The following is a 72,089-nucleotide window of genomic DNA, read 5'->3' as shown; positions in this document are numbered from 1 at the left end:
AGTTTTTATATACTATTTAAATTAAGTTAGCATTTACCTGAACTAGATAATGATAAGTTAAAATGTTAATTGTAATTCCCAGGGCAACCACTAAGAAAATAAGAATGAAGTTGGAGGACTCACACATCCTGATCTCAAAACTAAATACAATTCTACAGTAAGCAAGACTATGTGATACTAACATGAGGAAAGACATATAGATCTACTGAATAGAATTGAGAGTCATACATTTATGATAATTTAATTTTCTACTAGGATGTTAAACAGTTAAATGGGGAAAGAATAGTCTTTTCAACAAATGGTGCTGGAGCAACTGGATATTCACATGCAAAAAATGAAGTTGAACATCATATACAAAACTTAACTCAAAATGGATCAAAGACCTAAATGTAAAAGCTAAAATTATAACACTCTTAGAAGAACACATAGATGCAAATCTTCATGACCTTGGATTGGACAATAATTTCCTAGATGTGACACACAAAGCAAAGCAAGCAAAGAAAAAAAATAGATTAAATCATCTACAGATGATTAAATCATCAAAATGAAAAACTTCTGTGCATCAAAGACATGATCACAAAAGTGAAAAAACAACCCACAGATTGGGAAAATAATCTGCAAATTCTATATCTGATAAGGGTCTAGTGTTTAGAACATGTAACATATAAGACTCATAATTCAACAATAAAAAGACAAATAACACAGTCAAAAATGGGCAAAGAATTTGAATAGATATTTCTCCAAAGAAGACATATACATAAGCACATGAAAAGATGTTCAATATCATTAGTTATTAGCAAAATGCAAACCAAACCCACAATGAGATATTACTTAACACCCACTAGAATGACTATGATTTAAAAAAAAGCAGACAGTAACTGTTTGGGGGAAGATGTGGAGAAATTGGAACCCTCCTACATTGCTGGTGAGAAAGTAAAATTATGCAGACACTTTGGAAAACATTTTGGCAGTTCCTCAAAAAATAAAACATAGAATTACCACATGACTCAGCAAATGCGCAAAAACGTGTTCACCTAAAAACTTGTAAATGAAGCATTTTATTCATAATAGCCAAAAAAGTGAAAACAACCCAATTGTCCATTAACTGATGAATAGATAGACAAAATGTAGAATATCCATACAATGACATATTATTCAGCTATAACAATAAATGAAGTAATGACACATGCTGCAACATGGATAAACCTTGCAAACACTGTGCTAAACTAAAGAAGGCAGACAGAAAAGGTCACATATTGTTTGATCCCATTTATAACATCCAAAATAAGCCAATATGTAGAGTCAGTAGATTAGTGTTTGACAAAGGTTAGAGAGAGGAGAGATTTGGGGAGAGACTGCTAATGGATTTGGAGTTCCTTTTGGGGTGATAAAAATACTCTAGGTATAGATTATGATGATGGTTGCACAACCTTGTGAATATCCTGAAAACCAATGAATTGTAAGCTTTAAACTGGTGAATTTTATAGTATGTGAGTTATATCTTAAAAAAAAAAAAAGGGACCTAATTTCTCACTGTTGGAGGAGATACAAGTATGGAAAGGGAGAAAATTAGAATAAACGCTGAGGTTTTGAATTGGAATTTGAGGTCACACGTGAACTCATGGCTTTCAGTATATACAGATGATTAGATACAGAAATAAATATAGGTTTAAGTGTGTGTGTGTGTGCACATGCGTGTGTGTGCATTCCTTATCTCTGTCTGCTGAAAGGGCCTGGGAGACGTGACATCCTCATAGCAATGAGCACAGCTAGCCAACTCAGATCTTGGTTTCTAAATACTATTTTCCACTAAGGACTCTGTTAAGGAGTCCAAGGAAACAGGACACCTTGGAGAAACGGCTGAACCCAAGGCTGGGGTGGGAACAGTACAAGGTGAGCCTGGCACATCATATGCCAGGAAGTAAGGAAGTGCTCAAAGAACAATGTCCCACTGTCCAAGTCAGGGACAGTTTGGTATAGAAATAAGTAATGATAATAATGGATTCAAACACATGACATAAAATAGGAAACCATGAATCCATATAGATCTAAATCAGTAAAGGAATAACTTGAAGATGTCATGAAAAACAGGATATTGACATAGTTGCAAAGTACCTCTCCACAGAATACTTAGCAATTGCAAAAGTGAAAAGAATAATCTCATGGTGGAGAAGCCTAGCAAATACCACCATAATCAAGAGATTAAAGTGAACATCGTCAATAAAGGGATAGAACTAAATGATGCTCCACCTGATAGGATGCAATGAGAGCTCAGCCCTGCGTCCTTAGTATTCCTGCCAATGATGCAAAACCCAGATAGAATCATGAGGAAATAAAGTTCAAATCCATATCGAGGGACATTCTATAAATTAAATAGCCTGTAATCTTTAAAAATGTCAAGATCGTTAAAGTCAAGGAAAAGCTGAGGAACTGTTCCAGATTTAAGGAGTCTAAAGAGACTTGATATCTAAATACAACGTGTGATTCTGAATTGGATCTTTTTTGGTATAAAGGTCTTGTCGGGACATTGGTGAAATTTGCATGGGGTCTCTGGATTAGATGGTGTTCATTTCCTGATTTTTAGAGTTTTAATGTGGTTGTATAAGGATATGTCTGTGTTTGTGGGAAATACATACTATAGCATTTGGGGGTGATGCATCAGATTGGCAATTTATTCTCAAATGGTTCAGGAAAAAAAAGTTTATTTTTTTTGGTCAGTGGTATGCTAGAGTCCATTATGCTTATATCTTTCCAACTCTGCGCTCAGTAACATCATTTTGGTAGCTTGAAATTGGCTGTGGTGGGAGTATTTACACCATGGAAATTAGTAAATGTTACAACTCAGGCTTTTTATTTTTATCATGGAGAGCTGATTGTTGAACATATATCAGCAACGCCATTCTTTGTAGCATCTTTCAAACTTTTTTGTAAAGTTTTTATTGTTTCAAAAAAATATTAAACTAAAAAAAGAGAAAAGATTTAATGTTACTCTTTCAAACCCTCCTTTGAACAAGACTTGCAATAAATATGTAAAGAGCATTTGTATAGTGTTTTTTTTTTTAATTTTTATTTATTTTTGGCTGCGTTGGGTCTTCGTTGCTGCGTGTGGGCTTTCTCTAGTTGCGGCGAGCAGGGGCTACTCTTCGTTGCAGCGCGCAGGCTTCAGTAGTTGCAGCACGCGGGCTCAGTAGTTGTGGCTTGCGGGCTCTAGAGCGCAGGCTCAGTAGTTGTGGCGCAAGGGCTTAGTTGCTCTGCGGCATGTGGGATCTTCCTGGACCAGGGATTGAACCCGTGTCCCCTGCATTGGCAGGCGGATTCTTATCCACGGTGCCACCAGGGAAGTCCCTGTATAGTGTTTTATAGTTAACAGAAGTATATTTTTATACTTTAATTGCATATTCTTGACAATCCTGTGAAGTAGAAATTATCATACCCATTATAGAGACAAGTGAATTGAAATCTAGATAAGTCATGTTCTTAGACTTTAGGACAATGACCCTTTTTCTTCATCTTTGTACACTCAGTGCCTGGCATATTCCTTGGCATATAAAAATGGCATCAAAAAATGATAGCAGAATATCTCCAAGTAGAAAAGATAGGTCTCAAATCCAAAACTTACAACTCCAAATCTCACATATTTTCTTCTGCTAAACTAAACTTTTAAAGAGTAATTTTGATTACACATGTATCACATGAATATAAATCCATCCTAAAATTTAATGCACTACAGGTAAGCTTAAATTCTCCTTGACCACGTTTACAGCCCCCTCCCTGGCCCCATCCCATCCCCTCTACAGGGGTAGCCTCTTGTATCAATTTGTTCTCCTCCTCCAGACTTATTTCAATGTATTTGTGTTTCTCTCTGAACCACATTGAGTGGCAAGTTTATGGCCAGCTTTGACAATCCTGACGCATTCGTGTTTTCCCTGGGAGTGAGCTCCACCCACCTCCTCTGTTTCTTCTTTTTGTCGACCTCGATTTTCCTCCTCTCTCTCATAAAAAAGCATGCAGGGCTTCCCTGGTGGCGTGGTGGTTGAGAATCTGCCTGCCAGTGCGGGGGACACGGGTTCGAGCCCTGGTCTGGGAAGATCCCACATGCCGCGGAGCAGCTAGGCCTGTGAGCCACAATTACTGAGCCTGCGCGTCTGGAGCCTGTGCTCCGCAACATGAGAGGCCGCGATAGTGAGAGGCCCGCGCACTGCGATGAAGAGTGGCCCCTACGTGTCGCAAATAGAAAAAGCCCTCGCACAGAAAAAAAAAAAAAACGAAAACCCAACACAGCCATAAATAAATAAATAAATAAATAAATAAATTTAAAAAAAAAGCATGCAGTCATCTCCCCAGCAATCAAGCCACCCTCCTCTGTACAGAGGCCTCAAGAAAATTTATTTCCATCTCAGGGTAAAGTCCTGGTTTGTAGACTTGGCGTCAGCCTTGTCCCCATGTCGCAGGAAAAATCACCAGGCTTGTTCAGCTGTTCCTTGACAGTGACCTTGTGCTCTAAAATAAACAGCTGTAACCCAAAAAGAGGAGGAAGGAGAGACAGAATATTTTCCAAATGTAAGAAACAGTGTGAGGGTGGGAGGGGGGAAAGGATGGGTTTTGGAGTATTTTCCTTTCTTTGTTCACCTTCTTCGGGGACTGTCTTCACACTACGGGGTCACTGTCACCTATTCATCTTCAAGGAATTTATCTGACTCTTAAAACAACCAAGCCAGCAGCTAGGGAGACCTTCGTGCATTTGGTGATGGGAACGGGGTCAGAGCATGTGGTCGGCAGTATAAGTTTTCTGCCGGTGGCATGGTTTGCTTACAAAACAAATGGATCTCTTACTAAAAATAAAATGAAACTCAATCCAAACAATTCACCTTAAATCCTTATTTAAGAGTGTGAAGGATGTAATACTTGTGTATTTGTGATCATTTACTGAGATATTAATTTGTGTTTTTGTTCTCATCATGGTAAAGACTTTCCCTTCCTTCATCCCAAGAGGGTAGCCAGAGCAGAAGTTTCCAGGCCCCCTTCAATTAGAGCCACCCCCCACAGAGGGCTTGAGTTCCCCTGGGTGACCAGAGTGGGATTGTCTGGGATAGGTCTCCAAGGGTTGGGAGAGGCAGCCCTTAGTGAAAAGAGGAAAGAGAAGGAATTTGGGAGAGTTTCCTCAGAGAATAGGAAAGGCAGGACAGAGAGATTTTATGGGTTCCAGAAAAATAGACCGGCAGGACTTCTGATGGGCTGAGCAGAGAGGGTTCTGACCCCAGGCACAGAGACTCTCCACCTGGGCAATGACCTCCTGTGCTCAAGCTTGGCTCCAAGGCAGTATGAATGCCACCTTCAAGGTAGGCTGGGATGGTGGACCTAGCAGAGTTCAGCGTGAGCTGATAATCAAAGTGTCTCTCCCCAAATGCTCTAGATTGCATAAGCTCCCAAGGACATTTGCACAAACCTGGAGAGAAGAGGGACTCCCAAAACATGATCGAGATGGAATTTCCTGGTAGCCGGGCAGGTGGGGCTCATTAGCTCTCATTAGAGAATGAGCATTTTTCTTATGCCAGATTGTTAGGGAGTTCAGTTACATATATACTGACTTTGATCCACATAACAATCTTTATATTTCCTTTATTTTCAAATTTTGGTGTATTCTATTGATTGAGTACTTTATGAGATTCCAATAAGCCCTGTCACATACAAAATGTCATTTTACCTCACATTACACTTTGATGGTGAATGAGGCAGGTGTTGTTTAATTTGCTGAAGCCCAGAAAGAAAGCTGATTCATAAATGGGTCTTTCGTGGCTCTTTCCTATGCCCAGGGAGGCCTGGGTTGGGCCCCATGCTGGGTCACTCAACCTCGAGATTGGCTACCAGCACTTCTGGCTTAGGGGCTCCTACTGGCCTTAAATTTTGCCAACGTTTTGCTTCTCTAACTTTCACTCCTTTGATCTGCTTGCCGTATACGTATGAGACTACCCCATGCTCTGTTTCTGTCCTCCATTGGTAGTCCATGCCTGGCTGCTATCCCCATCAATTCTAATCTTCTCAACATGGGGGCACTTCTGTTTCTTTGCTTCAACAATTGGTTCAGATCTAACAGACATAATGAGCACCTCCTCTGGGTCAGGCATGCTGGGAGATATTCTTCTATGGTACTTCATTTGGGAAGTATACCTGTGCCTGATTTTTAGATGTGGAATCTAAGATCCAGAAAGGTCAAGAACTGTGCACAAGGTCACCCAGCTAGAAAGTTGTAGAACAGGGATTCACACCTTCCTTCTCCGGATCTGAGCCTACTAACCCCACCTGGTTGCCTTACATCGTTGCCAGGCTCTCCATCCATTTCCAAAGAGGAAATAAGACAAATGTTAAAAGGAAATCGATGCTGTATTCTTCTGAATCCCAACTTGAGTGTTAGGACCTGCCCTGGTTTAAAGTCACCCAGGAGTAGAAACTCAGTTTTGACTATTATCTTAGACACATCATTGTAATAGCAAGTTTAGCTCTTGCATCTCAGTGTCCCAAAGTGAGTCCCATGGAACAACTATTGCATAGGATGTTTTGTAAACAGGTAATGCTACTGTCAAACATCTTGGGAAATCAGGTGTTAAGTAAAGTTAAATAGAACTCGATTCTCCATTTCTTCTTATACAAACACATGCTTTTGAATTGCTGAGGGATGTATGGGTTGGATATATATGATATTGTTTCCCAAATTTATTTGATCATCAAACCTCCTCTCCCTCTTTTAAGGACATCTTCCAGGACTAGGATTCAGCAGAACACGATTTCAGAAACTTGGCTGTGGTTTCATTTAGCTGAAGATATTTTAGTTTTTCCCCATGTGGGTCCCCAACAACCACCAAAGTGATCCTGGTCTCTGGGAACAGCCACAGGAAAACTAAGCTGACGTGCCTTCCCTAGAAGGAAAAGTCCCTTTCTTCACATGCAAAGATGGTGGAATTTCATATGCAAAGACGATGACCAGTCACCATTGGACACTGCAGCTTCGGGGTCCTAAGTGATGATCAGAGCAACCTCTCCTCTTACAGAAGGGAAACTGAGCCCAGAAAGGGAAACCAACTTGTCCTAGATCACCCAGCCAAGACCACAATCCCTGAAATCCTGATGTCCAATACCAAGGGGTTAAACTGGGTTGAGTTCCAGACACTTTACACACTTTATCTTGTTTCACTTGTAAGAAAGATATGTGCACAGAATTCATATATTCTTCATTTCATGGCACAATTAGCTGTTTGCAAAACATGGGATTGCCTGATTAAATTATGACAGCCAGTTAAATTTGAACTTCAGATAAACAACAACTAATAATTATACTAAAAAACTATTCATTATGTAACTGCATTTTTATATACTAAATCTTCTTACAATCTTGCATGAGTCCAAAGCCCTTAGGAAAATTTTAGCTATAATGCAGTGGAAAACACGGAAAGGTTTTGAAATTCGGTTCACATACTAATTTGGCCACTTATAGACTCTGCGACCTGGGGCAAGTTACTTAACCCCTCTGAAATGCAAAGAGTTTTAGTAAGAATTAATTGAAAAAAACACATGGGAAAGTTCTTAGCACAGTGTCTGGCAAGCATTTGGCACTCAGAAATGGCAGTTATTACTATTGTTATCATTTGCTTAAAATAATGCTCTTTCTCAGGCCTTGACTTGGCCAAAAAAGCATAAATGTTGATCCTGGGGGAATTAGTTGGAAATGTGTACTTCACTTCGACAACCTAAGCACACATTTCACCTTATCACCCACTAAAACCAGAAAAATTCAAAGCGAAAAGCAGAATGTTGGCTTTGACAGGTGTGGCAGGTACTGCTAGATGCCCACCAGGGGTAGATGCAAGATGTATGGAACTTGAAGTTTATGCAATTTGGGGGGTGTGGTGTTAAGAAAAATAATATAAAACTAAGTATATAAAATTAGGTATAGGGCACTGGAAAGGGCCTGATGAATGAGATACTCTGAATCTTATGCTTCATTAGCTCTTCAGTAACTTATTCTGATGCCTACCTCATATCCATTCTCCACTTCTTAATTTTTAACAGAACCCAAATTTTGCTTGGGTGGTGCTATGGACTAAATGTTTATGTCCCTTCAAAATTCATATGTTGAAACCTAACCCCCCATGTGATGGTATTTGGAGATGGGGCCTTTGGGAGGTGATTTTGTTATGAGGGTTGAGTCCTCCTGAATGAGATTAGTGCCCTTATAGGCCCCAGAGAGCTCCCTAGTCCTTTCTGCCTTATAAAGACATAGTGAGAAGACAGCTGTCTATGAACTAAGAAACAGGCTCTCACCAAATACTGGATAGGACAATGCCTTGATCTTGGACTTTCCAGCTTCCAGAACTGTGGGAAATAAATTTCTGTTGTTTTTAAGTCATCAGTCTATAGTATTTTTGTCACAGCAGCCCTAACAGACTAGAACAGGTAGACATGGTCCCAGCTGAAAAAATAACAGCTTCTATTTTCCAGATTCTCTTGCAGCAAGGCATGCCTGTGTGACCTACTTCTTGCCAAGTAGGTGTAACCTGTAGAAAATTGTTTTCCTGATTAAAAGGCATAGATTCAGCTGACACACTCCTTTGCCTTTGCTCTTTCTTTTCCCCTTTCTACCTTCTGGAAATGAGGACAGATTCTAGGAGGTGCAGCAGCCATCTTGCAACCATGAAGAAAAAACCACACATAAATATGGCTGATTGGAAAAACAGAAGACTCTTGGATCCTTCGCAGCATCATGGGGTCACTACACTTGTACTGGATGATCTCTAGAATTCTTGGTATCTGAGAAAAATAAACCCCTTTGTTCCAGCCACTTAGTCTGGCTTTTGTTATATAGAGCCAAATAGAATCCTAACTAGTACAGCATCATACTTACCTGAGTGGGTTCAAATCATAACTCTAACACTATCTGGGTGACTTTGGGCCATTTACCCAAATTATCTGCAAGTTATTGTCATATTTTAAAAAACAAGGGTTATGGTGATAATTAAATATCAGAATAGAGAACTATAAAACAGATTGTATATATGGGATATTGATATATGATAGAAGTGTCTTCACAAATGAGTGGAGAAAGAACAGATTATTTAGTAGATGGTGTTGGGGAAATCAGCCTACTCTATTAAAAAAAAGTTGAATCTCTATTTCCTACAATATGAAAAAAAAATCCTCCAATGGATTTACTACCTACCAGTGAAAGAAAAATTATAAAACTAATAGAAGAAAAGTGCCATTGTATATTTTGGACACATTGGCAAGGGTATGGATTTCAAAAATAAGAACATGAAACACAAATTTTAGGGGAAAAAATGGACCTAGCTACATATAAATTAACATGTTTTCTAGACAAAGGGATACCATAAACAAAGTTAACAGATAGATGAATCAGAAGAAGGTATTTTCAATCTTAAGCCAGCAGGAACTATTATGTGGAGTCTAGGTTCTAGACCTGCACTGTTCAATATACCACTAGCCATAAATGGCTATTAAGCACTTTATATGTGACTAGTACAAATTAAGATGTGCTGTAAATGTAAAATACATACCAAATTTCAAAGACTTAGCATACACAAAGGAATGTCATGCATCTCAATAATCTTTATATTGATTACATGTTGAAATGATAATATTTTAAATATATTGTAATAAATATATTGCCAAAGTTCATTTCATCTGCTTCTTTTTACTTTTTAAATGTGGCTATTAGAAAAAATATTAATTACATATGTGGCTCACATTATATTTCTATTGGACAGGGCTGTTCTAGACTATACGAGAAACTCCTATATAGTTGGAGGAAAAAAGAGTGGAAACCCAAGAGAAAAATGGGTAGAAGGTATGAACACTCAATTTACAAAAGGAAACCAAAATGGCTAAAAAGTGTATGAAGAAATGTTCAGCCTCACTAATAACCGGAGAAATACAAGTAAAGTACAAAAATGAGAGTAACTCAACACCCTTCAAATCAGCAAAAGTCAAAAGTTAGTTTCAAATGGGGACAATGTGAAAAAAAAGAGGATCTTCGGGACTTCCCTGGTGGCGCAATGGAAGTGAATTCCACTGTGCTCCCAATTCCCTGTGCTCCCAATGCTGGGGGCTGGGGTTTGGGAGCTAGGTCCCTCATGCATGCCACAACTGGGATTTCGCATGCCACAACTAGGGAGCCTGCCTGCCGCAACTGGGGAGCCCACGTGCTGCAACTAAGGAGCTGGTGAACTGCAACTAAGGAGCCTGCCTGCCGCAACTAAGACCTGGCACAACCAAATGAATGAATAAATAAATAGATAAATAAAAGAGGATCTTCATGCACTGCTGGTGGGAGTGTAGACTGGCAGAGCTGTCCCCAAGTAACTCTAGTTGCCTGATGAAACTATGTTTGTGGATATTCAAGGCAGAGATTCAGTTTGTGGGCACCCATATGGCTCATGGGCAGTGAGTGTTTTGAGTGAACAGTGCCTGCATCTTGATGGTTGTTAAATATTTTGAATATCATACGTGTATATCCTGTGAACCTGCTGTTCCACTCCTAAGAATGCTCCCCAGAGAAACTCTCTCATGCACATCTGTAAGATAACCAGAGAAATACAAATAAATACAACATGACTGACTTGACACCCAACAAATATGCACACATTTTGACCCAGAAATGTTTATGGAACCAGGAGGTGGAAGCTACCTAGGTGTCCCCCAGAGGGGGACTGTTGGGTAAAACCTGGTCTATGCATGCAATGGAATATTACATAGAATGCAGAACTAATGAACTAATGATCCAGATGTATATGTAGTAACATGGAGAGATCTCAAGAAGAAAGTGTTGAGGAAACAAGAAGGAACAGAATTAGATCTATAGTGCAATTCCATTTGCGTGAATTAAAAAAATCAGTAGGATACAGGTTCAAATGTATGTATATATCAAAATAAATAAATGGGGCTTTCCCTGGTGGCGCAGTGGTTGAGAATCTGTCTGCCAATGCAGGGAACACGGGTTCGAGCCCTGGTCTGGGAAGATCCCACATGCCGCAGAGCATCTAGGCCCGTGAGCCACAATTACTGAGCCTGCGCGTCTGGAGCCTGTGCTCCGCAAGAAGAGAGGCCGCGACAGTGAGAGGCCCGCGCACCGCGATGAAGAGTGGCCCCCGCTCGCCGCAAATAGAGAAAGCCCTCGCACAGAAACGAAGACCCAACACAGCCAAAAATAAATAAATAAATAAAAATTAAACTTTAAAAAATAAACAAATGGAAGGTAAATTAGATGGACTTAAATAAAATCAATTTGAGTGCTTACAATGGGGAAGAACAGAAGAGGAAATGGAGGATGAAGGGGAAAGGAAAAAATAAAGTAAAATTAAGAAGGGGAGCTTTTACTAGGGTTGCCATATTTCACAAACAAAAATACAGAACATCCAGTTTAATTTGAATTTCAGTTAAACAATAATTTTTTACTATACGTATGTTCCAAATATGCCCAGTTAAATTTCAATTTCAGATAAAGAACAGGTAATGTTTTAATGTAAGCATATCTCCATAATTAGACTTATGAGTATATCTATCATGTTGACAGTGGTTAAATAAATGGCTAAAATCAAGTTCACCTGGACATCCTGGATTTTATCTGGCACTTCTAGACTCAGGACATTGGTGAGTTCTCTCCTCTACCTGGCTGAACTGTCCAGGCAGTCGTAAACGTATGTCGATCAGATTATAGATCTTGGTAACTTCGTCTCTGCTTCCCACAGCAAAAGCCCTGGATGGACCCTGGCACTGCCCGCACCTTTCTGGTTGGGTCACTGGATATCACAAGACTATCTCTTTGGCAGAAAGGCAGTATGAATCAAGGGTCTCTTTGGCCATTTACAGCAATAAACACACCTTACACGTGTTTAACCCTTGTACTGTTTTGAAGGTGTGTCTTTAGGACCCCTTGGGAACATTCAGTCCATCACTCTTCACTCACATCCTATGGTGAAGAAAATCTGGGAAGCTGAGAGAGAGAGAGAGAGAGAGAGAGAGAGAGAGAGAGAGAAACAAGTCAAGTAATAAATGAAATATAGGCATTACTGCCTGTCCAAACTTGTTTCAAATCCCAGCCTTGCCATTTATTAGCCCTGTGATCCTAGGCAACTTAACTCCTGAGCCTCAGTGATTCCATCTGTAAAATGGGAGAGAAAACAGATATCTCACAAGTTTGTTGTGAGGATTATAAGCAATAATAGTGGGAAGAATGATAATAAGAAAACATATGTAAAAGGCTTAGCACAACTGTTGGAAAGATTTATGTATCATGTATAGAAAAAAACTTGGAAAGCAAACAGAAATAGTCACAGTAGCTAAGTAAACGACTAAATGAGGCAGATCCTGTAAAGTGCTTATCACGTAGTAGTCACTCAAAGAAATGTTAACTATCATTTTCTATTACTATTTCTTGGTGATGAGCTCATGAATGATGGTTATTTTTTTCTTTATACTCTTTGGTCTTTTTTCTCATATTTTCTAAAGTGAAAGCATAATAATGTTTGAAACAACAAATATTTGCAGGGCACCTACCAGGTCCTGGGCACTGTGTTGGTTGCTTGGCATAAATTCAGAACAGATGAGGTTTTTGTGGAAAATCCAGGCTGAGATGACAGGATGGTATCTTTACTGTTGTTGTTCTCCCTCCTGCACTTTGTGTTGCACTATTTGTAGACTGGATGCAATGCCCGGGATAAGCAACATAGCCCTCATGGGCGCAGCATGTTCTTTTAGGCTTTTGGATGACTCCTCACTATCACAAACCCTCTTTCTGCTTCCCCGCCCCTCCAACTTTTTTCACTACTTTCCCATCATAAAGTACTAGGAAGGGACATTAAAAATCATCTAGCATTGCCTATCGACTTTCCAGATGGAGCTTCAACCTGCAGCTCCTCTCCTCTCCCACCGTCTTTTCCATTTCTTCTGTTCTCTTTTCCTTTCTTCCCCTGACACTCCACTCCTACTTTTCTTCTCGTTGTACACAATCTTGATGAGCCTGTGGTGGTAAGAGAAGTTTCTGGTTGTGCTTTTCCTCTTGCTGGCTTGCTGTGTGCTCTGTGCCCACAGGCTGCAGGGCATCTTGCATGGAGGTGTTTACTACCTCTCCATCAATGCTCTTGCACTTTTAGAGGCAGAATGGGGTGGCATTAAAATACTCTAGACCAAATTTTAAGAGTCTCCAAGTTCAAGTCCCCAAATATCAATAATACCAGCTGCAATACAGTCTGTGCTTACTCTGTGCTGGGCTCTGTACTGAGCCCTTTTGATATGTTTTCTTGTTGATGCTGAGACACCCAGAAAGGTGTTTGAAGAAAGGCAGCTTCACAAAGTAGTTTATTCTAAAGAATGGATGAATGAATGCTAGCCAGACCAATCACCTGAATCCAGTGGTTTTAAAAATTGTTCAGGGGACTTCCCTGGTGGCACAGTGGTTAAGAATCCGCCTACCAATGCAGGGGACACGGGTTCGAGCCCTGGTCGGGGAAGATCCCACATGCCGCGGAGCAGCTAAGCCCGTGAGCCACAACTACTGAGCCCGCATACCACAACTACTGAAGCCTGTGTGCCTAGAGCCTGTGCTCCGCAACAAGAGAAGCCACGGTAATGAGAAGCCCGTGCACTGCAAGGAAGAGTAGCCCCTGCTCGCCGTAACTAAAGTAGCCCCTGCTTGCCGTAACTAAAGAAAGCCCGCGTGCAGCAACCCAACACAGCCAAAAATAAATAATAAATAAATTAATTAATTTAAAAAAATTGTTCAGGTGCTGGGAGTTCCTGGTCACCTAGTGGTTAGGATTCCAGGCTTTCACTGTCATGGCCCGGGTTCAATTCCTGGTGGGGAAACTGAGATCCTGCAAACTGCGTGGCATGGCCAAAAAAAAAAAAAAAGTTAAAAAAAAATTGTTCAGATGCTAAAGCACCTTTAGTCATAGTGTTCTTTGTGAAACATTATAAAAATTTTATACATACTGCCCCCAAAGAACAAATTAATGCAACTATGCTATATGTTCAACTCCATTAAAAAAAAAGTGGTTGAAACATGGCTTTCTTTGAGCTTTCTCTCTAATTTTAAGCTGTTATTTATTTGTTTAGTCATTTTTGAGCATTCATCAGATAGTAAACAAATACTATACTTATTGGGGGCCTTTTATGGGTCAGATTCTCAGTAGACAAATGGTAGTAAGTTCCAAAAGTCTGGGGGAAAAAAAAAATCTTTATGTGAGAAAAAATTAAGAGTGACAAAAATTTAGAACCCTTCTGGGAATGTTTACATTTTGAAAGAGGTTTCACTTCTTTTTACCCAAAAAGGATAGCTCTAATTGTGGAATTTAAGCCGTGTGACATTTCTAGATAGGAGACCTCTTTGGAGGCAAGGATACCCTTCCAAAGCCATGCAACTGAGGCAGCACTTACCTTGTCCTGGAGAGGCCTTTCCAAGGCATGGGCCTCAGTGCCAAAACATTCTCCAAGGTTCTTCCTAAGATAAGTTGGGACTAGGGGTCCTTGGGAGCCCCCTTGGTGGGACTTGACCTTTGTACAACTCTGAAGAAATAAGAAGAGAATAACAACTGAAAGAGCATGACCCAAGCGGCTCTGGCCCCATCTGGGAGGTGGAGCAGGTGTTTCCAGGTGTGTCCAGGTTGCCATGTGGACAAGCACGTCAGTTTGCACCCACCCTGTTGTTTTCAGAGAAACCCTCTCCTCTTCCTGGTGTCACTTGCTCTGGGTTTTAGTTTCCTCAGCCATGTCTCTGAGCGAGCCTGGGCCTCAGGGAAGCCGTCTGTCCCTACTCTGTCTCTCAATATCTAGAAACACATCTGTAGGTGGGGGAGGAAAGACAATGGAAGATCACTGACTTCGGAGTGCTGAACCAAAGGTCTGCTGCTTCCTAACTAGATGGCTATGGCAAGTGCCTTAACCTCCCCGGGCCTCAGTTTTCTAATCTGAAAGTGAGGATCATGATAGAATCTTCATTACAGGGTTATGTGAGAACTAAATAAATAATGCACGAAGGTGCTTTAACACAGTGGTGAATGCTCAGTTAATAGTAACTTGTAACTTGGGGACTTCCCTGGTGGCGCAGTGGTTAAGAATCCGCCTGCCAATGCAGGGGACACAGGTTTGAGCCCTGGTCCGGGAAGATCGCACATGCTGCGGAGCAACTAAGCCCGTGAGCCACAACTACTGAGCCTACGCTCTAGAGCCTGCGAGCCACAACTACTGAGCCTGCGCTCTAGAGCCTGCGAGCCACGACTACTGAAGCCCACGTGCCACAACTACTGAAGCCCGAGCGCCTAGAGCCTGTGCTCCACAGCAAGAGAAGCCACCGCAGTGAGAAGCCCGCGCACTGCAACGAAGAGTAGCCCCCTCTGGCCGCAACTAGAGAAAGCCCGCACGCAGCAACAAAGACCCAATGCAGCCAAAAATAAATAAATAAATTTATATATAAAAAAATAGTAACTTGGATAGTTATTAATGTCCTGAAAATTCAAGATATGAGATCATCCAATCCTTAGGGAGACTCATGGACCCGGCATGCATCTGTCTCCTATCACCCTCTCCCTGGCCGTCCAGAGTCTACTTTGCATATTTCTTAAGAAGACAAGTGGCTTTCGCTATGGGGTAAAGTCCCCCACTGCTGGAGGGAATTCAGGGGGGTGGAATGGAGCGGGCGTTGGATTCTGATCTCTGTGGATGACTCACCTGCTTTTGCTTGAAACCTGCCTTTGCAAAATGGGGACAATAAAACATTTTCCCCTTCACTGCCCCACCCTTCTCTCCCAATTTATGAGGCTGGCGGGAGCACTGATTAGCCTGTAAACTGTTGTGGTTTCCCTTGGAGAAAAATATCTAACAGAAGCGATGAGGATGGTTGCAGTTTACAGAAATGAAGATTTGTTTTCAGAGCAACACTTCCTGATACCTGGAACTGAAGACTTTGCTCTATACAGACTCAGGCAGGTGTAGGTGGCAATAGTATGGAGCTCAGTCTTGAAGAACCAATAGTCTTAGGATTGATGTTTGTGTCTGAATCCATGTGGTAGGATAAGTGATTCTCAGACCCTTGGCAACAGGGAAGTTTTGTTTAAAACTTCGTGGTTAGGAGCACAGACTCTGGAGTTGGACTCTCAGGTTTGAATTACAGCTCAACTCTTTCTAGCTGTGTGGCTTTGGGCTGATTTACTTAATCTCTCCATGCCTCAGTTTCTTCATCTGTAAAACAAGAATAATGATAGTACCTAACTCATAGGATTGTTGTGAAAATTGAATGAATTAAAAAATTTAAAGCTTTTAGAACAGAGTTCCTGACAGAGTAGGGGGCTTGATAAGTGTTAGTTTCTATCTATCTATCTATCTATCTATCTATCTATCTATCTATCTATCTATCTATCATCTGTTTATCAATATCATTATCATCTGGACTGAACAGTGCAATGTAGAAGAAAGAATCTAGGATTTGAAACAGATATATTTTTTATTCCAATCCTGCTTGTACTACTCAGAAGTTCTGTGATCTCTGGATACAGCTGTTCTTAAGTTTTTGTATTCAGTAATGGCTGGAAGCTGGAGATACTTAAGTGAGCTGTATAAAATACAAAAACATCTTAAAAGTATCAAACAGCTAACAAGCTAGTGAGGGGTACTGCTTGAGATCTGGGAAAAGACAGGATCCCAGAGAGGTGAGCATTACATTCAGGGCCACTGGTATTGTTCCATACATTTGCTAGTATCAAGCAGGCAGCTCTCTCAGACACAGTGGAACTAAAGTAGAATATTGAATCCCATCAAGGGTAAGACTCCTGGTAAACCATTTCCACTTTTAGCTGAGACTCAAAAGGGCTATACCCTAGGAGAAGGGGTGAGATGGAAATAAACAAGCTGTATCTCAGACTGTAGCCAGTCATCAGGGTGGTCCATAAAAATGTCAGTCTTTTGAATTTGGTTGGTTAAATCATCTTGGGCAGTTAGTGCCCTCAGGTGTTTGATAGAAGCTAAAGAAAGTCCTCTTTTGAGAGAATATAACATCATCCTGGCCACAAATTGTTTTACAAATATGTTTTAAACTACAATATTCTACAGTTAATTAAAGATAACTAGGCACTCTAAAAGACAAGGCACCACGAACAAGAGTTGAGAGAAACAAGAGACAATGAAACAGATCGATAGGGACTAGTGTTGTTAGAATGATCAGAAAACAACAATAAAACAAATACACTCACTATGTTCAAAGAGATACACATAAAGCTGGAAAATTCTGTCAGGAAACAGGAAGTGATAAAAAGTGACATAGCAGATTTCAAAAAGAACCAAATAGAAATTCTAGAACTGAAAAATATAAGAACCAAAATTAAGAATGCAATGGATGGTTTTAACATCAGATTAGACGCAGCTAAAGAAAGAATTAACAGCATGAACTGTAAGACAGGTAAAAAGAGTATCTCCAGAAAAAAAGCATGGGGAGTCAAAAAGGCATGAACTACAGAAGAGAAGTAAGTGACACAGAATGTCTAATTTAGGATTAATTGAATTTGGCTTTTCCAGAAAAATATTTTTCCCAGAAGAAAAAACAGAACAGAGCACAGGTTATATTTGAAGAAAATGACAGAAAAATTTCCAGAGATGAGGATACATCTTTACAAAGACACAAGAAGCCCAAACATTCCCAAGCAGGGTAAACAGAAAGAAATTCACATGGGAACACCTAATGGTAAAACTGCCCCAGTGATTCCCTATTCCTGGAACATTCTTCCACAACGCCCATTCTAGCTAAATCCTATCCACAAGTCACATCTTATTTTACATCTAATGTAAATTAAAATACTCTATGTCCCTCCTTCTCGCTCCACTTCTTGTTAGGTGGTCCATCTTCTTTGCTCCCACAGCATCCTGGGCTTACTCAGACTTTTTTACTTATCATACCTGAAATTGCCTCTTTATCTGGCTGCCTCTTACACCAGATTGTGAGGTCTATGAGAGCGAGAATGTGTGTGTAGTACTCATTGTTGACCCCAGCACCCCAGCACAGAGCCTGGTACACAGAAAAGCACTAAAAAAATGTGTGTCCAAGAATGATAGTCATCTAAACTCTTTGAGCCTCGGTTATCTTATCTGGAAAATGGGTACAATAATACCAATATCATGCATTCTGTATATGGTTGTAAGAATTAAGTTTAGATAAATGTGTACCAGACCTCTATTGATACAATAATGCTATATATTTGAACACCTTAAGACTCTGTTTTCATATTTGTCCAGTGAGGAAAATAATTCCAGTTGGGTTGTTTTTAGTATAGGCTGAGACAGGCTATCCATCATGTCACAGTTGACAGTGAGCCAATGGAAGTTAAATGAGCTAAAGGGAGGCCAGGCCCGTTTGCTGAATTCCTACCATGTGCCATTTGCTGTGCTAGGAGCATTATATTTATTATCTTATTTTAAGGTGGATGAAAACATGAGACATATAGTTCTCTTCTTCTCTCTTAGATGCCTGAGAACTAAAAGCCTTGCAGGGATCTCATCACAGAAGTGTCCTGGAGGAGGAGGAAGAGGAGGAGAGAAAAGATGTTTTAGATTTTGGGAGAAGCTCTTTTTTTTTTTAATTAAAAAAAATTGTTTTAAAAAAATTTTTTGGCCGTACCTTGCGGCATGTGGGATCTTAGTTCCCTGACCAGGAATCAAACCCAAGTCCCCTGCATTGGAAGCATGGGAGTTTTAACCACTGGACTGCCAGTGAAGTCCCAAGAAGCTCTTGATCTTCAAGTTCCACTGCAAAGTCTGATCTCAAGGAAGAGAGAGATTACTTTGTTGAGCAAGATTCTCTCCTCCTGTATCCCCAGGCAATAAAAAAATTTTTGACAGCACAAGTCAGCAAGGTCCCAGGGTCCCAATATTCCTCATCCTGTAGTCACTAAACTTTTCAGAAATAAATATTATAGTAAAAACCATCTCCTTCTGGAAAGGTGATGGGGGCAGGGGGTCAAAAATCTCATGAGGCTGATTTCAAAGGATTCAAAGCCCTGTATTTAGTTATGTTCATCCAGCAAGCGCTTTGAGTAGGCACTGAATGACACACTCATTCAATATTCGTAATGCTTTAAGGTTGTATTAGTTAGTGTTATAATACTGGATGCTCTAACAAATATAACCTAAAATTTCAGAGGTTTAACACAATCAAAGTTTGCTTTTCCCCTCACTTAACGGTCCAAAGAGGGTGTTCCTGGTCAATGGGTGGGTTTCCTCTTTATGGTGATTCAGAGACCCAGGCCTGGAAATGACACACATCACTTGTATTCACATCTCAGTGGCAAAAATTTGTCTTTGGTTGCATCTGGGTGCAAAAGGGGCTGGAAAATGGAAACCGTGGTTGGGCAGTGAAGTTGCTGATAAAACAACTTCAACTTCACACTATGCAAGAGGAAGCACAGGTTTCTGGTGGACAGCTAGTTATCTCTTTTGTAAAAGTAGCATCATCATCATCCCCATTTTTGGATGGGGAAACTGAGGCTCCAGTACTTAAATAACTTACCCGAGGTCCAAAGCTGATAAGTGGTAGAGGCTGGATTTGAACCCAGGTAGTCCGTTTTCAAATCCCATGTGCTTGCCATTGTATCCTGCTAGTTCACAGTGATGAATAAGATGTAGTCTCCACTGTCAAGAAAAAGACAAAGTCAGACACACCCTTGAAATTTTATTTTCAAGAATAAAGCTCTTGGGACTTCCCTGGCGGTCCAGTGGTTAAGACTCTGCACTTCCACTGCAGGGAGTGCGGGTTTGGTCCCTGGTTGGGGAACTAAGATCCCACATGCTGTGCGATGTGGCCAAAAAAAAAAAAAAAAGCTCTTGAAATAAGCTAAATGAGCACTTGAAAACAAGTACTCTCACAGTCGTTCAGAGCTCAAATGCCACCTTCTCAGAGAGGCCTTCCCTGCTCTCCTTTTCTTCCAACCACCCTGCTCCTCCAGATACTCTATTTCATGTAACCTTGTGTATTCTCTCTGTAGCACTATCACTATCTGAAATCAGGCACGTATTTGTTTCCTGTGGATTGACTATGTCCTTGACTATAATATAAGCTCCCTGGAAGCAAGGAGCTTGTCTGTCTTGCTCACTTTGTAATCCCAGTGACTATCACAGAGTCTGGCACACAGTAAATCCTCAATAAATTGTTGTGAAAAGAATGAGTAGGCGTATCCACAAAGTGCAGATGCATTCATTTATTCATTCTCACATTCATTCACTCATGTCATTCCTTCCTTCCTTCCTTCATTCATAGACTCTTTCTAAAATGCCAGGGCCTAATCTAAGGATAGAGAGATGATAGAGTTTGGTCTAAGGGTAACTTGTGAAACCCTGGAAGGCTTCCTGTAGGTGGTAATATTAGAGCTGGAGGGAGTATTTAATTGTGCCTCAGAGAAGGGGGTGTCATATTACTTCTCTTGATGCTTTTACACCTTCACCTGGTCTGTAACCAAATACATTGCTCCCCTGGGCTTTGTAAACTATCATTGTTCAGCAAGGAGACCAGCTCGGCTACCGCTTTATGACGGCAAAGCTCCTGAACCCTGTACGCCAGGGGTCCCTAACCCCCGGGCTGCGGACCGGTACCTGTTAGGAAGGGGGCCGCACAGCAGGAGGTGAGCAACTGGCGAGTAAGCAAACCTTCACCTGCTGCTCCCCATCGCTTGCATTACCACCTGAACCATTCTGCCACCCCCCCGCCCCGTCTGTGGAAAAATTGTCTTTCATGAAACTGGTCCCTGGTGCCAAAAATGTTGGGGACCTCTACTATACACAATATAAAGAGTAAAGAATGGACTCACAATGGGACAAGGTGGGCTTGTCCTTTCTGTCTTTCTCAGAGGGGGCCAAGGGCAGATTCTAGGTTCATAGCAAAGGGCTGGCACCTTTCTTTAGCCTATAAATAAAAATGACCCAGCCATCCATATGATGGTCTGCCCATCTCAAATTCCTGATGTCACAGCAATGCAAATGTCACAGCTGTAAACATGAGTGTCCCTAAGGAGAGGTACTCAATGTTTTTCTTAGAAATCTGAGTGCCTACTCTCCAATTTTCTTTTTGGGTAAGTCAAGCCAATGGGTATGGCAGCTATTCCATTCCTGATACAATGAATATGCTTAGATAATGTCACAAGTGACATGTCTGGCACGGATCAAAGTTAGGGTCAGCTGCTGGAGAATGAAGTTTTTGACATTTCCCCGTAAGAGGCTGCTCCAGCCTTGGCACTGTGAGTTCTGATGCCAGTGGGAAGCTTTAGGGAACAGGATAAGAGCAAAGAACCAGGTGTACCAAGGACTGTGCACATCTTTTGGGGGATGTTTCTCTTTATTACCACTGTAATAAGGTTTCAATGTCTGAAATCCAGAAAAATACAAACATGCAACAATGCAAACAAAAGAAAATAAAAATCACCTCCATTTTCAAGAGCCCGGAGGTAATCAGCGTAGCATTTTGATATCTACTCTTCCATTCTTTCTGTGCGTATGTGTGTCTTTCTTTATTTTTTTTTAACAGAAATAAGATCCTTATCTCTTTGCAAACTGCTTTTTTCACCTAATAACACATTGTATACATTATTCCATTCCATTTCATTTGATCGATCATCTTCTACGAGACTATTTGGAATGGCGAGAGATATTCTATGGTATGGCGACATCCTAGTTTACTTGAAAAATCCACTCTTGGTGGATATTTAGGTTGTTTACCATTTTTTCCCATGATAACAAATGTTGTAATGATTATCTGTAAGGTTAGGCGTCGAGTCAAATGGTGTGCACATTTTAAAAGCATGACTTGCTCTTTACCAGCAAAGTGGAGAAGTTCTAGCGGCTCTAGCTGAACAAATAAAAATAAAGGCTAATTTAAATAAAGTGTGTGTGTGTGACAGAGAGAGAGAGATTAACTGTAAATACAAAAATTAAATGTTCACTTCTTTAAATAGATCTACTCCACCGGGGTCATTTTGGCCCCAATTCCTTTTTCATCTAACCAAAAAAAAAAAAAAGATGTTTGCCAGGGGAATAGTAGGTATTGTGGAACCACCAGATTTTACTTCCTTTTGTTACCAACCAGTGTTCTTGGCCTCCTTAATCAATAGAAATTGATCAGAGACCAGACAAGAAATTCAGGCAAGGCTTTATTGGGGCCCCTGCTACAGCAGGGGGGAGCGAGAACAAGTAACAGGTTCCCTTGCTGGCTTGCTCTCAGAGGGAGGTCAAGCTGGCTCCTTATATGGGGTGAGGGTAGGGGTGTGTCCAGGTGTCGGGCCGGAGGCGGGGCTTAAGTGGTTTGCCCACCCCTTTGGTGGTGGTGTGTGCAGGGGGCATGCGCAGTACCCTGCTTTGCTCCCAGCTCTTCAGGAGTGGCGGTTGGGCTTTTTGGTCTCTTTGTATCTTGTTGTCCAGAATTTGCCCCCTAAGTTTCTTTGTATTTTGGAACTCGAGGAGGAGACGTTTGTCCAGGTGCAAGCATTGCAGCAAAGGGTTCCAGGTCCCAGCCTGTCTCACTTTCTGAATGTTTTTGAGTTTGTGCTTTTGCACCTGGAGGTTTCACAGAGGATTCTTAGGTGAGCTTGGGACATTCACTTATTTTTTGAGATTTGCTGATACACACCTTTTTATTCCCTCCATCTTCTCCAAGAAGAGAAATGGACACAGAACCAAAGGCAGCTTCCTGGGATGTCAGAGATGTATCTTCTTCAAGGGACAGACATGTTCTTGAGGAGGGTTGAGGACAGTGATTTCCAGGACCAGCAGCTGGCAGCAGCTGTCACCGTGAGATTCTGGGTTTTAGTATCTGTGAGGAGTTTTCTTTCTCTCTCAATGACCAGGTCCAGCTTCAAGTGTCAAAGACAGTTCCCTGCCAGCCCAGCCTGCCAATAAAAGCTGCTCCCATTTATGGGATGCTCGGTATAGACCAGGCAGTTTACATCCTCAACTTTCAAGGTGGGCGTTAGTATCTCTATTTTGCCCATGAAGAGACAAAAATTGAATGGTTAGCTAACTTACCCAGCATCACACGTTCAGGAGGTAAAAGAGTCAGGATTCTAACTCTACTCTCAGTGATTCCAGAGCCCCTAAATTCTTGCTGCTATACCTCATTTCTACTCTGGTTTATCGTTATCCTTGTGTTTTACAGGTAAACTTTAAACTCATCAGGGTTAGGAAGATTTTGGCTACTAAAGGAATTGGGTTTTTTGGTTGTCTATGTTTTAAGACTCCAGCATGCCATTTTCTACCAATCATACATTTTAATTGTCTGAAAAAATTGGAGATAAATACTCAGAGAATCCTGAGAACATGTCAATGCCTTTATCTAAAAATGTGGGCTTTTGGTTGCCATGGTGAAAGGGACCCACCATCTTTCAGGAATGGGCGCAGGACCCTCTCTGGAAGCTTTCCCAGATGCTCTTGCTCTGCCCCTTCAGTTCTGGCTGGGATGCCCTAGCACCCTAAGTCTGGCACTAGAGAGGTGACATCACAATGAAATGTTCACCTTTGATGTCTGCCTCTCCCAGACATGAGAGCCTTCTTGTCACCAGTGCTCTCTGCCTTGGGTACCCAACAAAGGAGTCTAGGCTTGGTTTTCTCTAGCACAGTGGTCCTCACTCTTTCACTTTCTGCATTTGTCCAGTCCACTCAATACCCATTAATGGGGCCTCTTAGGCCATAGGTAACTAAGACAGAGTCCTAGCATGGAGGAGCCTAGTCTAGTGGAGAGAGGCAGATAGCAACTCTGAATATTTAATAGCAAAAACTTGAGAATGAAACAACTAAAGCTACACGTATAAACATGGATAACTTTAAAAAATTTAATGTTCATACAGATGGCCAATAGGCACATGAAAAGATGCTCAACATTGCTAATTATTAGAGAAGTCAATACTACAATGAGGTACCACCTCACACCAGTCAGAATGGCCATCATTAAAAAGTCTACAAATTACACATCTGGAGAGAGTATGGAGAAAAGGGAACTCTCCTACACTGTTGGTGGGAATGTAAACTGGTATAGCCAATATGGAAAACAGTATGGAGGTTCCTTAAAAAACTAAAAATAGAATTGCCATGTGATCCAACAATCCCACTCCTGGGGATATATCTGGAGAAAACTATGGTTTGAAAAGATACATGCACCCCAATGTTCATAGCAGTACTATTTACAATAGTCAAGACATGGAAACAACCTAATGTTCATCGACAGATGAATGTATAAAGAAGATGTGGTACATATATACAATGGAATACCATTCAGCCATAAAAAAGAATGAAATAATGCCATTTGGAGCAACATGGATCGACCTAGAGATGATCATACTAAGTGGAGTAAGTCAGAAAGAGAAAGACAAATACCATATGATATCACTTGTATATGGAATCTAAAATATGACACAAGTGAACTTATTTACGAAAGAGAAACAGATTCACAGACATAGAAAACAAATTTATGGTCACCAAAGGGGAAAGGGGGTGGGGATGGATAAATTGGGAGTTTGGGATTAGTAAATAAAAACTGCTATATATAAAATAGATAAACAACAAGGTCCTACTTGTATAGCACAGGGAACTATACTCAATATACTGTAATAAACCATAATGGAAAAGAATATGAAAACGAATATATATGTATAACTGAATCACTTTGATGTACACCAGAAACTAACACAATGTTATAAATCAACTATACTTCAATAAAAAATAATACATTAAAAATACAATGTTCAGGGCTTCCCTGGTGGTGCAGTGGTTGAGAATCCGCCTGCCAATGCAGGGGACGCGGGTTCGAGCCCTGGTCTGGGAGGATCCCACATGCCGCGGAGCAACTAGGCCCGCGAATCACAACTACTGAGCCTGCGCGTCTGGAGCCTGTGCTCTCCAACAGGAGAGGCCGCGATAGTGAGAGGCCCGCGCACCGCGATGAAGAGTGGCCCCCGCTCTCCGCAACTGGAGAAAGCCCTCGCACAGAAACGAAGACCCAGCACAGCCAAAAATAAATAAATAAATAAATTTAAAATTACCTTTCTCTTAAAAAAAAAATGCAATGTTCAGTAAACAAGTCATAGAATGATACATTCACTTTGGCATCATTTACGTAAAGTTAAAAATACTAAACCATACTGTGTATTGTGTAATGATACAAACCTATGTGTGATAAACACCAGATTTATGAGCATGGTTGTCCCAAGGAGCTAGGGAGGGGGCAGCTGTTGGGAAGCAGAGTATGTGGGGCTTCAGTTGTACGTGACATTTTGTTAGGCGTGTTAGTGTACATTGCATTATTCTTTATCCATTTTTTTCCCCACACAGCGTGGCTTGCAGGATCTTAGCTCCCTGACCAGGGATGGAACCCAGGCCCACAGCAGTGAGAACACCGAGTCCTAACCACTGGATGGCCAGGGAATTCCCTATCCATATTTGTAGCTGTTAATATTTCATTTAAAAAGGCAGGTTTTAAAAATATACACACATATACACATATAGTCCCATCTCAATTTTATATTTAAAAGTTCATTTTTGTTCTCATAGAGAAAAGATAGCAGGAAATATTAGGTTAAACCCCATGAAATTGTCATTTTTGTAGGTTAAAAAATGGTCGATTATCAGCAATCTCATATGGGTAAACCTGATACACTAAAATGGCAACAATCACTATCTCTGAGAGTAGATTTATGGATGATTTTTAAAAAAAAATTCTTTAATGTCTTTTCAGATTTTCTCCCATGAACAGGTTATATTTTTCATATCAGAAAAATTTCTATGTGGATCGTTAGAGAAGAGAGAGAGAAAGCTGTCTTTCTGCTGCCCCCTTGTGTGCCCTATAGCACAGGGCTCCCTTTCCTTTCACCTGCCAAGTTAGTTAATCTGCGCCACAGGGTGGGGTCCTGGCACAGGTGCTGATGGAACAGTTGCAGACTCTGCGGGCAATTAGGATCTTTGGCACAGAGATACCAGACAAAGCAATTATTACGGAGCCGTAAAGATAAATCCTGCAGCTCAAGGACTAGCAAAGTCATTTTGAATGAGTATGGGCATCTAGTTCAGGGATGGGAACTCCCTTTCCCACACCCATCACCTTCTTCTCTCTTCAAGGTCATTGATGAAACAGAGAAATCAAGCGAGGATCATATGAAAACAAAAACTGATGTCTTTTAATCCCCTCAAGGGCAGGGTAAAATATTCTATTTAGTAGCCAGAAAAATTAGCAATGGAGGATATTAAACTATTCACTTTACATATATAAATAATTTGGTATATGTAATATATTTCGGTTTTATAGCCACTTAAGGGAAAGTGAAGAGAATGGGCAGTGCTGAGGTAGAAAAAAAAGAGAAGTAAGGGAGAGAGGAGGAAGGAAACTAATACTTAATGGATCGGGTACTTTGTTAGGGTCGTGATATTAATACCTCAGAACAACTCGGGGAAGGAGCCACCACTGCTCTCATGTCCCAGATGAGGAAACCGCAGCTTGGAAAGATTATGGAAAATAGTGCTGGTCACACAGGCCGCAGAAATGGGATTTCGACTTAATTCAGTCACCACTCCAAAAGTCTTTTCTTTTCGGTCCGCCATATGCTGAGTGGGTGAGACAAAGGGGGAGCTGGAAATCCAGAGAAAGAGGACACGTGGGGAAGTAAGAGGGACAGAGGCACCCATTGGGACCAACCACCACCAAGAACAGGAGCCACAAATGGAAAAAGAGGTGAAGGGGCGACAAAGCTTCATGTGTATGTGTGCACATATGCCCAAGTGAACATGCAGAGGGGTTCTGGGTGGTGGCGTGGGGGGATGATTTTTGTCCTGAGTATTTGATGTATATGTATGTGCTTTATGTCCATCAAATAGAACGACGTATCATTAACTCAAATTTAGTACTACACAGTCTGTGACAGTTTGGACATGGCTGAGTTGATATTTAATTTTGCTTAGGAAGCCCTGTCCTTACAGGAAAAGCAAATTAACAGCAAAACGAGATTGATCCAAAGGTGACATGGTGAGAAAGGCAAGAAAGCAAGATGCTGAGAACTCTTTTTTTACTATTATTATTTATTTTTATTTATTTATTATTTTTGGCTGTGTTGGGTCTTCGTTGTTGTGTGGGGTTTCTCTAGTTGCGGCTAGCGGGGGCTACTCTTCGTTGTGGTGCGCAGGCTTCTCATTGCAGTGGCTTCTCTTGTTGCGGAGCATGGGCTCTAGGTGCGCGGGCTCAGTAGTTGTGGCTCTGGGGCTCTAGAGCTCAGGCTCAGTAGTTGTGGTGCACGGGCTTTGTTGCTCCACAGCATGTGGGATCTTCCCAGACCGGGGCTCGAACCTGTGTCCCCTGCATTGGCAGGCGGATTCTTAACCACTGCACCACCAGGGAAGCCCCTGAGAACACTTAAAGACTTAAGAAATACCCACTTCTTGGGAAAAGCAATATACTTATTACAAATTTGGCTTAGCTGATAAAGAGGTCCCCCAAAGAAGTCTACTGGGCTTCAGTTTGAGGGAAAGAATAGATTTTATTAGTCTAGTAAAAATTGTATTAATTTTGTTATATATGTAATACACGATCATATTGCACTCATTAAAAAAAATACATATAAGTTCACTTTCACTCTTTCCTCCCTTCTCATTTTTATCAATTTGCTATTTATCTTTCTAGACCATTTTCTACATATTTAGAAGAGTCAGCCCTCTGTATCTGGGGGTTCCACACCCATGGATTCAACTAATGGTGGATCCAAGGTTGGTTGAATCCACAGATGGGGAACCTGTGGTTACGGGGGACCAACTGTACTACAGCCATTTTATATAAGGACTTAAGCACCCGTGGGTTTGGTACTGCAGGAGTCCTGGAGCCATCTTCCACAGATACTGAGGGGTGACCGTACACATGTGTACCTGTAGAAAACATATAGTTCTTCTGTTTTGTTGTTCTGTCTTACATAAAGGCTACATGGAGTGGATCACTTTACCACGTGCTTTTTCATTCCAACACACATCCAGGAGAGCTATCCATTTGAACTCATCTAGACCTACCTCTTTTCCCCTTCATCATTTTTTAAAATGGTTGCAGAGTATTTCATAAATGGCTGTTTCATAATTGAAGAAGCCATTTTCCTATTGATGGATATTTACACTATTTATAATGATTTTCTTTTACTCACCACTATGCCTTAAATATCCTTGGACAGACCTCCTAATGCATGTGTGCAAGATTTGTTTTAGGATAGTTAATGAGATGTGGTATTTCTGGGTCACTGGGCATTTAAAATGTTACCAGAGACTGCCCAAACAGCCTTTCCAGTGGCCAGACTAGTTTAGCTCCCAACAGCAGTGTGTGAGATTTCTCATTTCCCCATACCCTTGATACTATGTTCTTGCAAGTCTTAAAGCTGCATTTCTTCACTAAAATTCTACTCGTCACACTTTTTTTTAAAAACTAATTTGAACTAAATGCCACTCAATGAGGTTTGATGATTCTTTTAATTAATTCATTTAATTCACAAGTCCTCCCTCCCTTTGGCCTTTAGATATAATTTATAAGCAGTATTGATTTGCCCTCACAGGGAGACATTGTTTAATACAGGCCTCTGATGACAGAAGAGAAATGAGCTCATTCAAAATTCTAGGCATGGCCTGACAGGTCAAGGGATTATGCAAGAAAAGATTTTACAATAAGGACTGTAATAGGGAATAACAAACCTGACTCCATATTAGATCTGTTTCTTTTACTTTAACCTTTGTGTTCTATTGCTTTTGCTTCCAGTTAAGAATGTTGCCTGTAGCCTGAAATATACAGGATAGCCCATTCTCAAGGCTCTGACCTTTAAGGGTATAACACTTTTCCATTCATACAGTGATAAAAAGTTGTAGAACAGAGAATAACATATATCTTGTTGGAGGTTTACATCATGACCTGACCTATGCGGACAGCTGCAAGAACAAAGGATTCCTATACCAAGAAGTTTGCAAAAACCAACCATGCCCCTCCCTCACCTTGCCTTTAAAAATGCTTTGCTGAAACCTTGGGCAGTTCAGTTTTCTGGGCATGAGTCACCCGTCTCCTCACATGGCCCTGCAATAAACCTTTCTGCTCCGAACTCCAACATTTCGGTTTGTTTGGCCTCACTGTGCGTCGGGCACACGAACTTGCGTTCGGTAACAGGGCAAGTCTTTGCATTTCTGTCAATATTTCCACATGTTCCACCTACCTTTCCACATGTTTTGTGGTGACAAAACCTTCTTCCCTGGTGTCTGAAGTTTGCAATGTCACTCTTTGCCCTGAGCCCAGAGGTTTTCCACAGTCAGAAGAATGATTCAAACAACTTCACTAAGCTGGTACTTACTGTTGGCCTAGAGCTTTACATTTTCATTTAATCTTTACAACTCTCCCTCCCATTCTTATGTTATCTTAATCATTGTATAGAATAGAAAACTGATGTTCAGAAGTCACATAACTCATCTAAAATGAAACCAGGATAGAAACCCAGGCCTATCAGGCTCTAAACCTTTGTGATCCGCTTTAATGCAGAGAAAGTTAACTAGAAAATCAGACAATAGTGATATCTGACAACAGATATAGTAGAAAGACTATATTGGCAACAATTATGGGCAGTGTAAGGGAGTTAATAATGAAATAAATTCAGGTATTTTGTAGAGGACTCTTCATAGAGTAGTTTATGAAAAAGTTATATGTGTCCAATAACATGGTGGTTAAGAGCATATATTCTGGAGCCAGGTGGCCTGGCTTCAAATCCTGGCTCTGCCATTTACTAGCTATGTGACTTTGGGCAAGTTACTTAACCTCTCTGTGCCTCGGTTTTCTCACCTAGATGGTGGGAATTAAAAATAACACAGATTTCAGTAAGTCAGACAGAGAAAGACAAATATAATATGGTATTGCTTATATGTGGAATCTAAAAAAAAGGGTACAAATGAACTTATCTACAAAACAGAAATAGAGTTACAGATGTAGAAAAAAAACTTATGGTTACCAGAGGGTAAGGGGTGGGGAGGAATAAATTGGAAGACTGGGATTGACATATACACACTACTATATATAAAATAGAACTAATAAGGACCTACTGTATAGCACAGGGAACTCTACTCAGTACTCTGTAATGACCTATATGGGAAAAGAATCTAAAAAAGAGTGGATATGTGATATATGTATAACAGATTCACTTTGCTGTACACCTGAAACTAAAACATTGTAAATCAGCTACACTCCAATAAAAATTATAAAAAAATTTTTAAAAAGTCCACTTTCAAAAAAACCCCACCTATTTCATTGGGTTGTTGTAATGATTACATAAGGTAGTATTTGTAAAGCAATTAGAATAGTGCCTTGAACACGGTCAATACCATAAAAGTTTGTCATTACTATCATTATGATTGTACGTGGTCTTCACTGTTATTCCTGTTTTACAGATGAGGAAAAGGATGTTAAGCAGCTCACCCACGATCATGGAATGAGTCAGCGATAGACCTGAACCGGAACCTGGGGCTCTGCCATCCTGTCCAGTGGTTATTCCACTCCTAGCACTGCCTCCCAACTTAACTAAATACAAGCAGAGGGGTTGTTGCAGGCCTTGGGATGTCTGTGCAAGAAGAGGCCGGGCCCGGCATAACTCACATTCTTTCTTTCTGAGACTAAAAGAGGGATCTGTAGAGGAGGAATTTCAGCAACTTCAGAGAAGCATGTGAAACATTCTACAATTCAGTCCAGTTCCATTTCATGAACTTTTACTAGCATGTGAATTTATCTTTCCGATCTACTTCTCTTCCCTTCCATCCCAGACTCAGCATCCCATCCCAATCCACATCCCCATCCGCATCACCATCACCTGTCCTTGCATAGCTACAGGAACTTCCTACCTGGCATCCCTCCTTCAACCCATTCTGCTAACTAGAGCCAAAGACATTTTTTAAACATAAGCCTGCTCAGGTTAGTTCCTGATTAAAATGTTTCAATGGCTCCCCATGGCTCTAAGGACTGGGACTAAACCTTTTCATAGGGCTTACAAGACTGGTCCAGATCTGGGCCTTCCTTGCATTTCCTGTCTCATAGCTCAAGTCCTGGGCTCCTGTCAGACTGAACTTTCTTCAGTTCCTCAAAATAGAGCCCTGGTGTTGCACACACAATCCCCTCTCTCTTAACTGTCTTAGTCTGGCCAAGTCCTACTCATCCTTTAAGCTTCAGCCTAGAACCCAGCTCTTCTCGGAAGCCTTTTTGCATTTTTCACTCTACTTTTTGCCCCACTGCACCCTTGATAGAATTTGTCATGCAGTATCGAAACTGCTGTGTCCTTGCCTATATGTCTCACTGGAATCTGGGCTCCCTGAGGGCAATCGCCATGTCTCTTTGATTCAGTGTTACATCTGGCATCTACCACAGGGGCTGAAGTGAGAGTTATTTACACACTGAAGATAAGTACAGACATTAGTTGAAACTGAGGAAATGGAGGCTATTCCCAAAGGGGAACTTGTAGGTAGAGAAAATAACATCATTAAGGGCAGAAACATTAGGAACATTCCCAGAAATGGTGAAAGAGACTGGTTAGAGGGTCAAGACGTGGAGGAGACAGTGGCATCACTGTGGGAAGAGAGAGTTAAGAAAGAGGGTCCAGGATGAGGGAGAAGAGGGGCAGGAGAGAGGGGATTACTGATGGAGTTAGCTTCCAGGGTACGTGGATGTGGATTAGGGTTACCAACTACCCTGGTTTACCTGGGGCTGTCCCCGTTTTAAAACTGAAAGTCCTGCACCCTTGGAAAACCCTTAGTCCAGGTAAACCTGGGCTGGTCACCTTACGGTGGAATCAAGATTACAAGAGGAGCCAGTTTTGGACAAGGGCTACCTCTCCCTGAGTTATGAGGGAAGGTAGAGAAGCAGAGAAAGCCAGGATTAAATAAAGTGTATGGGCTTTAGTACCACGGCTCTCCTTGACCTTTTTCTGCTTTGTTTTCTCTGGTCCCACCGGCTGCTCACCTGGAGTACCACCCACCGATAGGGGGAGGAGCGAAACAAACAAAGATGGGTTCCCCTCTAGCTCTCCCAGGCGAGCTCTCTATGGCGCCTGTCAGCCTAGCCGGGCGGAGGGGCGGGGTTTCATCACATGGGCGGGGTTTCATCACATGACCGGGGTCCCCGGCGCCGGCGCACGAGTGGTGGCCGTGTTGCCGTCGCCGGGTTCCGTTGTCTGCGCCGCTTTGCCTCCTCGGCACCTGAGGCGGCCGCCCGGCGGTCCTGCGGCTCTCCCTCCTGCCGCTGCGGGCCGCGGGGCCAAGGCCATGTCCCGGAAGCAGGCGGCGAAGAGCCGGCCGGGCAGCGGCAGCCGGAAAGCCGAGGCCGAGCGCAAGCGGGACGAGCGGGCGGCGCGTCGGGCCCTGGCCAAGGAGCGGCGGAACCGGCCGGAGCCCGGCGGCGGCGGCGGCTGCGAGGAGGAGTTCGTCAGCTTCGCCAACCAGCTGCAGGCCCTGGGGCTGAAGCTGCGGGAGGTGCCGGGGGACGGGTGAGGCGGGCCCGGGAGCGCGGGGGGCGGCGCCGGGGGACCCGCCGGGCATGGCGACCGTCGCCGGTTCTCGCCCACCCATTCATCGGGCGGCCCCGAGCGCCAGCTGCGAGCCAGCCGTTTCCTAATGCAGGGGGTCCGGCGGCGAGCGAGGCGGCCAGGCCCCTCCCCTCGAGACGCTCGAGTAATCCCCAGTTGCCCTAACCGTGGCAGAGGCTCCAAGCAAACTGTAAAGGGGTCCTGAGAGAGAATACTGGAGCAGGTCTCCTTTAGATCGGTGCTCAGGAAGGGTCCCCCTGGAAGGTGACATTTAAGCTGAGACCTGAACGAATGAGATGGAGCCAGTCAGCCGAAGAGCAGGACCGCGCAGAGAGCGGTCATAATGACCATCTGACGAATAGAAAGAGGCGTAAGCCCCACTTGGTATAACGCTTGGCCTCCTTTGACTCCTTACTGTTGGATATTGCCCTCCTTTTACGCTTGGGAAATTAGGTCTGTGAGGGCCTGTTGTTTACTGAGCTGAAGGCAGCTTCTCTAATTCTTACTTCTATGGGCTTCAGTTCCTCTGTAAGCAATGGCGCTTACCCAAGTTTGCTTGGGGTTTAGACTGGAATCTGTGTCCAGCTTTTTTAGGGAACACGGGATAAATAAACGGGGTGGGAGGGAGGGAATGGGCGAAGGGAAGGAAAAATGGCCTCAGGAAGGGACATATGGATCCCGGAGCGTGGAGGGAAGAAGAAAAAGGGTAGGGGAGAGGGAAGGAGATCAGCATCCCCATTGCAGGGGTAGGTAAAAGAGAGTCTGGATGCCAGAGTGTGGCACTCTTGAAGAGATAGTATTAATAACAGCCTGGTTGTTTTTGTTCCTCCCTTCATTTGGGCATTTTTGTTGAATGAATGAATGAATGAATGATAAAAATATTGTAGAGGGAGGCCAGCTAGACCCTCAGCAGGGCCCCTCAAAGAGGCATTTTCTTAGTGGAGTCGCTACAGTTAAAAGCTTGCTTTGCTGGGTCTTGCCTTTAGCTTAGTACCTTGATTTTTGTCAAATATAGTTAATAAATATTCAGGGCCTTAACTTATCCTAAGCAAACTCACAAGCACAAGACATTGCTCTATAAACCGAAATACCAGCTGAATACTTTACGGTGGGATTTGGGCTGGGGTCTGCCTCTTCCTTGCAAATGATTGGTTTGCTGTGTCTGCTGTACCGGGCATGGGCTTCCCACTGGCAGGGTATCCAGGAAACTGAAGTACTCAACAGAAGATTGCTTATGAACAGGAATTGCAGCACAGAGATGCTGGGAACACATTGATGACTAAGATAACGTTCAAGCTTAGTAAGAGAGAGACATAACAGCAGGTCTCAAACATTTTGGTCTTAGGATCCCTTTACACTCTTAAAAATTAATAAGGACTCCAAAGAGCTTTTGTTTATGTGGGTTATAGGTATCAATATTTACTGTATTAGAAAGTAAAATAAAAATTAAAAACATAATACACAAACACACATTATATTAACTTTCAGAGTGATAACATCGAATATCATATATCAGGTAGCCTCTGGAAAACTCCACGGTACACTTGTGAGAGAATGAGAGTGAAAAAGATAAATAACATCTTAGTTTTGGACTCATGGATACCCTGAAAGTTTCTCAGAGATACCCTCCCTTCCCAAACTGGGCCACACTTTAAGAATGGATGATATAAATAATTAAAATGCAAGTTGATATATTCTTAACAGTGACTGATTATAGTGGTACTATTGAGAAGGAAGTTGCCAACACTCCCAGAAGTGGTCAGGGAAACCTTGTTCATTCAGCAAACGTTCATCAACACCTACCGTGTGCTAGATGCCTCTCAGAGGAGGTTGTACTCAGACTGGGTCATGAAGGACCAATAAAAATACGCCAAGAGAACATTCCAGGCTGAGGAGTAATACACGTAAAAGCACAGGAGCACATTATTTTTGAGACATCTGCAAGTTGTTTAGGATGACAGGAGTATAGGGTACAAGGGTAGAAGTCAGTGGAAGTGAGGCCGCAGAGGCAGAGGCCAGCTTGACTGCAGTGCTCATGTCTCTCACTTCTGACGTCCCTGTTCTTTGGACAATTTAGATAGATACAATGATAATGATAATTTCTCCTTTGGAGGCTCCATGAAGCTAACCCCTTTCTGTTCACAAATTCTTCCCATGGGTGCCATGGACTGTTCAGCCCTCTTTAGTATTGTGGTACTTTTGCATATGGTGATGACAGGCTTTATCACTGTGCAGTGGATGGTGCTTCCTGTGTATGTTACGGGTTAGTGGGTATCAACAGATTCTTTTATTTGTTAACATTTATTGAGTACTCTTGGTGAAATATAAAGTTATGGTAATAAAAAAATAGTTGACAATCTCCACTCTTCTGTCTTTCCATTCTGGTCTGATTACAATATTGAGTAGCCTGAGATAGCATCTCACACTATATAGGCGTATTCATTGTTGGCAGTATGGTACTTATAGCATTCTGGAACCTTCGGGTGCTTGGGAAGAAATTAGCTTGTGTTCTCTAATGTAGCCTTTACGTGAAATGAATCAATGTAGCATAGATTAATCAGGGAGCTACTTATGGATTTTTGTAATGCATCATGGCCCGCCTTCATATTTGTTGTGTGATCTGGAGGGTGGACCCACATAAATTGGATTCAGTTTCAAAACAAGAAATATAACCTTGATGTTGTCCTTAAAAACATGATTGGATGTAGAGTGAAAAGAATCGCTAATTGGATTAGGCAGTACAATGTTAACATCTGTCTGAACTATATCCATTTGCATCTTCCTAAATGTAGCCTCAAATTACATTGCTAATTAGTAGTGTTCCAATATTAAAGCATTAAAGAATCACTAATTTTAGCCATTTGTCTCTGTCTCAGGTTGTTTTATTTTGAAAGTTTTACCTTATTTTTATAATCGTAGGATCTTAGTGCTAGAAGGGCATTCACACTTTGTCATCTTGTCTGATTATCCATTAGTACCTGCATCACCTGTACAGCAGCCTCATCTTTTGTGTCTGGCTCAGTGCTTTTCAACCTTGGTGGCACAACAGAATCACTTGGGGAACTTTGGAAAGAATACAGCGCCTGGGGGCTCCCTTAGATCAGCCACACCAGAATCTCAGGCAGTGGGGCCTGGTTAGGGATAATTTTAAAAATGTCCACATGTGATCCTAATGTGCAGTATAATTGAGAACTGTTGATTTAGAGTCTAGATTCTAGACTAGTGTTTCTCAAACTTTAACATACAACAGAATCATCTGGAGGGCTAATTAAACCCTTGGAGGGAAGAGATTGCTGGGTTCCCAACCCCAGAGTGTCTGACTCGGTAGGGCTGGGGTTGGGCTAGGGGGCGCAGAATGTTCATTTTGAACAAGTTCTCAGGTGATGCTGATGGTGCTAGTCAGGGGTCACACTTTGAGAATCAGTGATTGAGACCAGCGCTGTCTGATAGAAATAAAATGGGAACCACATATGCACAATAATTAAAAAATTTTCTGTTAGCCACCTTAAAAAGGTAAAATGAAACAAGTTTTTAAAATAATGTTCAAAAGTGTAAGTCTTTTACACTTACAACACACCTCAATTTGTATTAACCACATTTCAAGTGCTTAGTAATCACCTGTGGTTAGTGGCAACCATATTGTATAACACATATGTAGGCAACTCCTGAGGCTTGTCAATAGAAATGTACAAAATCCTTAGTCTGTGCAGTCTGTCTCTATAGACCTAAAATAAAATTACCTTCTATTTGCCAAAATCTATGTCTCTGTAGCTTCCTTGTTTTAGTTTAGTTTTATTGTACAAGGATAACATCCCTTTCACCATGACGAATAGTTGGAGGCAGCTATCATGTCCCCCTGAGCTTTCTTTAGGCTAGAAGTCACTCGTTGTTTATGTTCTTCATATTATTTAGTTTAAAGCCACATCAACTCATCTGAACCTATCTTAAAATGTAGTAACTAGAATCATATACTGTACTTTAGCTGGGGTCTGACCTCAGAGAACAGAACAAAACCTGACCCCCTCTCCCCTGACTTTTCTGCATACTTACTGCCATTACTGCAGCCTAAGAGCCCATTAATTTTTTTAATGTCTAACGTTGCAGTATTGTCTCATGCTAAATTATTGAGCACCCAAAGCCCTTAATGTAGTTGGTTATTTTTGTGAACTCAAATGCAAGACTTTACATATATCCCTATAGCACAATGGTTCTGAAGCGGGCATGATTTTTCCCCCAAGGGAACATTTGGCGATGGCTGGAAATATTTTTGGCTGTTACAACTGGCGGGAACATGGTGGTAGTGGTGTTACTGGCATCTGGTGGGTAGAGGCCAAGGATGCTCCTAAACATCTTCAAGTGCACAGGACAAAGGATTATTCCAGAATGTCAACAGTGTGTGGGGGGTGAGAAGCCCTGCTGTAGTGTATTGGGTGAGGGTGTGGACTCAGGAAACAGCTGGGACCTCCTAGAGGCCCTTTGGGCGCTGGCCGCGCTGTTCTCGTGAGGATCGTGAGTGCTCTTGCTGGGCTCCCTAAGGGAACCTAGGTTGTTTGTAGAGTTTGTTCACATTTCATGTGCTACTATCTTGTAACTCTGTCAGAAAAGGAAGTGATTTGTCTATCTTGATTTTTCATTTTGACTACTTATTTTTAGTGAGCTCAAGGAAAGTTTGGTAAATGTAGAAAAGTATATCGAACTAAGTTTAACAAATAATCCTAATTCCACTCCCCAGGGATAACTGTTACTAACATTTTGGTGCCTGCGATTGAATCCTGGGTCCACCACCTACTGATTTTGTGACCTTGGGCAAGTTACCTTAGGGGGACAGTAATAGTGCCCATCTCATAGAGTTGTAAGGACTAAACACATTTAATACATATAAAGTGTTTGGAACAGTCCCTGGCACATTGTAAGAGCTGTTTAAGTGATGGTTTCAGTGCTTTTTCTTTGCGTACATTAGTATGTGTTTCTGCATCTGTGTGTATAGTATACAGATGAACGTGCTTGCACTCATGCGGTATACACAGCTTGATACCTACTTTTTTGGCTTATGTGGAGAACATTTGCCTCTGTTGCTGAAAGTTCATGGAAAGCCTGTTACTTTCTGTAGAACACCATGAATTTTGAGATATCAAATGTAAAGCAACTAAATATGTAATTTTGCACCAAATCATGCCTTCTTTTAAACTGGATTCAAGAATAAACTAGTGGTGGCAGATGTTAAAGTTTTAAGAAAAGTTTGAGAGAGAAGCTGAAAATTGAGAACATCTTATCCATTAGCTTACTTTATTCCTGTGGTTGAAAAAAGACTGCCATTGTTAGATTTTATCAACAGACCCCTCATTCTAGTGTATAGAAATGTTATGTTCCAGTCCCTTCTAGAATGTTGCCCCAGATTGATGCAGAGTTTCTTGGATTCTAGTTTGTAGAATCTGTTGTCTAAATTCTCCCCTTCGCCCCGCCAAAACAAACAAACAAACAAACAAACAAATATATATCTCCTTATATGTTTGAAGAGATTCCTGCCTCTCTATACCTTTCTGTTGAAAACTCACTTTTCTGAGTTGAAAAGCAAAAAACCTCCGTCACCTATACATTTAGGTTTGAAGTCCTTCCAGAAGTGTGATGAGTTTATATTTTGGAATTAGAATATCATAGGTTTTCATTTGGAAGAGTAAACAGTTTGGTGTGAATGTGGACAACTGTTTGGCTTCAGAATGGCCATTTCCTTAGTTTTGAGGATACCAGATTGTGTTTGTCTTGTTTCCGTCTCTGTGTATCTGGGCTCTGTGTTTGTGGTGTAGTTTGGAACTTTAGAAGCCTTTAAAGGGTTTGAAAGTAAAGATAACTCTTACAATTTATTACCAGCATTTTAATTTTAGAAACAAAACAGAAAGAAAACTTGGAGAGTTTTCATTTGGCAGGAATAAGACCAGCATTGTGCCTCCTCGGCTGAGAGGTAAAGAGCCAAGGAGGGAGCGTGTCCTTGTGAACTATGCCTGTGTGTTGTCCTGGTGCTCTTCTTCCCGCAGCTTTCCCCGCTGTGTCCTTAGGACTCAAGCAGGATGTTCACTTCAGTTGTTTCTATTGGGAGCTTGACAAATTGCTGTCTTTTTGGTACTTGTTAGGTGAATAGCTGAGCAGCCATAGTGAAAAGGGTTTCAGAAAAGAGGCAGTAGATATGATTTATTATTTTGGAAGGGGATCTGGGAGTCATAGCCCTTAGGTGTGGAATGGCCTGTAGTGTCTGGCCCCTGTCTTCAGGTGGTTAGTATATCACCAAACTTCACTTGTTGAAGCAGCGAAGGTACAGAGAAGTTCAGTATCTCTCCTGAGTCAGCCAGCTGGTAAGTGGGGAATAGGATTCTTGTTTGATGCCTCTCAAAAAGGTAATGCGATTGAATATCTTCCCTAGTGCTCTCCCCTCTGGTATCTGGGAGGAACCTGGACAGTCAGAGTTGAGGCTTTATCTCTTTTCTGTGTGAAAGATTTCCATGGATGGCCTAGCATGAAGCATCATTGTTTTAGATGAACTAAGTTCAATTTTAAAAGGTCTTGACCAGCGTTTTGTTTTGATAGCAATTGCCTATTCAGAGCTCTTGGTGATCAGTTGGAGGGACACTCACGAAATCATCTCAAGCACCGGCAAGAGACAGTGGACTACATGATAAAGCAGCGAGAAGATTTCGAACCCTTTGTAGAAGATGACATTCCTTTTGAGAAACATGGTAGGTTCACCGTGGGACACTGGATCCTCCAGGAGTAGTGCATTGGGTAATTAAATCCATCTGCATCCCCTACCCTCCCAGCTAGGGGTTTGATTACATAAATTATGGCATTCATTTATTCAACAAGTATTTATTTGTCTGCTCCATAATAGGCAGCGTGCTAGGCAGTTGGGAATCATTAGGTTTAGATGTAGATGCCATTAATAAAAATGATGATGTTGGGAATTCCCTGGTGGTCCAATGGTTAGGGCTCCACGCTTTCACTCCTGAGGGTGCGGGTTCGATCCCTGGTTGGGGAACTAAGATCCCCCAAGCTGTGTGGTGTGGCTCCAGTAATAAATAAATAAATAAGTAAAATCTGAAAAAAAAAAAATGTTGATGTTAATTAACCTGAAAAGCTATTCGTGACTTCTTTTTTTTTTTTTCACACACACACTGTATTTTATTTTTACAAGAGATAAATAGACTGACACCAAGCATTGTAAATGGATGACCACAACAAAAGCAACAATGATTGCAATTACCAAACATGAAACACACTCATACTATGTCATAATATTGACATTCAGTCCAGTAATCCTCCACTGTAACAGCTCCTTTACTTTGCTGTGAAAATTGATTTGTATATTCTTTGCCTCTGAGTCCTTGTGGGATTTTTCTTTTTTTAATTCATACAGAAAGTCACAAAAATTATAATCATCCTCATCAGTTCACTCAGTCCCATGTAATTAATTTTTTTTTTCATCTTGATCTTTTGTTAGCACTTTTATGAGTTCATCAGTTTTTCATTAGAGTTCTGAAAATGCTTATTCAGTTCAGCAGTACAGTCAGTTACCAGAAACCTGTACTTGTCAGAGTCTTTTCCATGAACTCCTTGCAGATGAAACCCTTTTATAGGAACATATTTGCAAAAGCATCAGAGTACACCCAGAACTGTCTGTAAATGACAAAAGACTTACAAGTGACCACGGTTAAAGATTTGATGAAAGTTCATAATAATGCAATTGACAAGGAAATTTAGTTATTTCTGAGATATACATTTTAAAGTAATAACTAGAATTATGACATAACATTATACCAGAACATATAAGATTTTTAGAAATTTCATGTAATGTCTGAAACATTTATATTAACATATTTCCATACAAATAACCCAATGAAAGTTTAGTATTAGTTGTTTTGTTTGTTTCTTTTTTTATACTGCAGGTTCTTATTAGTCATCAATTTTATACACATCAGTGTATACATGTCAATCCCAATCGCCCAATTCAGCACACCACCATCCCCACCCCACCGCAGTTTTCCCCCCTTGGTGTCCATATGTCTGTTCTCTACATGTGTCTCAACTTCTGCCCTGCAAACCAGTTCACTTGTACCATTTTTCTAGGTTCCACATACATGCGTTAATATACGATATTTGTTTTTCTCTTTCCGACTTACTTCACTCTGTATGACAGTCTCTAGATCCATCCACGTCTCAACAAATGACTTAATTTCGTTCCTTTTTATGGCTAAGTAATATTCCATTGTATATATGTACCACAACTTCTTTATCCATTCGTCTGTTGATGGGCATTTAGGTTGCTTCCATGACCTGGCTATTGTAAATAGTGCTGCAATGAACATTGGGGTGCATGTGTCTTTTTGAATTATGGTTTTCTCTGGGTATACGCCCAGTAGTGGGATTGCTGGATCATATGGTAAATCTATTTTTAGTTTTTTAAGGAACCTTCATACTGGTCTCCATAGTGGCTGTATCAATTTACATTCCCACCAACAGTGCAAGAGGGTTCCCTTTTCTCCACACCCTCTCCAGCATTTGTTGTTTGTAGATTTTCTGATGATGCCCATTCTAACTGGTGTGAAGTGATACCTCATTGTAGTTTTGATTTGCATTTCTCTAATAATTAGTGATGTTGAGCAGCTTTTCATGTGCTTCTTGGCCATCTGTATGTCTTCTTTGGAGAAATGTCTATTTAGGTCTTCTGCCCATTTTTGGATTGGGGTGTTTGTTTCTTTAATATTGAGCCGAATGAGCTGTGTATATATTTTGGAGATTCATCCTTTTGTCCGTTGATTCGTTTGCAAATATTTTCTCCCATTCTGAGGGTTGTCTTTTGGTCTTGTTTATGGTTTCCTTTGCTGTGCAAAAGGTTTTAAGTTTCATTAGGTCCCATTTGTTTATTTTTGTTTTTATTTCCATTACTCTAGGAAGTGGATCAAAAAAGATCTTGCTGTGATTTATGTCAAAGAGTGTTCTTCCTGTGTTTTCCTCTAAGAGTTTTATAGTGTCCGGTCTTACATTTAGGTCTATAATCCATTTTGAGTTTATTTTTGTGTATGGTGTTAGGGAGTGTTCTAATTTCATTCTTTTACATGTAGCTGTCCAGTTTTCCCAGCACCACTTATTGAAGAGACTGTCTTTTCTCCATTGTATATCTTTGCCTCCTTTGTCATAGATTAGTTGACCATAGGTGCATGGGTTTATCTCTGGGCTTTCTATCTTGTTCCATTGATCTATGTTTCTGTTTTTGTGCCAGTACCATATTGTCTTGATTACTGTAGCTTTGTAGTATAGTCTGAAGTCAGGGAGTCTGATTCCTCCAGCTCCGTTTTTTTCCCTCAAGACTGCTTTGGCTATTCGGGGTCTTTTGTGTCTCCATACAAATTTTAAGATGATTTGTTCTAGTTCCGTAAAAAATGCCATTGGTAATTTGATAGGGATTGCATTGAATCTGTAGATTGCTTTGGGTAGTAGAGTCATTTTCACAATATTGATTCTTCCAATCCAAGAACATGGTATATCTCTCCATCTGTTGGTATCATCTTTAATTTCTTTCATCAGTGTCTTATAGTTTTCTGCATACAGGTCTTTTGTCTCCCTAGGTAGGTTTATTCCTAGGTATTTTATTCTTTTTGTTGCGATGGTAAATGGGAGTGTTTCCATAATTTCTCTTTCAGATTTTTCATCATTAGTGTGTAGGAATGCAAGAGATTTCTGTGCATTAATTTTGTATCCTGCAACTTTACCAAATTCATTGATTAGCTCTAGTAGTTTTCTGGTGGCATTTTTAGGATTCTCTATGTATAGTATCATGTCATCTGCAAACAGTGACAGTTTTACTTCTTCTTTTCCAATTTGTATTCCTTTTATTTCTTTTTCTTCTCTGATTGCCATGGCTAGGACTTCCAAAACTATGTTGAATAATAGTGGTGAGAGTGGACATCCTTGTCTTGTTCCTGATCTTAGAGGAAATGCTTCCAGTTTTTCACCGTTGAGAATGATGTTTGCTGTGGGTTTGTCATATATGGCCTTTATTATGTTGAGGTAGGTTCCCTCTATGCCCACTTTCTGGAGAGTTTTTATCATAAATGGGTGTTAATTTTGTCCAAAGCTTTTTCTGCATCTATTGAGATGATCATATGGTTTTTATTCTTCAATTTGTTAATATGGTGTATCACATTGATTGATTTGTGTATATTGAAGAATCCTTGCATTCCTGGGATAAATCCCACTTGATCGTGGTGTATGATCCTTTTAATGTGTTGTTGGATTCTGTTTGCTAGTATTTTGTTGAGGATTTTTGCATCTATATTCATCAGTGATATTGGTCTGTAATTTTCTTTTTTTGTAGTATCTTTGTCTGGTTTTGGTATCAGGGTGATGGTGGCCTCATAGAATGAGTTTGGGAGTATTCCTTCCTCTGCAATTTTTTGGAAGAGTTTGAGAAGGATGGATGTTAGCTCTTCTCTAAATGTTTGATAGAATTCACCTGTGAAGCCATCTGGTCCTGGACTTTTGTTTGTTGGAAGATTTTTAATCACAGTTTCAATTTCATTACTTGTGATTGGTCTGTTCATATTTTCTGTTTCTTCCTGGTTCTTGGAAGGTTATACCTTTCTAAGAATTCGTCCATTTCTTCCAGGTTGTCCATTTTATTGGCATAGGGTTGCTTGTAGTAGTCTCTTAGGATGCTTTGTATTTCTGCGGTGTCTGTTGTAACGTCTCCTTTTTCATTTCTAATTTTATTGATTTGAGTCCTCTCCCTCTTTTTCTTGATGAGTCTGGCTAATGGCTTATCAATTTTGTTTATCTTCTCAAAGAACCAACTTTTAGTTTTATTGATCTTTGCTATTGTTTCCTTCATTTCTTTTTCATTTATTTCCGCTCTGATCTTTATGATTTCTTTCCTTCTGCTAACTTTGGGTTTTGTTTGTTCTTCTTTCTCTAGTTCCTTTAGGTGTAAGGTTAGATTGTTTACTTGAGATTTTTCTTGTTTCTTTAGGTAGGCTTGTATAGCTATAAACTTCCCTCTTAGAACTGCTTTTGCTGCATCCCATGGGTTTTGGATCGTCGTGTTTTCATTGTCATTTGTCTCTAGGTATTTTTTGATTTCCTCTTTGATTTCTTCAGTGATCTCTTGGTTATTTAGTAACATATTGTTTAGCCTCCATGTGTTTGGGCTTTTTACATTTTTTTCCCTGTAATTCATTTCTAATCTCATAGCGTTGTGGTCAGATATGATTTCAATTTTCTTAAATTTACTGAGGCTTGATTTGTGACCCAAGATGTGATCTATCCTGGAGAATGTTCCGTGCGCACTTGAGAAGAAAGTGTAATCTGCTGTTTTTGGATGGAATGTGCTATAAATATCAATTAAATCTATGTGGTCTATTGTGTCATTTAAAGCATCTGTTTCCTTATTTATTTTCATTTTGGATGATCTGTCCATTGGTGTAAGTGAGGTGTTAAAGTCCCCCACTATTATTGTGTTACTGTCGATTTCCTTTTTTATAGCTGTTAGCAGTTGCCTTATGTATTGAGCTGCTCCTATGTTGGGTGTATATATATTTATAATTGTTATATCTTCTTCTTGGATTGATCCCTGGATCATTATGTAGTGTCCTTCCTTGTCTCTTGTAACATTCTTTATTTTAAAGTCTATTTTATCTGATATGAGTATAGCTACTCCAGCTTTCTTTTGATTTCCATTTGCATGGAATATCTTTTTCCATTCCCTCACTTTCAGTCTGTATGTGTCCCTAGGTCTGAAGTGGGTCTCTTGTAGACAGCATATATATGGGTCTTGTTTTTGTATCCATTCAGCAAGCTTGTGTCTTTTGGTTGGAGCATTTAATCCATTCACGTTTAAGGTGATTATCGATATGTATGTTCCTATGACCATTTTCTTAATTGTTTTCGGTTTGTTTTTGTAGGTCCTTTTCTTCTCTTGTGTTTTCCACTTAGAGAAGTTCCTTTAGCATTTGTTGTAGAGCTGGTTTGGTGGTGCTGAATTCTCTTAGCTTTTGCTTGTCTGTAAAGCTTTTGATTTCTCCATCAAATCTAAATGAGATCCTTGCCGGGTAGAGTAATCTTGGTTGTAGGTTCTTCCCTTTCATCAGTTTAAGTATATCATGCCACTCCCTTCTGGCTTGTAGAGTTTCTGCTGAGAAATCAGCTGTTAACCTTATGGGAGTTCCCTTGTATGTTATTTGTCATTTTTCCCTTGCTGCTTTCAGTAATTTTTCTTTGTCTTTGATTTTTGCCTATTTGATTACTATGTGTCTCGGCGTGTTTCTCCTTGGGTTTATCCTGTATGGGACTCGCTGCGCTTCCTGGACTTGGGTGGCTATTTCCTTTCCCATGTCAGGGAAGTTTTCGACTATAATCTCTTCAGATATTTTCTCTGGTCCTTTCTCTCTCTCTTCTCCTTCTGGGACCCCTATAATGCGAATGTTGTTGCGTTTAATGTTTTCCCAGAGGTCTCTTAGGCTGTCTTCATTTCTTTTCGTTCTTTTTTCTTTATTCTGTTCCGCAGCAGTGAATTCCACCATTCTGTCTTCCAGGTCACTTATCCGTTCTTCTGCCTCAGTTATTCTGCTATTGATTCCTTCTAGTATATTTTTCATTTCAGTTATTGTATTGTTCATTTCTGTTTGTTTGTTCTTTAATTCTTCTGGGTCTTTGTTAAACATTTCTCGCATCTTCTCGATCTTTGCCTCCATTCTTATTCCGAGGTCCTGGATCATCTTCACTATCATTATTCTGAATTCTTTTTCTGGAAGGTTGCCTATCTCCACTTCATTTAGTTGTTTTTCTGGGGTTTTATCTTGTTCCTTCATCTGGTATATAGCCCTCTGCCTGTTCATCTTGTCTGTCTTTCTGTGAATGTGGTGTTTGTTCCACAGGCTGCAGGATTAAAGTTTTTCTTGCTTCTGCTGTCTGCCCTCTGGTGGTTGAGGCTATCTAAGAGGCTTGATGGGAGGCTCTGGTGGTGGGTAGAGCTGACTGTTGCTGTGGTGGTCAGAGCTCAGTAAAACTTTAATCCACTTGACTGTTGATGGGTGGGGCTGGGTTCCCTCCCTGTTGGTTGTTTTGCCTGAGGCAACCTGACACTGGAGCCTACCTGGGCTCTTTGATGGGGCTAATGACAGACTCTGGGAGGGCTCACGCCAAGGAGTACTTCCCAGAACTTCTGCTGCCAGTGTCCTTGTCCCCACGGTGAAACAGAGCCACCCCCCGCCTCTGCAGGAGACCTTCCAACTCTAGCAGGTAGGTCTGGTTCGGTCTCCCCCGGGGTCACTGCTCCTTCCCCTGGGTCCCGATGCGCACAGTATTTTGTGTGTGCCCTCCAAGAGTGGGGTCTCTGTTTCCCCCAGTCCTGTTAAGTCCTGCAATCAGTTCCCACTAGGCTTCAAAGTCGGATTCTCTATGAATTCCTCCTCCCGTTGCCAGACCCCCAGGTTGGGAAGCCTGACGTGGGGCTCAGAACCTTCACTCCAGTGGGTGGACTTCTGTGGTATAAGTGTTCGCCAGTCTGTGAGTCACCCACCCACCAGTTATGGGATTTGATTTTACTCTGATTGCTCCCCTCCTACCATCTCATTGTGGCTTCTCCTTTGTCTTTGGATGTGGGGTATCTTTTTTGGTGAGTTCCAGTGTCTTCCTGTCGATGATTGTCCAGCAGCCAGTTGTGATTCTGGTGTTCTCGCAAAAGGGAGTGAGAGCACGTCCTTCTACTCCACCATCTTGGTTCCTCCACCTATTTGTGACTTCTTATTTAGTGGTGGGGAGGGAGGGGGGAAGCAGGTTATAAAATAATGTGTATAGATTGATCCTATTTTTAAAAGGTGTACGTGCACAGAACCAGATTAGGAAGTCTGGAAAGATACTAACATTTTATGGTTAATTCCTGGCTCCATTTATTTTTCAGAAACCACTCCCTCTTTCAACAACTTTTATTAAGGGGAGATAATAATAGGACCTAATTTATAGGGGTTTTTGGTAAAGATTAAATTAGTTAATACAATTAAAATAACTTCTTAGTAAGTGTCAGCCATCTGGGGATGATGGGACTATGAGTATTTAAATGATCTTCTGTAGATTTTTCTGATTTTTAAATGATCATGCATTACTTTTATAATCAGAAACATCAATAAAGTCATTTTAATTTTTCCCCCCAAACCCAAACACAACCTGGTTTCTTTGAGGCAAGTCAGTTAGTGACTTAAATTAGTTCCTTAATAGGCTCAAAGCTAGTAAGAAAATACTAGCTTTTAAGCTTTGATTTTGACACAGATATTTACTGAGAATCTACTGTGCTGGGTGCTGATATATTTATGTTTTACAAATAACATTTTCATTACAGGTCTCACAGTCTTGTCTGTCTCTTATCAGGAAAGAGAATCATTCTGCGTTTTAGAGCGCTAACTCTGGGAACCATGTCAGGAAAGGATGGGGAGAGAGACTGAGAGGGGAGATGAGTTAGAGAGCTCTGCACATTGGCCAGATGAAAGCATAAGAGTGTCTCCACCAAGGCAGCTACTGGGGATGATGAGTGGTGTCCAGACCAAGACACGGTTTGGGAATATAATTGACAGGACTCGGGAGGTGATGGGGGGACGGGAGGGGTGGGCGAGACAGGAGATTCTGAAGTTTCTGCGTGGGGAAAGACCACGTTGCTGTACTGTTCATAAACTAGAGGGCAGCAGGAGGAAGACATTTGGGAGGGAAGCTATCTGTGATCCCAAAGCCTTTCTCTCTTTCCTCACTGGGAAAGAACTCATTCATTAGGCACAAGCAGCAAAAGGGAGACAGTAGCAAAACTCCTAGCGAGTAGTTTATTCTAGTCGCGGAGTTCTGATGGTCCTCTTCCTGGGTCACTTTTTGTCTAGCAGACACCAGTTAATCACATGGTCAGCAGTTTACAAATTAAATGTGGGTGTATGGAGCAAGTTTGGGAGTTTAATGCCATGTAAAATGAGTTGTGTCATTGATCCAATTAAAATATTTTAGGTGAAGAGAGTTTTTAGTTTGTGACTTGAAATTCCACTTTGAACATCTTCAGTGATGGTCATGTGGTAGATTTGGGGGTATGGCAGGACCTTAGGTGTACGGTGGGAAGGTGTTTCTATGAAATGTCGCTGTGCATGCCTGATGGTTGGTTGGTGCTCTATAAGAGTTTGAGTATCATAGAAGTGGGAAGTGACTCTGACTGCCATAGCAGAAGGGAAAAGAAACCTAGAAGTCTGCACATTCTACTTGTGTGTCAGTTGAAGACTAGACTTGTTACATTTATCACTCTTATAGTTATGTTTTTAATGTCTACCTTGTTACACTATGAGATTCTTGAGGGCAGGGACTGTGTCTTTTCCCCACTGTGGCAATGGCTGGCACATGGTAGGCACTCATACCTGTTGACTGAATCATTGAATGGCTCACTTAACTCTTTAGGACCTGGTTACCCTTGCATCTGGCTGTGTCTTTAGGATTCTTTCTTTCCTTTAGACTGTGGCTTTGGAGAATCGGCATCATCTTTTCCCTAACTAAACAGATACCCAGATCAGAAACCTGAATGTTCTTAATGCCTTCTCTCCCTCCCTCCTCATACCCAGTCATTCATTAAGTCTTGTCACTTCTACCTCAATGTTTTTTTTCTCATTCTACTGTCTCATAGAATCAGGCCTCTTTGGCCATTTGCCTAGATTTCTTCAATACTCTTTGGACTGGTCTCATTGCCTCCTGACCCCTTCAGTTTGTTTTCCACATCGCAGCCAGAGTGGTGATCTAAATGTACATCGAATAGGTCTTCCCCTGTCTAACACCTGTTGGCAGCTCCCCGTTGACCTCAGGAAAGTACCAACTCTTTAGCCCTTTATGATCTGTGATTTTCTTCTTTCCCCACCCTCTTCTCTTGTCATTTCCCAGTATATTTTCTTGCTTCCCCACCCTGCCGTCTCAGCGTTCCGAGTCGCTGCCAGTGCTGTGTAGTCCACAAGCTCATCATGCTCTCTTTCTCACTTCTGCTTGGGACATCACCCATTCCTCTTCTGTCTGTCTGTCTTTTACCTGCCCTTTGGGAAGCAGCGTAGTTGTCTCAGCTGAGAAGCTTATCTGGTACACCTTACCTCCCCTCCCCACTGGTCAGACTGGCTTATGTTCCCCACCTGGAGTTAGCCAAGCTGCAAGGTTTAAGGACACAGTCTTACACAAGACTTCCCTGACTTCTGACACCAGCTGCAAGTTTGTGGTTTCCCAGAACCACTCTCGGGTTTGATAATTTGCTAGAAGGACTCAGAGAACTCACTGAAGGCTGTTATACTCACAGTTGTAGTGTGTTACAAGGAAAGAATACAGATCAAAATTAACCAAATGGTAGAATCTGGGAAGGTTACACACTATACAAAGAGTATTGGCAACCACGGACCCTCACCCAAACTTCAGTGTCCAGAATGTTTATTAGGGCTTCATTATGTAGATGTTATTGATTGATTGCCTAAGTGGTTCAACTCAGTCTCCAGCTCCCCAGTCCCCCAGGTCTTTCTAATATCACACGGCCAGAGAGGTCCACCATGAGTCGCCTCGTGCATAAACTTAGCATCAGCTGTCAGCTGAGGCTGAGGGGCCTACTGTGAATAACAAAGACACCCCTATCACTTGGGAAGTCCCAAGGGTTTAGAGGTTCTCTCCCAGGAGCGGGGGGTAAAGGCCAGACCTCTCTTTGGGTAAGGCCACGTTCTTTACTACATGTTTCTTTCCTAAAGCACCTACACATCAGCAGTGTCCATTTTCTTGTTGTTTGTCCCCCACTGGTTATAAACTCCTTGAGGCAAGCTGTGACAGGCTGTATAATGGAGTGGCCAGGAGCCAAGGTCTTGAAGTCAGGATGCCTGGGGTGAAACTCAGCTCTGCTGTGTACTGGCTTGTGACCTTGGGCATAGTTGCACACTACTCTGTGCCTTGGTTTCCTCGTCTATAAGATGGTGTACATGATAATACCTTTTTTCAGGGGATTGTTTTGAGGATTAAAAGTGATTTGTGAGTTGGTGGGAATGTAAATTGATACAGCCACTATGGAGAACAGTATGGAGGTTCCTTAAAAAACTAAAAATAGAACTACCGTACGACCCAGCAATCCCACTACCGGGCATATACCCTGAGAAAACCATAATTCAAAAAGAGTCATGTACCACAATGTTCATTGCAGCTCTATTTACAATAGCCAGGACATGGAAGCAACCTAAGTGTCCATCGACAGATGATTGGATAAAGAAGATGTGGCACATATATACAATGGAATATTACTCAGCCATAAAAAGGAACGAAATTGAGTTATTTGTTATGAGGTGGATGGACCTAGAGTCTGTCATACAGAGTGAAGTAAGTCGGAAAGAGAAAAACAAATGCTGTATGCTGACACATATATATGGAATCTAAAAAAAAACTCATGAAGAACCTAGGGCCAAGACGGGAATAAAGACACAGACCTACTAGAGAATGGACTTGAGGACACGGGGAGTGGGAAGGGTAAGCTGGGACAAAGTGAGAGAGTGGTAGTGTATATATGGACATATATACACTACCAAATGTAAAATAGATAGCTAGTGGGAAGCAGTCGCATAGCACAGGGAGATCAGCTCGGTGCTTTGTGACCAGCTAGAAGGGTGGGATAGGGAGTGTGGGAGGGAGGGAGATGCAAGAGGGCAGAGATGTGGGGATATATGTATATGTATAACTGATTCACTTTGTTATAAAGCAGAAACTAACACACCATTGTAAAGCAATTATACTCCAATAAAAACGTTAAAAAAAAAGTGATTTGTGAGAAGAAATTATAAAATCTGAAAGAATATGAGAAGTGAGTAGAGCAGTGCTTGACACATAATAAGCATCATTAATGCAAACTGTTACGGTTTCTGTCACATTTCCAATGTCTCTCATAGAGTTAGGCATTTAGGAAGCATTCAGAAAATATCTATTGAAGGAATGAATAAATGAATCCTTTCTTTATGAGTGATTGGTGCCCTTCTGAGTAGCAGTCTATGTACTGTTTAACCAGCTTCAATTCGTAGACTGACAAAGCTAATGGACTTTTTCAGGTATGTTCACCGTTTCTCATTATTTAGAACTAAATTATACCAAAGCATGTTTGCATTTGGATTTTTCTGTGATAAAGACTTCATTTTTCTTTCTCTCTTTCCATGCAGTGGCCAGTTTGGCAAAACCTGGAACATTTGCTGGCAATGATGCAATTGTAGCCTTCGCAAGAAATCATCAGTTGAATGTGGTGATTCATCAACTTAATGCCCCTTTGTGGCAGGTAGGTCACCTATTCAGGAACTTATGTTAAGCTATTGTTTATAAATTAGCTTTGGGGATGTCCTCAGATGATGGGGCTTGACTTATGATATTGAACTATGCAGGGTAACTTGGGCTGTGAGCCTGACCCAAGACGGGAAGCTTGTGGTGGCTTGGAATTAAACCCTGCATTACAAATGGAGTCTGAAGTATAATTCAAAAACCTTTAAAATGCCAGAAATGTTCCTCAGTAGTCAGTTAATTGGGTAGTTTGGGTGGAGAGCCTACTGTGGAAATAACTTAGATAATTCTGTAAAAATATCTCGATGAGAAATTAAAGGATTTGCATACATATTCTAGTTTGAAATATACCTGTTCCATGTATATGTTTTTGTTTTTTAGATGGAGGAAAACAAAGACCAAATTCACTATAATAGCTGTTGCTAAAAAGAATTTCTGAACAACAAAATTTATTTCATGGCCTAGGGTGTCAAGCTCTATTTCTGTGCCCTGCCCGGCTATACATAGCGGTTCCAATGGTTTTTCTACAGCAAGTAAGATTTTACAACAAATGTTGCGTTTGTGCTGTGGGATGGCAGAGCACGCTGCTGCTGAGTCGCTTAGGCCTTCCTTCCCCTCCTTTACCTTTGGTATTCTATTCTAAAGTAGCCTAGTCTCCCAAACAGTCCATCAAACCAAACATTCTGGAGTACGGAAGGTCAGAGGTCGGGGTGAAACTGTACACAGACTACCACCCCTTACTCGTCGTCCTTGCGCTCAGAGCGCTTTTCGCTTTGTGGCTCAGCTCCTGGAGGCTGGTCAGGTGATTCCTATCAGTCTTCCTCTCTCCCCTGCTCCACTACTCCCCCATTTCTAACTTTGTTTTTTTAATTAGAAAGTAAAACATAATGATTATAGAACAATTTCAAAATTCAGAAAAGCCCATTAAAGGCAAATAAAAAAAGGCGAATAAAAATCACTCAGAGTCATACTCCGCAGAGATAATTACTATTAACATTTAGTGTGTATCCCTGTTATTCACACACACTCTTAACTATAAAATCATTCATGTATGACTGGGAAGAGACGTATCACAATGTCACACGTTTTAAGCAAGTCTACACACACATAGACACATCCATACGTGTATACATACACTGTGTATCCCTATATATTATATTATTATCAAGGCAACAATGGCCTTTTTTCCTCATTGGTTTCCTATACCACCTGCATATATATTTCTTTGTAAATTGCTTATTCCTTTGCTTAGCCTTTGCTCATTAAAAATAAAGTCATTTATAGAGATATAATTTACATGTAGCAAAATTCACCATTCTCTGGTGTATAGTTCTATGTGTTTTGACAAACATAGTCATGTAAATACCACCACTATCAATATACAGTATATTTCCACCACCCCAAAAAGTTACCTCATGCCCCTTTGCAGTCACTAGTCCCCTCCCCCCACTCCCAGATTCTTGTAACCACTAATCTGATTTGTCTCTTACAGTTTTTGCCTTTGCAGAATGTCATGTAAATGGAAGTATATAGCTTTTTGTGTCTGGCATAATGTCCTTTTAACAAAAATTACACTACAACAAAATAAATTAGATACTCCATGTGTTGGTAAGGACTTTACGTTACAGGGATACAGTGAGCAGGATGGGAAACAATATCTGTATGTGCTGTTCTTTGGGGTAGTGTCGTCACATGTACTGACACCGGGGAGAGCTATCATATTTTTAGTGAGGCTCTCTCTTTCTAAGGATGTCTTTGAGCCAAGAAGACTGGTTACCTCTTTCGTTGTCCCAATTTTTTGTCTTTAAATCTTTACTGCTTAGCAGAAGTCATCAATATCATTTGAATATACAGCATAATGATACTCTTCTTGAAGGAATATACTCAGGGCCAACTCAGTAACTGTAGGTTGCCTTCTCCTCCTTTGATAACCGTTTTTAAAGTTTCTTAATTATCTAGGTAGTTGTGGAAGATAATTCTGCATAACTAGATTTTTTTTTCAAGTACATTTATTTCTGTAGTGTCCTCTTGCTAAACATTCAGAGTATATGTTTTTAAAATAAATACATTTCCTGTATACTGGAATTGTCTACTAGGTTTTCCCCATCTCTCCCTACCCCAGTGGAGCACCTTATAAAATTTGAGAATTGAAACTGAATTGGTTGCTACTGTCATGGGTAAGAGCTCTTACGTTAATAATGAGGAGGTTTATACTCACAACCTACATTTTTTTTTCTGGCTACAAATGGAATGTATGCTTCTGTAAACAATATAGACACGTGTGACTTAGAAAATGAAAGTCCTCTGTGATCTCCCTCTCCATGAGCATCACAATTTGGTGACTGTTCCTCAAGTTATTTTTTCTTATTCATAATGCATATATAGTGTTATTATTATTTAAATATGTAAGTGCTTTAGGGATTATGTCATTCAGAGATTCTGATCAACTAATTTCCTTTCCAGTAGTCTTCCTGGGAGATGAATGGTGCTCTCTCTATTTTGCATGTGTCAAAACCAGGCTCTCTGCCCTTTGAGACCTAGATATTCTGCCTGGAGAAAACTTCCGTGGTTCTGACTTCTAGATCTGTGTAGTTCCTGTTTGTTCCATGGTTTTGCTGTGTTTTTAGACCACAGATATTTAAATTAATAATAGTATCTCACTGCCTGTGACTTTCAGCAAAAACAAGAAGGAGGTGCTGATATTTTGGGGTTTTAACAAATAGCCAGTTACTGGGCTCTCTAAAGGACAGATTCAGAATTACTGTAGAGTTTCTGCGGAGTTGGTGGTTTGGGGGGGGTGCCCAGGCTCCACCTCAGGGCGTCTGTATTTCATGACTCCAGGGAGCACCGTTCTGGTTGGGCTGGGCTGCAGGGGCGCCATTCACACAACACCTTGCGAGTAGTGCTTCCGGGTTGTGCAGTGCAGTAGTACTGCCTGACTGTATATAACTTTATTTTGAAATTGATATAAGTGGGATGTTTTGAGTTTGTTGTTAATGTTTCTCAGTATGTGTTTGATGAAAAATGCTATTTTTGTTTTAAGAACAGTGTGGATTTACTGTGAAGCTAGTGAAGCTTAAGTGTCAGGTCCTTCATTTTTATGGGCCCCCCTTCAAGGTCTTGGGAGGAGTTCTAGCAATTTTATATATGTAATTTTATATTCTTTTTCTCAAAGAGGGTCCCAAGTTGTTTGAGTTTCAAGCACAACAAATCTGCATCTGCCCCTGGGCCTTCCCTCTTGGAAGGGACCTGTGCATTTGAGGGGCTGAGTGGTACTAACACTCCTGAAACTTAAGCTTATTTAACTTCATGGTAAATCTGCCCCTGGTTTTTGAATATGCATTTTTGTATGGATTTACGTCCATGTAGTTGCATATTAAAGCACAATGAATCATATATACATGAGTGGAAGAAAGATAATTCAAAAATTGCTTAGGACGTATCGCAGTCGTATTCCCAATTCCTTCTATATAGAGCCTGTTGACTGGGCTTCCTGGGCAGTCAGGTGGCGTTTCTCTTCTGAAGTGGACACTGTGCAGATCCTCGCTGGCATCTCCCCTTCCTTTGCCTGCAGATTCGTGGTACAGATAAGAGCAACGTGCAGGAGTTACACATTGCATATCGGTATGGAGAGCACTATGACAGCGTTCGGAGGATCAATGACAACTCAGAAGCACCCGCACATCTCCAGACTGATGTGAGTGAAGCCTCCGTTTTCTTCTGTGTTCTCAGCCCTGCAGGAACCAGGTCGAGAGCTGTGTGCCCTGGAGCTAAAAACCAGTGATGTGTTAATAGAAAGTTGCCTTTAAGAATCTCTGGGCTTGATTTTTTAAAAAAATTTTGTTAGTTCAGGTGAGAGCAGCAGATAAAATTATTGTTCTTTTGCTTTCCCTAACAGCTGATGGCTATGATTGCATGAATATAATTTATATAAACATTTAAAATTACTTTTATGTTTTAAAGTTAATCCATGCTTTGTATCTAAAATTCGGAAACTATAGAAAAAGTAAAGAAGAAAATAAAAAATGCACAGAATCAACAATTTTTGTTATTGTTTTCGTATTTGTATAGCTTTGTTTCCTGCTTTTTTGCTATTAACATTATTTCACAAGTCTTTCCTCACATTATTAGACACTTTCTTTGTAATTAAAAAAATAAAGTGAAAGTCACTCTCTCACCCTTGTTTACCTCCCTGGATGCAACCAGTGTTATTAGTATATCATAAAATTGCCTAGAGATATTTTACATAGCAAGCAAATATGTGAGTATGTGCATGTATTCCACTTTTGCGGGAGTACATTCTTCCTATCCACAATTGTAGCATCCTCTATATACTGTTCTGCACCATGCTTTTCGAATGGAACATATCTCAGAGTTTAATTCATAGCAGTACATAAGGAACTTCCTAAATCTTTTTAAATGGCTCCATAGTATTCTAGTGTATGAATGCATTATAATGTGCTGGAATAGTCCCTTTGATGGACTTTTAGATGGCTTTCAAACTTTGCTTTTACAAACAACACGCAGTGCCTTACTTATATGTATATCTTTTCACACATGTGCGAGTGTATTTGTGGAATAAATTCCTAGAAGGTTCTTACTACGTCAGAGGATGTGCGCATGTATAATTTTGGTAGGTATTGCCAAGTTGCTCTCTGTAGAAGTCTTACCAGTTTACACTCCCACTTGCAATATGTGTCTCTTCTGCACCTTTGCCAGCACAGTGTGTTATGAAGTTTTTAAATCTGTGTCACTGTTAGGGAAAAAATAGTTTTCTTAACATAGTTTTAATTTGTATTTTTCTTATTAGTGAGCTTATGCATCTTTTCCTGTGTTTAAATCCTACTTTTGTACTTTTTTGACTGAACTGTATTCATGTTTTTTGTCCATTTTTTTCCTGTTCAGTTTTCTTAATGATTTTTAGGAGATCGTTATATATTAGGGAAATTAGCCTCTATCTGTGGTATGAGTTGCAAATTTTTCACAGTCTGTCTTTTGTCTTTTTATTCTTTCCCATATTGTCTTTGCTCTGAAGGAATTTTAAAGTTTTATGTGGCTAAATTTATCAAGTTTTCAAGACATCATATAAATGTCTTCTGGGTTTTGGGTCATGATTAGGAAGCTCTTTCCCACTCTGAGGTTAAAAAGAATTCTCCCATAGTTTATTTTAGTCCTTCTGTACTTTCATTTTTTAAAAGAAATTAGATCTTGTCTCTATTTGGGATTTATATTGATATACAGGTGTGAGGTATGGATCCAACTTTATATTTTTCCTTGTGGTTACCTAGTTGAACCCAAACTGTTTATTAATTACATGTCTTTGTCCACTGATTTACAATACCGCTTTTTTCATATAATAAATTCCCATATGTAGTTGGGTCTATTTCTAGACATTGGTTCTATTCCATTGGTTTTTCTCTTCATATGTTAATGTGTTCATTGTTTTAGTTAAGAAATAGTGTATTTTAAAATCTAGTAGAACTCTTCACTCATTGTTACTTTCTTTTTTTTTTGATTTCCTGTATATTCTTGCTTTTTTTGTTTTATATATGAGTGTTAGAATATGTTTGTCTAGTTAAAAAGAAGTCCTGTTGATAATTTGCTTTTATTGGGATCTCATTAAATTAATAGATTAACAAGCAAAAATTGACATCTTTATGATGTTGAATCTTCCTAGCCAGGAACCTGATAAGCTTTTTATTTGTTTAGTTGACTTTTTTGGTGAAATGCTGGAGCACTTTTTTTTTTTTTTTTTTAACATCTTTATTGGAGTATAATTGCTTTACAATGGTGTGTTAGGTTCTGCTTTATAACAAAGTGAATCAGTTATACATATACATATGTTCCCATATGTCTTCCCTTTTGCATCTCCCTCCCTTCCACCCTCCCTATCCCATCCCTCTAGGTGGTCACAGAGCACCGAGCTGATCTTCCTGTGCTATGCGGCTGCTTCCCACTAGCTATCTACTTTACGTTTGATAGTGTATATATGTCCATGCCACTCTCTCACTTTGTCACAGCTTACCCTTCCCCCTCCCCATATCCTCAAGTCCATTCTCTAGTAGGTCTGTGTCTTTATTCCTGTCTTGCCCCTAGGTTCTTCATGACCTTTTTTTTTTTCTTAGATTCCATATATATGTGTTAGCATATGGTACTTGTTTTTCTCTTTCTGACTTACTTCACTCTGTATGACAGATTCTAGGTCCATCCACCTCACTACAGATAACTCAATTTCGTTCCTTTTTATGGCTGAGTAATATTCCATTGTATATATGTGCCACATCTTCTTTATCCATTCATCTGTCGATGGACACTTAGGTTGCTTCCATGTCCTGGCTATTGTAAATAGAGCTGCAGTGAACATTTTGGTACATGACTCTTTTTGAATTATGGTTTTCTCAGGGTATATGCCCAGTAGTGGGATTGCTGGGTCGTGTGGTAGTTCTATTTTTAGTTTTTTAAGGAACCTCCATACTGTTCTCCATAGTAGCTGTATCAATTTACATTCCCACCAACACTGCAAGAGGGTTCCCTTTTCTCCACACCCTCTCCAGCATTTATTGTTTGTAGATTTTTTGATGATGGGCATTCTGACCGGTGTGAGATGATATCTCATTGTAGTTTTGATTTGCATTTCTCTAATGATTAATGATGTTGAGCATTCTTTCATGTGTTTGTTGGCAATCTGTATATCTTCTTTGGAGAAATGTCTGTTTAGGTCTTCTGCCCATTTTTGGATTGGGTTGTTTGTTTTTTTGATATTGAGCTGCATGAGCTGCTTGTAAATTTTGGAGATTAATCCTTTGTCAGTTGCTTCATTTGCAAATATTTTCTCCCATTCTGAGGGTTGTCTTTTGGTCTTGTTTATGGTTTCCTTTGCTGTGCAAAAGCTTTTAAGTTTCATTAGGTCCCATTTGTTTATTTTTGTTTTTATTTCCATTTCTCTAGGAGGTGGGTCAAAAAGGATATTGCTGTGATTTGTGTCATAGAATGTTCTGCCTATGTTTTCCTCTAAGAGTTTGATAGTGTCTGGCCTTACATTTAGGTCTTTAATCCATTTTGAGTTTATTTTTGTGTATGGTGTTAGGGAGTGTTCTAATTTCGTACTTTTACATGTAGCTGTCCAGTTTTCCCAGCACCACTTATTGAAGAGGCTGTCTTTTGTCCACTGTATATTCTTGCCTCCTTTATCAAAGATAAGGTGACCATATGTGTGTGGGTTTATCTCTGGGCTTTCTATCCTGTTCCATTGATATATATTTCTTTTTTTGTGCCAGTACCATACTGTCTTGATTACTGTAGCTTTGTAGTATAGACTGAAGTCAGGGAGCCTGATTCCTCCAGCTCCGTTTTTCGTTCTCAAGATTGCTTTGGCTATTCAGGGTCTTTTGTGTTTCCATACGAATTGTGATATTTTTTGTTCTAGTTCTGTGAAAAATGCCATTGGTAGTTTCATAGGGATTGCATTGAATCTGTAGATTGCTTTGGGTAGTAGAGTCATTTTCACAGTGTTGATTCTTCCCATCCAAGAACATGGTATATCTCTCCATCTATTTGTATCATCTTTAATTTCTTTCATCAGTGTCTTATAATTTTCTGCATACAGGTCTTTTGTCTCCTTTTGTAGGTTTATTCCTAGGTATTTTATTCTTTTTGTTGCAGTGGTAAATGGGAGTGTTTTCTTAATTTCACTTGCAGATTTTTCATCATTAGTGTATAGGAATGCAAGAGATTTCTGTGCATTAATTTTGTATCCTGCTACTTCACCAAATTCATTGATTAGCTCTAGTAGTTTTCTGGTAGCATCTTTAGGATTCTCTGTGTATAGTATCATGTCATCTGCAAACAGTGACAGCTTTACTTCTTCTTTTCCGATTTGGATTCCTTTTATTTCTTTTTCTTCTCTGATTGCTGTGGCTAAAACTTCTAAGACTATGTTGAATAATAGTGGTGAGAGTGGGCAACCTTGTCTTGTTCCTGATCTTAGTGGAAATGGTTTCAGTTTTTCACCATTGAGGACGATGTTGGCTGTGGGTTTGTCATATATGGCCTTTATTACGTTGAGGAAAGTTTCCTCTATGCCTACTTTCTGCAGGGTTTTTATCGTAAATGGTTTTGAATATTGTCGAAAGCTTTCTCTGCATCGATTGAGATGATCATATGGTTTTTCTCCTTCAGTTTGTTAATATGGTGTATCACATTGATTGATTTGCGTATATTGAAGAATCCTTGCATTCCTGGGATAAACCCCACTTGATCATGGTGTATGATCCTTTTCATGTGCTGTTGGATTCTGTTTGCTAGTATTTTGTTGAGGATTTTTGCATTGATGTTCATCAGTGATATTGGCCTGTAGTTTTCTTTCTTTGTGACATCTTTGTCTGGTTTTGGTATCAGGGTGATGGTGGCCTCGTAGAATGAGTTTGGGAATGTTCCTCCCTCTGCTGTATTTTGGAAGAGTTTGAGAAGGATAGATGTTAGGTCTTCTCTAAATGTTTGATAGAATTCGCCTGTGAAGCCATCTGGTCCTGGGCTTTTGTTTGTTGGAAGATTTTTAATCACAGTTTCAATTTCAGTGCTTGTGATTGGTCTGTTCATATTTTCTGTTTCTTCCTGGTTCAGTCTCGGAAGGTTGTGCATTTCTAAGAATTTGTCCATTTCTTCCAGGTTGTCCATTTTATTGGTATAGAGTTGCTTATAGTAATCGCTCATGATCCTTTGTATTTCTGCAGTGTCAGTTGTTACTTCTCCTTTTTCATTTCTAATTCTATTGATTTGAGTCTTCTCCCTTTTTTTCTTGATGACCCTGGCTAGTGGTTTATCAATTTTGTTTATCTTCTCAAAGAACCAGCTTTTAGTTTTATTGATCTTTGCTATTGTTTCCTTCATTTCTTTTTCATTTATTTCTGATCTGATCTTTATGATTTCTTTCTTTCTGCTAACTTTGGGGGTTTTTTTGTTCTTCTTTCTCTAATTGCTTTAGGTGTAAGGTTAGGTTGTTCATTTGAGACGTTTCTTGTTTCTTAAGGTAGGATTGTATTGCTATACACTTCCCTCTTAGAACTGCTTTTGCTGCATCCCATAGGTTTTGTGTCATCGTGTTTTCATTGTCATTTGTTTCTAGGTATTTTTTGATTTCCTCTTTGATTTCTTCAGTGATCTCTTGGTTATTAAGTAGTGTATTGTTTAGCCTCCATGTGTTTGTAATTTTTACAGATTTTTTTCTTGTAATTGATATCTAGTCTCATAGCATTGTGGTCGGAAAAGGTACTTGAAACAATTTCAATTTTCTTAAATTTACCAAGGCTTGATTTGTGACCCAAGATATGATCTATCCTGGAGAATGTTCCATGAGCACTTGAGAAGAAAGTATATTCTGTTGTTTTTGGATGGAATGTCCTATAAATGTCAATTAAGTCCATCTTGTTTAATGTATCATTTAAAGCTTGTGTTTCCTTATTTATTTTCATTTTGGGTGATCTGTCCATTGGTGAAAGTGGGGTGTTAAAGTCCCCTACTATGATTGTGTTACTGTCAATTTCCCCTTTTATGGCTGTTAGTACAGGAGCACTTTTTTCATATAGCTCTTTCCTATTTTTTACTGAGTTTATTCTTAGATGTTTTATGTTTTCTGTTCCTGTTGTAAGGAAAGGATCTTTTTTCCCTTTATATTTGTATATATGAGATTTGTTAACAAAATGTTAATTACGTACATACCCAGCTATCCTACAGAATTTTCTTACTTTTTAATTGAGGTAAAATTCACATAACAGAAAATTCACCATTTTAAAGTATATGATTCAGTGGCACTGAAAACACCTATAAAGCTGTGTAACCACTTCCTCCATCCAGTTCCAAAACATTTTCATCACCACAAAGAAAACCCGGTGCCCATTAAGCAGTCATTCCCCATTCCTTTTCTATCCCAGCCACCACCAGTCTACTTTCTGTCTCTATGGATTTACTTATCCTGGACATTTCTTATAAATGGAATCACACACTATGTGGCTTTTTGTGTCTGGCTTTCCTTAGCATAATGTTTTCAAGGTTCATTCATGTCATAGCACTTATCAGTACTTCGTTTCTTTTCAAGGTTGAATAATATTCCATTGTATGATATACCACATTTTGTTTATCCTTTCATCTGTTGACGGGCATTTGGGTTGTTTCTACTCTTTGGCTGTTGTGAATAGTGTCGCTATGAATATGTGTGTATAGTATCTGTTTGAGTACCTGTTCTCAACCTTTTGGATATACAGTTGACCTGTGAACAACACAGGGGTCAGCGGTGCCAATTATGTGTAGTTGAAAATCCGAGTATAACTTATAGTTGACTCTCTGTATCTGAGCTTCCGTATCTGCAGTTCTGCATCTTTGGATTTGACCAATCATGAATTGTGTAGTACTGTAGTATTTACTACTGAAAAAAATATAAGTGGACCGTGTAGCCCAAACCCGCCAACTGTATATCTAGGAGTGAAATTGCTTTATCATATGGTAATTCTAACTTTAACTTTTTGAGAAATTGCCACACTGTTTTCCACAGTGTGTAGCTGCACCATTTTACATTCCCACCAGCAACGTGTTGAGGGATCTGCTTTCTCCACATCCTCACCAGCACTTGTTATTTTTCTTTCTTTTTAAAAGGTACATGTATTTTAAAAGATTAGTGTATACATGTCAATCCCAATCTCCCAATTCATCCCACCACCGGCCCCCCCCACCACCACTTTCCCCCCTTGGTGTCCATACGTTTGTTCTCTACATCTGTGTCTATTTCTGCCTTGCAAACTGGTTCATCTGTACCATTTTTCTAGACTCCACATATATGTGTGAATATACGGTATTTGTTTTTCTGACTTACTTCACTCTGTATGACAGTCTCTAGGTCCATCCACGTCTCTACAAATGACCCAATTTCGTTCCTTTTTATGGCTGAGTAATATTCCATTATATATATGTGCCACATCTTCTTTATCCATTCGTCTGTCGATGGGCAATTAAGTTGCTTCCATGACCTGGCTATTGTAAATAGTGCTGCAATGAACAGTGGGGTGCATGTGTCTTTTTGAATTATGGTTTTCTCTGGGTATATGCCCGGTAGTGGGATTGCTGGGTCATATGGTAATTCTATTTTTAGTTTTTTAAGGAACCTCCATATTGTTTACCATAGTGGCTTTATCAATTTACATTCCTTATAAACATATGATTTTCCAGAATTCTTTTTGTTTGGAGTAGTTTTTTTGTTGATTCTCTCTGTCTTTTTTTTAAGGTATAAAATTACATTATCTGCAGATAGTGATAACTTTTCTTCTTCCTTTTCAATTCTATACTTATAATTTTTCTTTTTTTTTCGGGGGGGGCGCTAATTGCATTATTGTTACCTCCAAGACATGGTTAAATAATCATGGTGGTAGTGAAAATCCTTGTTGTGTTCCTTACTTGAATGGGAATGAAGCATCATTCTGTGGATTTACTGTGGTTATTTAACCGTACTCACACTATGAAACCTTTAGGTGTTTCCAGTTATTCACCACTCTTAGTGGCACTGAGAGGAGCGCTTTAGCAAAAATCCTTTCTATACTTGACATTATTTCCTTTGGATGAATTTCAGAGACTTGCTACACATAGCCACATTGTTAGGGTAAATTTTTAGAATAGGTTGCTTTTTATTAACATTCCAAGGAATAGACTGGCATTGCTAGAGTCCACTTACACTTTTACATGCAAAAAGTGGAAATGTCCTTGCTCATTTCCCATCTCCCTGCATTAATAGCAAGCAGGGGGAGAAAGTGATTGGGAGCCACAGAGGGATGATTTTAGCTTTTCTGAAATGGGTTTAGGTTGTAAAGGCCTGTGGGTACCAAGTGAGCGGCTCTTCAAGTTTTTAGAATTTGACAGGTTCCCTTGAGTGTGGTGATAGCACGTGAGGTTAAATGAGTCACGCTCACCTGCGATAATCTGGTTGGGACAGGAGCTCCAGCACATTGCAGCTTGCTGATGATCAAATAGGGCCTAGGGAACCAGATGAGAGTTGTATGTGTGTTTCTTCAAGATGAGTTGTCCTGCTGAAAAAGCTCATTGGGTGCTAGGGTAGAGGATCGATTCTGTTACTAAGCTCACAGCTCTGGAAACCAGCTGAGACAGATGTGTGCTGTCTGAGTCGGCAGTCATTGCCAAAATGTTGGTCTCTAGAAGCTGTAGGCGCTCTAATGCCATTTTTACTGAACAGTTTATCCCATATCTTGGGCCTTTGTTTTTAATACTTCAGTTGTGGCCTGGAATCTCAGTGTCTGGATAAAATTTAGCCTAGTGATTGCTATTCCTTTAAGATTGTCGCTGGAATCTTTTCCCATATATTTGAATGTTTTTGAGATTAGAGGGTCTTCCTGTATTGCAGATTCTGAACATTGTTTGCTAGAGTTCATGATTATTACTCTTTCTGTGTCCTTTAGTTTCAGATGCTTCATCAAGATGAATCAAATAAAAGAGAGAAGATCAAAACAAAGGGAGTCGACTTTGAAGATGACCTGAGAGATGAAGTAGAAGATGCTGTCCAGAAAGTTTGCAATGCAACTGGATGTTCAGTTAGTATTTGTCATGCAGTAACAGTGGTTTATAGACAGGCATTGCTGTGCCTAGTTTATCTGCTACTTTTGTGGCATCACTCTAGCATGCTAACACCTGGTGGGCCAAAATAGGCCCATGATATTTGTAGTTTAATTAGGTTATGTGATACAGTTTAATGAGAGATGTTCATTCATTTCTCTCTTGTTTGCTAGACTTTATCCAATACTGTTCAAAATCCTAAGGAAGTATGTGGGTTTATTATTTTCTGACTAGTGTAGTTTTATAAGAATTCATTTTATTAAATGGTTATTTCAGGTGATTAACCTTACTGAAAATTAAGACATTTTCTAAATGGAAGGTCTTGAAACCTTGCCTCAATGACATCCTTTTGTTTATTTTTAGAATAGGTTGCTTTTTATTAACATTCTAAGGAATAGACTGCACATTGCTTGAGTCCACTTACACTTTTACATGCAAAAAGTTTATAAAATTGTTTGTCAGATTATTGATGTAGAGATAGGTAGAAAAGTATACCCAGAGTCTTGATGTGTTCCTTTGTTTCTTTCATAGGATTTTAATTTGATAGTCCAGAACCTGGAAGCTGAAAATTATAATATTGAATCTGCGATAATTGCCATGCTCCAGATGAACCAGGGAAAAAGAAATAGTAAGTCCATGATTGATATTTATAAGGTTTCACAATGATTATGTTGGTGATTTTCCAAATACTTATTTTTAATCAATTGACAGGTAATAATTATATTGTTATTTCTTCACATTCAGCAGCTTTGTATATGCAGGTGTGTTTTACTAGGTGCCAGCCCTGTGTCAGGGAGAGTATAGTCTGGGGTGGGGAGGGGCTTGGTGGAGACAGATAAGTAAATTGGTATAATAAGACATAATGAAGTGTGGGTACAGGCTGCTAGGGGAATGCGTGAAAAGGCCACCTAGCTCAGTTTTGGAGGAATAGAAAATGTCAGGGAAGACTTTAGCCTTTTAGAAATAAGATCCCGTTATAATACCAAAATGATCATTGAAATGGAATGGAGAGAAAAATTATTTTTCTAATGGAAATATTTAGATTACTGGCATCTGTCAACTGGTGATAATTCAGAATTTCTTTTTGCTTGAACTGAGTTTAATTCTCTGATTCAGAGGAAGGAAAAAAGATGTTAACATCGAACTATTTTCTCAAGTTATTTATTTTAAATGATTTCAATATTTATTGCCAGACATTATGTGTCAGGTACTGTTCCTGGCATTATAGTTTTCTGATTGGGTATTTTATTATCCTCCTTACATATTTGCTATGCCTTCTTAGAAAGCTGTAAGTAACTTGGTCTTTGTGATTTTAAAATAACACTATGTAGTGTCTGTGCTATCCCATATGGTATGTACTTGACATGTGGCTAAGCGAGACTGAGGAACTAAGTTTAAAATTTTATTTAACTTTAATTTAAATAGCTACGTGTGGCTCGTAGCTACTGTATTGGAGAGCACAGCTTTAGAGCTTGTTTCCTTTCTGTTTTTTGGGTACAAATGAAAGATTTCCCCCTAAAAATTCATGTTAAAAAGTGGTTTAATCTAACAAAACAGAGCACTCGGCTGGTAGGAAGCTGATGATAAGACTGGTCGACAGGTTATTTTAAAATTTATCTTCCGATTTTTACCAATTATTTTTTCCTTATGTTCCCCACTGTATTGACTTGATATTAGAAGTTTGCCTCAAGGAAACTTGCTCTCCAAATGCCGGTGATCTGGGGACCCGGGTAATTTTGGAGTCATTTAACAATAATCGCATTGTGTAACTATCTTAGGTTTTCAATTTAACAAAATATCTTTCTTTGGAAGATGCAGAGGAGAACCTTGAGTCCAGTGGCCGAGTGCTGAAGCAGTGTGACCCTTTATGGGAGGAGGGTGACAGTGGCACCAGAATCTTTGGAAATCAGGGCTTAAATGAAGGCAGAACTGAAAACGATAAGTCTCGGGCCAGCCCTAGTGAAGAAAACAAAGCAAATAAAAATCACCTCCCAAAGGTAGGAAAGATGGGGCTGCAAGGGCAAATGGTGGGCTGCTGTAATTCGGTGGCGTGGAGAGAACTTGGAGCTTAGTTTAGTGTGTGATTTTCTCTTGATCTATGAAAGTGGTTATTGTAGGAAATACGGGGAGTGCATGAGGGTATATCATGAAGCGGAAGGAAGAGCTCACTTGTCCTGCCTGGACTTTGCAGTGACGGCTAGAGGGAAGTATACCCTGAACTCATACTCATACACGCGGATCGGCTCCGTTTCCCGCCTAACATTACTGCGTGTGTGGGGGCTTTCCATGCTAACCCATGTGATTGAGTCCCATTTTTTGTAAATGCCATCACCTTCAGTGAACATCTTTGTGTATAAGTCTTAGTATTTTGCATTATTTGCTTGGCTAGAGTCCCGGAAGAGGAATTAACAGGTTAAAGGGCATGGATATTTGAATCTTTTTAAGGTCTTTTGGTAAATTGTCAGATGCTTCCCCGAAGGGTTGTACTGCTCCCTTCCCAACCCCACTCCCACAAGTAGTATATGACACCATTAATTTTACTGAATTTAGAACTTATTGTAAAGACTTTCACCAGGAAATTCTGAGCTCAAAATGCAACGTAATGTAAAAGGTCACAGGCAGAGGCTAAGATGTGATAAGCTTCTGAGGATTTTGTTAGGATCCCCTGGGGCATTAAATTATGTACAGGAAGGCATCCTGTGGCATGTTTGAGTGTTACCTCCTGCTGGACTAGGGTTAATGTTTCTTTAGTTCATTTTGAATTGGTTTATGAGGAGAATGGAATTGATTTTGTTTGCTAGCTCAGCAAGAGGGTATAAATTTAAATGTAATTTGAGCAGTAATGGGAAATAACTCATTTTTGGTCTGTTAGGTGGGTTTTCTCTGTCCTTGTTGAAAGGCAGTCTGTGCCCTTTGCATCTGTCAGCCCCGCATTTCCCGTCCACTGGTGCAGCCTGTGTCCCCGTGCAGGCGACTCAGGCGGCAGTCTTCTCTTTCAGGTCACAAACAAACAGAGGCGAGAACAGCAGCGACTAGAGAAGAAGAAACGACAGGAGGAGAGGCACCGTCACAAAGCCCTGGAGAGCAGGAGTAGCCACAGGGACAACAACAGAAGCGAAGCAGACGCGAGCACCCAGGTCACCTTGGTGAAGACCTTCGCGGCTCTCAACATCTGACTCTGGCCTCCTGGGAGTTGTGAGAAGGGAATGGAAAGCGGAGGGCCGTGTGCCAGGCTTTCCAGCGAGGCCATCCTTTTACAAAACGAAACTCAACCCACAGAATCACACACTGAGTTAGTTTCCTTCAAGCTGCCTCCTTTTTTGTTCAGAGTTTTGTCAGTGATGTGTCTTATTTAATGAAAGTGCAGTGAAGCCATTCATGTTCCATAATTAAAATATCGACTTTTAGGAGTGGATAGTTAGGTCAAAAAAAACTTTTTAAGTGTGGTTTTATTTGCCCTGAAAATCAGACTTCGGTGACCCTGGGATCTTTCCTTAACACTCGGGGTTTCACTGTAATTGTTCATGAAGTAGTTTAGATTAATTGCTAGAAATTCAGAATGACAAGTTTCCTTTGTTTCTCTTTCATTTTCAAACAGACATTAATAGGCAGGATAGTTTATAAATGATGTCCAACTCAGGTACATGCTTAGAATTAACTTTCTTCTAATGCAAGTTAATCAGAAAATAATTCAGGAAGTGTTTTCCCAAAGTAATAGGATGTGAAGGTTGTGGCCTGTAGTCAGGGTGGAAATTAAACAGCCACGTTTCTCTTCTTCCTGATTCTGATGCTCAGATGGGATGCAGGTGCTGTTGGTTCGTTTGCACTCAAGCCATATGATAAATAGGCCAGACTGTTAATTAGGCCTGGGCTTTGCTGGAAAATCTGTAGTGTTGCTGAGTAGTTGGTACTTGTTTCTTGACAACGAGAAGACAGTGTATCAGTGCTTATGATACAGTTCTGGGATTCTGATAGCGTGGAGCGCAGAAGCCATAGTTGTAAAGGCAGAAGTCAAGAGAGTCCTGAGTTTTTGCTCAGGAAGAAGTCTGAAGAGGTAATTGATTTGGGGCGGGGGGTTGGGGGTGTCTGGAAGAGTTTCTAAGGCTTTTCATGTTCACATTTTAAGTAGGTAACTGTCTTTTCTTCCTTACTATTCTGGATTTAGAAAGATGCCTTCAGAGAAATAAAAGGTAACTTGACCCATTGCTGAATTTTCTTAGTATTGTGAAAGTGAAATCCCATAAAACGCTGCACTTTTAACTTCCTTTTTAGTTAAGCCCTGTTAGGGGATTTTGCTGTTCGAAACACTCTCCAGCACCCTCCAGAAGTTGTCAGTGACTTAGGTTAGACCAGCAGGGCAGAGAACTTACTTTGGCTGAGGCCTTCAAATGACTCCACAGTGCTGAAATAGATTTGGGCGATGGAGAGATGTCATTCCTCAAACTGAATTAGGTGGATGTGAACTTTAAAACTGGAATGTATGACGTGGCCAATCTTGGACTGTCTTTGCCTTTTGGGAACCTAATATTTGGAGAAATAATATATGCTGAATCAAAAGGTAAATTACTAGTTACCTCCCCCATCTCAGATTTCAAAATTATCAGAGTTCCGAGGCAAAGGGAAAAACTATAAAAAGGTTTTGACACGTATAGACATATCATTGTGTGGGCTGGCCTTGGATTCATTGGATTGTCTTTATCAGCAGGTGATTTGCTTTCTGTGGTTTTGATGATGTATTTTAATTTTTTGTTTGTTTGACTTTGGTGACTTTTTGTGGTTGGAGCATCAGTAGTCTCTTGGAAGTGCTCCCAGGACATCCTGGTACAGTACATCGTAATATGTAGCAGATTTAGAAACTGCACAGCATTTTTTCTTTGCACATTGCAGAGTCCTGAGTTAGAGCCTCTAGTACTCAGTCCAGACAAGTGAGGGGTCTCCGTTGTCTCACTGTCTCCAAGGGAGTGAGGTCCAGTGCTTTAGGATCTGTTCTCTTGGCTTTTAACTCTGGGCACGTTCCTGACTCTGGCTGAGCATTTCTGAGCGAGCGCTCTTTCTTGTCTGTTTTGTACTGTGAGAGTACAGGAGACCAGATCCTCTCAGAAAGACTGATTGTGTACCAGAAATTCAGCAGAATTAGGAGTCAGAAATAGCTTAAGGGAGACCCATTGTCAGAAGTAGTAGGATCGCTTTATTTACTTGGTTAATGAAGGTGGCCTTGGGCCCTATTGGGTTTTTGTTTTTGTTTTTTCCTATTGGGTTTTAGAAGTTGCTAAAAAGTTGCTAAAGAATATTGGGAACATTTATTTATAAATTACCTAATTCTGATAATAGGCTTCGGCATTTCTTGGGTAAAATAACAGTGGTTTTAAAAACTAATCAAATGGCTTCAGTAGTTTTCTTTTATTACCATTTTGTAGTTTTCCAGTTATAACTGGTCTGCGTTTAGTATGTTAATTATTAGGAATGGGGAACATGTATCCAACTTTAGTGATAACTTCTAGCTAAGGGTTTAAATTTAGCCTTCACTGCCTCAGTCCCACCAAAGTATGAGGTAGATGGAATCCATGTAGTACTTGGTTGCCTTGGTAGGCACTTGAGAACTACTTTATTGGCAGCCAAAGTGGAGGCCCAGCATGTTTAGTCCTGGGATGACTGTGGTCAGTGACGGTTACCTGGTATAGTTACTCAGGTGCACTGCATAGTAGGAGGCGACTCTTTCTTAACCTCTGTGGCTGTTAGAGGTTTGTTATGTGGGATTGTCTCGGTAGCTTTGGTCAGGAGAAGGGGGATGAGGCGGTGGTCCATAGCTGCTTACTAGTCTTATAAACTGTATATAAAGGTTTTATGGATTTTAAAAAAAGATTTTTTTAAAGGTCAAAATACGAAACAAAATTTTAGTAGCATCAGCTTTGTACTAGAGAGGTAGATGTATTGAAACAACATAGAATCACAACTTCTGAATTAATATAGTTGCCACCAGGAGATATTAGAGAGAGAATGTATATGTATATTTAATTTTTCAATAATAGGAACATATGCTTTCAGGAGTGAAGTCTGGTTGAAGAATTGTGGCAGAAAGAAGAATCTTAAGTGTTAGTTGAGCTTGTCTGTAGTTTCTTTTATAAGCTCTGAAAACACTTCCCTACCTATTGTGATTCTGAGGGCTTGTCAAGTGGGAGCTCCATTGTGGGGCAGCTAGAGTGGGCCTTTGTGTAGGTTGTTTCTCATGGTGCTGCCTGCTTCCCTGGGGAGCTTTGACGGTGGGAAGTGATATGGTCCTGGGGCGGGGGAGGGCCATGCTGAGGGGGGAGAGCTGCTCCCACGTTAAGTAGGTAGATACCAGATGGACTTGGCATTGAACTGTGCTCGTAGTGAGTCCCTGTCGTCAGTGTGCAGTTTCTCTCATTCTGAGAAACTCTGGACTGCCTGGGTTTTATTGTGTCCACATAGAATGCTGTCAGTTTACCTCTGTGAGATGTTCAACTCGAATGTGCCGTCAGTTGAAGGAAACTTGGGTTCCTAGTCAGAGCTAACTCTCAGCCTGACCAGAAGGGTCTGTGTGGGTGGGGTGACAGTGGAGCTTTGTGGTTTCAATGTCACATCCGTGGCCCTCTCTGACTCCCATTTTGGGTAGATGCGTAGCTCTTCACCTTTTTTTACCTCAAGGCTCTATCTATAGCAAGCCTTTAGACTCAGAGTCTGATGCAGTTTTTGTGTTTTGACATTTTCATTGTTCACTGTTTTGTTCATCTCAGCTTTCAGAACAGGCGTTGCTCAAACTCTGGGGCCTTCCGACGGTTGTTCTGAGGTGATTTAATAATGGCATTTTCTACAAGGTGTGTTTTTCTGACTCTAAAGCAAATTGTATTTTTCCATTGATGTTGTTAAGTTGAAGATCTCGATGGCATATGTAAATGATAGCAGATCTTCTGCCGTCACATGCAAGGCGGGGAATGGATAATTGGATTGAAGTGGAGACATTGAGCACCAGTCACGAAGTGCACTGCACAGTACGGAACTCAGAAGGTGCCCACAGGGCCCGGCTCCGGGGAGGAGCTGGGCCTCGTTGACTGCTTGGCTGCGTCTGTCCAAGGTAACATTCCCTGTAAAAACCTCAGGCTCTTAACCATTTCCTCTGAGGAATTACCTTCTAGAGCCTCGCTCTCCTAGTTCAGACTACTTTGTAGCTTGATGAAAATGTTTAGCATCCTCGCAAAGTTACTTGAGAAGGGGCTGGTACCAGTAGAGAATAATTTCTGTAAGAGCACGGACTTGTGCCTGGTGACTGTGGTTTAAGCAGGGCACGCCCCTGGTCCCAGAACTACTCCTCGCTGTGCTGTAGCCCTGGAAGGTAGTGACCGCTGGGCGAAGCCTCGGTGGTCTGCCCCTCATCCTCTGCGTCTCGACACCCAGCAGGTCACTGTTGCCAGCCGTCTGTGATGGTCGCTTGAGCACAGTCACAGACCTCAGCCTGCGGTTTGCTCCCCTGGCAGGTCCCTCAACCAAAACTTGAGGAATGCGGGTGCGGGCTCCTCTCATGGTTAACTTTCCTCGGGGAGAAGGGCCCTCGGCCTCCCTGGCTGCCCTGCCAGCGTCCGCCACCGGCACGGGGCTCCGTGAGCAGAAGAGAAGAGCCAGGAGTCAGACATCAGACCTCCGTGTTCCTCCTGCTGATGCGGAAGCGCTGGTGCGTGTCAACCCCCTTTCTGAAGGAGGGCACATGGGTCTGTGGAGAACACAGGGGCCTTCCCAGGCTCAGCCGCCTTCCCTTTTTTCTAGTTGCACTACACTTGTCCTCACTGCAGTCCGGAGATACTTAAGACCTCTGTGGGGTCGTGATCCAGAGACTTAGCAAGTCTTGCCTTATCTGTGGAGCTGCACGGGGGGAATGTGACCGTTGTCTGATGTCCATAGTTCATTTCCTCCAGGATGTTTCTTTCCTCAGATTGTGTTACTCTGAACCATTTTATTTTTTATTTACCAAAGTACTGTACTTGGCTATTTGCAGTGTTTTCAAAACCAAATGTTTCTTTTTTTGTGTTTTTAATCTTCAATACTTGGTGCAATAGAAGCTGCAAAGATGTGCCACTTTATCTATGAAATGGAGTTTTGTATACCAATAAATTCTAGTTTAAAGACAAAGTTTCGAGTTGTTTTTGTCACTGTCTGACCGCCGTTTGCGTGAGACAGAGAGCATGCCGGGAAATGTCCTCCTGAGAGACCTCGGCACGGAAGATGTGCGCCGCCTTCCAGTGTGTGGTCGTCTGGGGTCTCACTGAGCTTAAGCAGCTGATGGTAGCTTCCGTGTAGGGGAGTGTGGCCGCCGCACACACTGGCAGGGCCATCCTTCAGACTTCTGCCTGGTATCTCAGAACGTCTCTGATAGTTTGTAGTTGTCTGAATACAGAGCAGCTGTCTGCCCGTATTGGCTGCCACCTTGGGGTTTCCCTAGAACTTGGGGGCTTGGTTTGATCCCATTCCAGGAGGGATCACCTTCCCCCAGGCGCACGTGGGCAGCGGTGACTGCACGGACTCACCTGGAAGAGGTCCTCCGGAGGGGGAAGGGCGGCCACA

The 72,089-nt window shown here is 40.8% G+C and overlaps 1 protein-coding gene across 9 annotated transcripts; it reads left to right on the top strand.

Moving 5' to 3' along the window:
- The first annotated feature begins 32,158 nt into the window (after window positions 1-32,158).
- OTUD3 (OTU deubiquitinase 3) lies at window positions 32,159-71,516 on the top strand. Of its 9 annotated transcripts, none has more exons than XM_082449240.1 (10): window positions 32,160-32,540; window positions 39,159-39,307; window positions 50,795-50,907; window positions 54,481-54,603; window positions 63,362-63,493; window positions 64,047-64,143; window positions 65,328-65,512; window positions 66,515-66,807; window positions 67,681-67,705; window positions 70,405-71,516. In XM_082449240.1, exons 1-8 carry the CDS (start codon window positions 32,164-32,166, stop codon window positions 66,689-66,691), a joined length of 1,353 nt encoding a protein of 450 aa, XP_082305366.1. In that variant the 5' UTR covers window positions 32,160-32,163; the 3' UTR covers window positions 66,692-66,807; window positions 67,681-67,705; window positions 70,405-71,516. The 9 variants fall into 9 exon arrangements, with proteins under 9 accessions (XP_082305368.1, XP_082305367.1, XP_082305366.1 ...); XM_082449236.1 differs by having other exon boundaries at window positions 66,515-67,569; XM_082449238.1 differs by having other exon boundaries at window positions 66,515-67,569; window positions 67,681-70,608; window positions 71,009-71,516.
- Window positions 71,517-72,089: the final 573 nt, after the last annotated feature.

Source organism: Balaenoptera physalus (assembly GCF_965194825.1).
Source record: "Balaenoptera physalus genome assembly, chromosome: 1".
NCBI classification, from domain to species: domain Eukaryota; kingdom Metazoa; phylum Chordata; class Mammalia; order Artiodactyla; family Balaenopteridae; genus Balaenoptera; species Balaenoptera physalus.
Note: the sequence above shows the minus strand (reverse complement) of the source record. Positions and strands in the feature narration are given on the sequence as shown.

Excerpts from the sequence above, each read along its gene's own strand:
- OTUD3 (XM_082449239.1), top strand. The coding sequence starts at position 32,164 with ATGACCGGGGTCCCCGGCGCCGGCGCACGAGTGGTGGCCGTGTTGCCG. Across the intron at positions 50,908-54,480 it reads TTAATGCCCCTTTGTGGCAG|ATTCGTGGTACAGATAAGAG; the intron begins GTAGGTCACCTA and ends CTTTGCCTGCAG. Across the intron at positions 64,144-65,327 it reads GAACCAGGGAAAAAGAAATA|ATGCAGAGGAGAACCTTGAG; the intron begins GTAAGTCCATGA and ends TTTCTTTGGAAG.